Source organism: Megascapheus bottae, chromosome 17, assembly GCF_031878675.1.
Source record: "Megascapheus bottae isolate mThoBot1 chromosome 17, mThoBot2.hap1, whole genome shotgun sequence".
In the NCBI taxonomy this organism is placed as follows: Eukaryota; Metazoa; Chordata; class Mammalia; order Rodentia; family Geomyidae; genus Megascapheus; species Megascapheus bottae.
Window position 1 is genome coordinate 20,000,807 of NC_143525.1, and position 68,771 is coordinate 20,069,577.

General features: G+C 50.1%; 3 protein-coding genes across 4 annotated transcripts in view; 2 read left to right on the plus strand and 1 right to left on the minus strand.

The window, feature by feature from the left end:
- Nucleotides 1-3,015: 3,015 nt before the first annotated feature.
- On the plus strand, nucleotides 3,016-25,804 carry Mpp2 (MAGUK p55 scaffold protein 2). 2 transcript variants are annotated; one of them, XM_090350169.1, is made up of 13 exons: nucleotides 3,016-3,102; nucleotides 5,349-5,411; nucleotides 10,235-10,353; nucleotides 17,699-17,851; nucleotides 18,065-18,214; nucleotides 18,776-19,003; nucleotides 19,504-19,635; nucleotides 19,750-19,855; nucleotides 19,938-20,006; nucleotides 20,192-20,353; nucleotides 20,873-21,075; nucleotides 21,377-21,505; nucleotides 23,435-25,804. In XM_090350169.1, exons 2-13 carry the CDS (start codon nucleotides 5,381-5,383, stop codon nucleotides 23,609-23,611), a joined length of 1,659 nt encoding a protein of 552 aa, XP_090206295.1. In that variant the 5' UTR covers nucleotides 3,016-3,102; nucleotides 5,349-5,380; the 3' UTR covers nucleotides 23,612-25,804. The 2 variants fall into 2 exon arrangements, with proteins under 2 accessions (XP_090206295.1, XP_090206296.1); XM_090350170.1 differs by lacking the exon at nucleotides 5,349-5,411.
- Nucleotides 25,805-27,346: 1,542 nt separating this feature from the next.
- Cd300lg (CD300 molecule like family member g) lies at nucleotides 27,347-40,473 on the minus strand. Its single transcript, XM_090350171.1, has 7 exons — nucleotides 40,140-40,473; nucleotides 38,930-39,067; nucleotides 38,069-38,297; nucleotides 37,266-37,378; nucleotides 35,041-35,096; nucleotides 30,668-30,787; nucleotides 27,347-29,343 (listed from the first exon to the last, which is right to left on the minus strand). Exons 1-7 carry the CDS (start codon nucleotides 40,441-40,443, stop codon nucleotides 29,134-29,136), a joined length of 1,170 nt encoding a protein of 389 aa, XP_090206297.1. The 5' UTR covers nucleotides 40,444-40,473; the 3' UTR covers nucleotides 27,347-29,133.
- A 9,174-nt stretch (nucleotides 40,474-49,647) lies between these two features.
- Nucleotides 49,648-68,771, plus strand: part of Mpp3 (MAGUK p55 scaffold protein 3) — a 25,641-nt gene continuing 6,517 nt past the window's right edge. The window contains exons 1-13 of the mRNA XM_090350172.1: nucleotides 49,648-49,719; nucleotides 50,840-50,889; nucleotides 51,595-51,713; nucleotides 51,894-51,971; nucleotides 53,803-53,883; nucleotides 54,104-54,241; nucleotides 54,988-55,069; nucleotides 58,025-58,110; nucleotides 59,653-59,727; nucleotides 63,746-63,942; nucleotides 66,154-66,218; nucleotides 67,533-67,553; nucleotides 67,969-68,010. Coding sequence (XP_090206298.1) covers nucleotides 50,865-50,889; nucleotides 51,595-51,713; nucleotides 51,894-51,971; nucleotides 53,803-53,883; nucleotides 54,104-54,241; nucleotides 54,988-55,069; nucleotides 58,025-58,110; nucleotides 59,653-59,727; nucleotides 63,746-63,942; nucleotides 66,154-66,218; nucleotides 67,533-67,553; nucleotides 67,969-68,010 — 1,009 coding nt within the window. The 5' untranslated portion in view covers nucleotides 49,648-49,719; nucleotides 50,840-50,864. The remainder of the gene's footprint in view (nucleotides 49,720-50,839; nucleotides 50,890-51,594; nucleotides 51,714-51,893; nucleotides 51,972-53,802; nucleotides 53,884-54,103; nucleotides 54,242-54,987; nucleotides 55,070-58,024; nucleotides 58,111-59,652; nucleotides 59,728-63,745; nucleotides 63,943-66,153; nucleotides 66,219-67,532; nucleotides 67,554-67,968; nucleotides 68,011-68,771) is intronic.

The following is a 68,771-nucleotide window of genomic DNA, read 5'->3' on the forward strand; positions in this document are numbered from 1 at the left end:
CTTTCCTTCATACCAGGAGTATCCATTGCTTTGGACTCAGATTAGAATCTTTCACTTTATGGCACCTCTGTTAAAACATTCAAATATACCATTCGATTGTGCTTTGGGCTGCAGGCAGCACACCACGCCTAGCTCCATTCCAGGAGGGCATATCGCTGATTTCGTTCAGTGGCACAGGAACTGCTACTTTGTCTAGAAGAAACAGGAATGCCTTCCTTTTCACTAAGAAATGTTTCTACGCCAAGCACTGGTGCCTCACCCCTGTAATCCTAGCTCCTCAGAAGGCTGAAATTTGAGGCCTGCCATTCAATTTGTCTGCCCAGGCAGACAAACTCATTAGACTCTTATCTCCCAGTAAAAAGCAGGAAGTAGAGGCTGGTTCAATTGTAAAGCATCAGCCATGAGCAAAAATGCTGAGTGAAAGTGAGAGGCTCTAAGTTCAACTTCCCATACTGCGTGCATGTGTGCACGTGCACGGGTGTACACACACACATGCATACACACATACATTACATACACATATACATACATACATACGTGCTTACAAAGACAGAGAAAGAGGGAAGGAAAGAGTATTAACCTCAAAGGGCTCTTGAGATGAAAACATGATCAATTATCAGGTCCCAAGCAGATGGGTGAGGCCCTCATTTGAGAGGTATTTGTGGACAAACTAATGGGGGAGGAAGCCTATAAGAATAATGATGGACAAGATGAGGGGTGGGGGTTGGGGGGAGGGAAATGGGGACCAAGACATGAGAAAGGGTATCAATATATGTGAATTAATGTACCTTCTATCTGGTGAATATAATGTAACCCTTCTATTAATTACAATAAAAATATATGAAAAAAGAATAATGATGGGGCTCCCTCCACCTCATTTTGGAATCTTTGTCTGGAGATCCTGCGTGCAATGGGACGTTTCTGAGAATTGCTATGGAGTACGAGTTGCCTGTTGAGAAGTAATGAATAGATTGGATCCACTCAAGATCTTTCCCCTTTCCTACCAATGGAAAAGTAACTAATGGTGGCCTTTTAGAGTGGGAAAAGGGTCTCTTCCCACTGAGTTTAGTTAGGAAGACATAACTTGAAAGTAGGGAAGAAGGTTGGAAGCACGTAAGGATCTTAGGAAACCTTTTTCATCAGGTGGAAGCTCGCAATTCCAGTCTCTGCCATTTGGGGTCACTAACTAACTTCCTTATCATTAAATGTTCAGGGCAGCTAACCCACCTGGTTTCAGCAGTTTGACCCACCTCTGTGACTTTCCCCTATGCCTTCACCCTAAACCTACACCCCAGTCTTTATCCTGAATCTTCTGGGGCTCTAAGATCAGTCCCTGCTTCCAAGATGGGGATTTCCAAATCAATGTATTTCTGAACTTTCCTAGAATGGTCCAAGATAACATCCATTTGTTTGCTTCTTTTATTTTTTCCCCACATTTTTATTAGCATCCATCAGCTGAATAAGAGGGAGGGCTCATCACCTACACCCCTTCTCCAACCGATCTTGACAGATATCAGTGTCCCATTTCCCATTTTTTGTGTTTTCCTCAGTCGTGGGGCACTGGGCACTGTCCTTGGGCTTTTTTCAAGGCTAGAGCTCTACCACTTGAGCCACAGCACCACTTCCATTTTTTTCTATGTATGTGGTACTGTGGAATCGAACCCAGGGCTTTGTGCATGCTAGGCAAGCACTTTACCACTAGGCAAAAGTTCTGCCCCCCCCCCATTTTTCACACATAATATATATATATATTTTTTCGCCAGTCCTGGGGCTTGAACTCAGCGCCTGACCACTGTCCTAGGGCTTTCCTCAAGGCTAGAGCTCTACCATTTGAGCCACAGCACCACTTCTGGCTTTTTCTGTGCATGTGGCACCAAGGAATCAAACCCAGGGCTTTGTACATGCCCGGCAAACATGTCACCACTAGGCCATGCTGCCCGCCACATATAATATACATGAAGGACCCACTCCTTATGCCAGAAATATCTACATCCTGACAGGATCTGTTTACATTCCTGCCTGCAGTCCTAAGATCAGAAAGGTCTTAGGTGTCCAGTGGGCAAGCAGAAAGATTCTCCCCGGCCCCTTTGCAGGGGACAATTGGAGAGAAGTGGAGGTGGGGGGAAGGATACACGGAGGGCAAAGAAGTACCTGGGCTGGCCCCAGTGGGCTGGCACGTCACATGAAAACTAGTCTCTTCTCCTGCCCCACACCCCTCCTCCCAGCCTGCAGCATTCAGAGGCCGGCTGGTATCTTTTGCAAGCAGGTCTGGGTGGAGCTCAGGAGCTGAGCTCTTGCAGACTTGTAGGTTTAACCTTTTATTTCCTTCTCCTTTGTGGTGCTAGGGATTGAACGCTGAGCCTCTTTCATGCTAAATGCTGCTGGGTTACAGAGCCACCCCTGGACCCCCCGAGTTACTTATTGACAGGATGTAGGAAGGATAGCAAGTTAGTTCTTACTTTATTTCATGGACGGGGAGACCTGGGTTATCTCCCCGATATAGGCCGAAAATAGGCGTTTAACCCCCCTACGTGAAGACATTCTGTTTCCTCTCTCCGTCTCTGTCTCTCTCTTTCTTCCTCCCTCCCTCCCTCCAGATTTTCTTCTTGGAATTCTAGGACTGAGGGATTTCACCATCCTAAGTTTTGAACGGCTGTCATGGGCAGGAGGCCCGAAGACCACGTAGATCCCACAGACTTCAACCAGGCCCAGGGGTGCAGCGCCCAGGGTTCCCTCAAGGGGCGGGTCTCGTTAGGGCACAGCCGCCCTCTTGAGGGACCCCGGTGGGTAGGCGTCTGGGCTTCCCCGGCGGGGTGGGGTGGGGTGGGGGGAGGTCGTGGTCTGTGGGGTGCCTCCTCGCCGTCACCTCCCTGCCCACCCGCCAGCTACGGGGCGGCACTCTCCAGCGCCCGGTCCCCGGTCTCCGCCCCCACCCCCGCCCGCCCCGTTCTGTCCCCGCCCCCTCGCCCGCGCAGTCCGGGCCCTGCCGCTTTAAGAGCCGGGCTGGCGATTGACAGGCACTGAACGCGGAGCCGGGCGGCGCTCGAGTCGCGGGGTGCCGGGGTGCCGGGGTGCCGGGCGGCCTCCACCACGCGCCGGCAGGTAGGTGTCCGGGCCTCGGCTCAGCGCCCGGCCCCGGGTCCCGGCGGGACCCTCGGGGTCCCGGGCCCCGCTCCCCGAGCCTCCGCCCGCCCAGTCCCAGGCCCTCTTTCGGGGGGCCCGGGTCGGGGGAGCCGCGCCCCGCCCTCCCCGGACGCGCCCCCCCGTGGTGGGCCCCCGCGGCCCCGGGGGGGCGGCGGCGCGGTGAGCGGGGGACCCCGATCCCCGCGTTACGTAAGGACCTGGGCCTTGGCGCTTCCGGCGGCGGGGCGGGGGGGGTTAGGCCGGGATTCTGCGGGGTCGGCGGGTCCCCGGCCCCGCCGCCTTCCCCGGGAGGGGGCTCCGGGGAGGGGGTGCGCGGCGCCCCTGCCTCTGGAGCAGGAGAAGGCGGGGCGGGGGCAGAGCTCGAAGGACGCGTGCCCGAAGCCGGGAGCCCCGGGGACGAGGTTGGACCCGGTGAGGGGGCGGCGGGGAGGGCGGCCGCGGGGCTGGGGGGGATCCTCGGGTGACCTCATCCCGCCCCCCCCCCCCCGCGGCTCCCGGCCCGCGCCTCCTCCCCGGGCGCGCGGCACGCCCCCCTCCCCCGGGTCCTAGCGCCGGCCCCGGGCTCGTGGGGGGGGGGGGCGGGGGCGATCTGCTTGTGAGTACCGGCACGTCCGCCTGGTCTCGAGACCGTGTCCTCCCGCCCTCACGGTGGCCAGCCCTCTCCGTGACCCCTGGGTCCCCAAAGTGCCTTTGTCAAACCTCCCTCCATCCTCACCTCTCGGTGATGGAGAGATGGGTGGGCAGGCTGCAGGAAATCTCCCCCTGCCTCACCGTCGGGTGTGGAGCCTCCCCACCTCGAGGCTGAAGCGGGAAAGGCCCAGGCTTTTGGAAATAAAGGGTGAGGGTTCCCTGATGCCTGAGTTAAAGACTTTGGCACAAAGCCAGGCTGGCTTGCCTGGCACTGCCCTTCTCCTGTGGACACAGCTGGCCTTGCCCTCTCTGAAGCTCGGCTGGGGGTGGGGCAGAGCGAGGGACAGCGTGGGAACCAGTTCTCCAGGGACAAACTTCAGGCAGCCTGGGCACATCTCCAGGGCAGGTCATGGGGGTTCCATTCAGGGTCCCCCCTGGCTCTTCCCACCTCCAGCTCTAGGCCAAGGACTCCTGTCCTCCCCTCTGACCTGCACCAGCGACAGGGGAGAGCAGCTCCAGCTAGGAGAAGGCACCTCCTACTCTCCAGGGCACTGGCTGGCATAGTGGATCCTGGGCATTTCTTGGAGCCTGGGTGCCAGTGTGAGGGGAATATCCTTCTTCATCCTCAGGAGCAGGTCCAAGAGGAAGAGATTCCCCCATTTTGTCATTTCTGCCACCAGAACTCAGGTGACCTGCTCAGGCCTGGGAGAAGAATGGAGCTGGAGAGTTTTCTATTGGGATAGTGGTTCCTCTGAGAAGAATCCTCCTGGGAGAAGGAGGTGACATAGGTAGCCAAGGCTCTCCCACTCTGTGAGGCCAGCAGGCATTCAATCCTAAAGTGGGCACTGCCAGCTGCTTCCCCCCACTACTCCCCCACCCCTGCTGTGAGCCACTTCCTCCCGTTGTCATGGCAACCAGGGAATTAGTCCCCCCCCCCCCACAGCAGCACATGCCCAGGAAGGCAAGGGGAGAAAGAATGAAGGGTAACCTGGTCCCCTAGCCTAGAAGAATGAGAAGCGATTCCAGGCTTGCTTACCTACCTCCACTTAGGAACAAAAATGACAGGCAAAGACCTGTTTCATTGATCTGTTTGTTTTTGAGATGAATCTTGATTACTGTGCCCAGGCTGGTCTTGAACTCCTAGGCTCAAGCAACCTTCCTACTGCTGTCTCTCAAGTAGCTAGGACTCTAGGGGTTCACTGACCTGCACACATGCTATTTGTTTAGAGTCATAAAGTGTGGTTGTTCTTTGTAGCTTTTCCAACGAGTTTTGTGACCCTGAGAAATTTGATTCCCCTCCTCCTCCTCCTCCTTCTCCTCCTCCTCTTCCTCCTCCTCCTCCTCCTTTCCCTCCTCCTCCTCCTCTTCCTCCTCTTCCTCCTCTTCCTCCTCCTCCAAGAAGGGGTATGTGCTGTTCCTACCCAGGACACTTGGGATCACGGTGACTACCCAGCTCCCAGTTTCTCGGCAGTGCTGTCTCCCTCCTGTGTGTATGCTCCTCCAGGGGACCCCTTCCTCTTCCTATGCCCTGCTTTGCTCTGCTCCTTTCTTATCCTCCTCTCTCCCCTCTCCAGGGGAGACACTTCAGAGCCTTTGAGACCTCACCATGCCTGTTGCTGCCACCAACTCCGAGTCTGGTAAGAAGGGGGTGAGCCTCTCAGCTTCTTTCAGCAGTTCAGAGGATGCTCACTGGAGGGTGAGATCAACACCCCCACAGTTCACTGCTGCTCAGTCCTTCACCCACGCCATCTCCTCTCTGGACTCTGTGCTGGGGATAGAAGAGGTGGGGTGGCTTTGTAGCTTGTCCCCAGGAGGGACTTGAGGGCCAGGCCTTGGAGGAGAGACCAGTCCAGAGCTGCAAAGTATCTTAGACCAGCTGGAAGTAAGTGCAGGGGCCACGATATCAGGTTTTCCAGCAAGGGGGTAGATTGCTCAGACAAGCTGGAAAGCCCTGAAACCAGCCAGCTAAGCCTCATAGAAAGTGCCTTTCATTTCTGCTGCTGTAAAGAGACCAAGGAGGGTGAGAAGGAGAGTACAGCACTGTTCACAGTTATTCTGTGGCTATTGCTATGTCCTTGATCTCACGGCCTGATGTCCGTCACCACTCATGGATAACCTGTCCACTGTCCGTCAAGGTGATCAGACAAGGTCACTGTTCCTCACTTTAAGTGATCTTAGAGGAGACTAATGACAGTGATGGGCCCTCATCATGAATCTCCTTCCAGTGGTTCATGTACCTGTAAGAGCTTTCTGGGGACCAACCAGATTAAATTCCTTGCTTCGAGGCTCTCCAAGAGCCTGGTAGAGCTGCTTTGGCTTTGCTTTGAGTGGTGAGAAATTCCCAGTGGAGATGCAGCTCTTTCCTGGTCCTGGGCCTTGCCCTCCTCCTGCCACTGAATGTTCTAGGTGCCTGAGCCCTATCTGTGGCAGCCTTGTCTTATTTCCCAAGAGAGGCAGCATCTCCATGCATGTGTATTCTTCTTGCTCCTGCAATCTTGGAGGGCTCTGGGTCTCCATCTGCTACTGCCCCCCACCCCCCACCTCACTTCTTCTCTCTCTTCCCCTGCTCTATTTTGCCTGAGCCCCACTGTAAGCTGCTTAGGGGTTAATTAAACTCATCCCTGAGCCTGTGATTAAAGGTACCTCATCTTGGGCTGCCCAGTAAACCCATTAAAAGCACCCAGCAGGGATGTAGAGGGAGGAGCAGGCCCAGCAATTTGGCTTCCCAGCTGCAAACCACTGGCTGGGAGCACAGCAGGCTTGGCGGGGGATAGGGAGTAGAGCTCAGGGGGATGGAACTCACTTTCTCAAATGATTCCTGGGGCCAGCCCCTGGATGCTCTGCCAGGGGCTACTTCTGGCAATGGCTTCTTCTTCCTCCTCCTCCTCTTCCTCCTCCTTCTCCTGCTCCTTCTCTTTCTCCTCTTTCTTGTCCTCTTTCTCCTCCTCCTCCTCCTCCTCCTCCTCCTCCTCCTCTTCCTCCTCCTCCTCCTCCTCCTCCTCCTCCTCCTCCTCTTCTTCTTCTTCTTCTTCTTCTTCTTCTTCTTCTTCTTCTTCTTCTTCTTCTTCTTCTTCTTCTTCTTCTTCTTCTTGTCTGTCATGGGCCTGGGTGCTGTCCCTGAGCTCTTCAGCTCAAGGCTACCACCCTCCTCCTTGAGCCACAGCACCACTTCCAAGTTTTCTAGGGGTTAATTGGAGATAAGAATCTCACAGACTTTAGTGCCTGGGCTGGATTCTCAGACCTCAGCCTCCTGAGTAGCTGGGATTACAGGCATGAGCCACTGTGACCAGCTTGGCTTCTCATATTCAAAGGAAAAAGTACAAACTGTTCCTCTACCCACAGCCAGCTGTCCAAAGGTATCTTAGTTCCCAGCCTCACAAATGCATGCATTATTTTCCTTATCATCTGATCCTCATTTCACTTCTCGTGGGACTGACAAACAGCTGTGCTCAAAATGAGCTGTGCTTGGCTGAGATCAGATTCTCTTCCCCTTCCGCCTATGTCTTCCTTTTCTTTCCTTTCCCTATCATTCCTCCCTCTTTCCCAGACATCTTTTCCTTGGGCTCTACAGAGATGGAGCTATGGAGGCTCTACTCTTTCCCACGGGTCAGTCCAGTTGTCAGTTTGGAGGGAAGAATGCATCTCTACGAGAGATGCAACCTGAATGTTGCGATGGAAAAGGGGGAGGGAGGATTGGAAGATATGTGAGTAATGGCATGCGCTAAGAGTTGGGAGAGCTTACTCCTGGCTCATCTCTTCCCCCATCACCAGACTTATTCCTCTTTTGTTTGTTTGTTTGCTTACTTGCTTTTGAGTGTGCCTGTACTGGTGTTTGAAGTCAGGGCCTGGGCACTGTCCCTTGGGCTTTTTTCCACTCAAGGCTAGTGCTCTACCACTTCTGGCTCCTTGATGATTAACTGGAAATAAGAAAAGTAAGCTTTCCTGGGCTGGCTTTCAAGTTGTGATCCTCAGATCTCAGCCTTCTGAGTAGCGAGGATTACAGGCATGCACCCATCTGCTCCTGGTTCTACTCCTTAAAAAAAAAAAAACAAGGTAGGGATGTGGGGTTACTTTCAGATAGAGCTGTCTCTTTAAATTTTTCTTGCATCCCTAGTTACTGTCTTGGTGTATAATCTGCCTGCTGCCCTGGCAACCAGGGTGCCTGGTGACCTAATGCCACTCCTCAGGGAATGGTTTACTGGTGATTGCAGCAAGTCTCCAAGTTAAGGCCTCATGAGTACAGAGGCTCAGGGACTCAGAGGAACAGGGCACAGGGCCAGGGTAGCTGTCAAGTGCTCCCCCACCTTCATAAACGTACCCTTGCATTTTTCTCTCCCTGGATTCCAAGGTATCTGACTTGTCTCTTGGGTATCACCCTCACCCTAGGGCAGAGCTGATGAGAGACGGGGAGAAGATGCCAGATGTGGGCTCCAAGGGCTTGGGCCTTCCCTGCCTCAGGGATGTCCCCCTCTTTCTTCCACCCGCTCCCCTTCACCAGGGTGGGTGGTAGCTGAGCCACAAGTAAGGGGAAGCATTTGAGCTTGAAGTACTTGCTTTAGGCCACCAAAGTACCATTATGTCTTGGACCTACCCAGAGTGGGTTTGGGTGGCTTCCTTTGATTGAGGAATCGCTGTAATTGAAGCTGGAGGAGGCAGAGCGCAAACCAGAGGTCGTAGCGCTGGGGGAGAAGATGGCATGGGATGCTGGAGAGGAGGGACTTCCAGTGAGGAGGGGTGCCAAGCCCCTTGAGGAAAGGCTGAGAGGCAGGGTTCCTGGACGCCGCACCCGGCCAAACGTGCTTCCTCCGCCGTCCACACCTTCTTTGAGCCGCTGCTTCCCTAGCTGGTACTAAATGGTGGGGGTCAGGGCATCTTTCCCCGCCACCGCCCTCCTCCCGCCACCTCCTCCCATCCCGCAGCCTGGTGGGGGTTTTGGCCAATCAGCAAGGCTGTTGTCAGGCGGGGCCTTGCCATTGGCTGGTTCTGCAGCACTCCCCGAGTCCCGCCTTCTCCAGCGCTGCCCGGGTTTGGCCTGGGAGGCGGGCGGGCAGCGCGCAGGCTTCCCGGGGCCAGGGTCGCTATGGCTGGCAGTCCAGGCAGCGAGGCCTCGTTGGAGGGCATTTCCTTGGGCTCCTCTGAGGAAGCGGAGCTCCGGAGGGAAGGTAGGAAGTTGGGGGCGGGGGCTGAGAGGGCTTCTCCTTAACTTACCCTCTACCCTAAGGTTTGGAGGCTGGAAAAGGGCTCACTAGAAGAAGGCTGGGTCCCTGCCGTCCCAAAAACCTGGGATCCAGGCTTGGGGGCCTGGCCTACCGGGGGAGCTGACCTGGGCTAAGGGCGTCATCTCCCCTGGATGATTTCCTCTCCTTGCCCCAATGACTTGCTGCTGGGGAGTTTATGATCAGAGAGCATCCCTGGCATAGTAGGACAGGCACCTGCCCTGGCGCCTTTTGGAGCCCATGGAGGACCTTACAGTCTGACCCTTGTGAGACTCAGGCTTGCACAGGAGGGACCTGGAATGTTGTTTCTGGGAAAGGTAAACAGGAGCCCCAGAACCTCCTTTACCAGCTCCAGTTTCAGTCCTTAGGGGAGGGGAAAGCCTTGACAAGAGCGTTGAGAGGTACTGGGAGTGTATGTACCCCTCCTCCAGGGCCCGGGTGCTATTACACAGATGTAGACGTGGGTGGCAGGGTGGCAGAGTAATGATACCCCCTGCCCATCTCTGCCCCCAGCTGGGCACACGCTGCTTCTCTCTTTTCTTCCCCTGCAATCTACCACAGCCTAGAGCATCCATCTCTGCCAGGCAGCCCACATCCTCAGGTGTCCTCACAGCCTTGGTTATATCTCTTCTGCCCTGGGTGTCTACAGCAGCCTAGGCCCAGAGTGCATTGTGTCTCCAGTTCCTGCCAGTGTTCCAGGCCTCAGCTATGACTTCCTGTCAGTTAAGTTAAATTTTCTGGCAGATAGATTACTATCTGTCAGAGCTGAAGGCAAAGACTGGGACTGGGACTTGTGTCATGCTACACTGAGTTAGTGGTATAGCTTACAATCTGTCTGCTGGATTCTGGACCTGCCCTCGGGGGACAAATGCTAAGCATTGTCTGTCATCCCTGAGCCTGCCAGATGCAGGTGGCTGAGTTTCTAGGTTTCAGCCCGTCTAGAGGTTGAGGGGTAAGCCTGTGTTTTTCTGGGGTTGAGCAGATCTAGAACCTGACCTCTGGCCCCAAACTCTCAGAGTTTCCTTCCTATTGCCTGGATCCCCGACCTGCCCAGGCTGGTTTTACCTAGCATGGAGGATCAAGCCAAGAAAACTTCCCCTACTCCTAAGGGCCAAGTGCGGTGCCTATGTGAGGAGAGAGGGACATGCTGCTGGGAAGTGGGGAGAGGGATGCATGGTGGTGGGATTTTGTCTTCTGTGCCCAGCTGGTATCCAAGTGTCTCACTGCCTACTTTCCCCCTCCAGCCATGCAGCAAGTCCTGGACAACCTGGGATCCCTCCCCAATGCCACAGGCGCTGCAGAGCTGGACCTGATCTTCCTTCGAGGCATCATGGAAAGCCCCATAGTCAGATCCCTGGCCAAGGTATAGTGCTCCAGGGAGGGGGGCACACAAGGATGGAGTGACTGGGGAGCCACAGGGGTCCCTGGGAATGGAGCATATAGCATAAGAAGCTTCTTGAAGGGGTATGAGGAAGATTATCATGCCCACGTGATGAACCTAAGGCTCAGAGGTGTGGGGGAGGGCCTTCCCCTGTACCTGGCTAGTGAACGTTGGATGGATGTTCGATGGCATCAAGGCTGTGGAGGGTCTGACAGGTAGGAAGCCTGCCTATGCACGGGACTTCCCATTTGCCCTGCCCATTCTTCTGCCTTTTGGCATTTCAGGAGGTGGATCAGGTGGGACAACAGACTCAGCAAAAGAGGAAATGGCCATGATTGGGTACTGGTGGCTCACACCTATAGTCCTAGCTACTCAGGAGGCTGAGATCTGAGGATTGTGGTTTTAGGGCCAGCCCTGTCAGACTCTTCAGTTAACCAGCCAAAGCCAGAAGTGGCGGTGTAGCACAAGTGGTAGACTGCCAGCCTTGAGTGAAAAAGTTGAGAGGACCAGGAGTTTGGCGTAGTGGTAGAGTGCTTGCTTAGCGTGTTCAAAGACCCAGGTTCGATTCCTTGGTACAACATACTTAGAAAAAGCTGGAAATGATTCTGTGCTCAAGATCTCTAACTTTGAGAAAGCCCAAGGATAGTGCTCAGGCCCTGAGTTCAAGCCAGCATTGGCAAAAAAAAAAAAAAAAAAAAAAAGTCAAGAGAGAAGGCAAGGTCCAGTTTAAGCCCCAGGACTGAACACACACACACACACACACACACACACACTGAAGAAGAAATGGCAACCAGGCACCAGTAGCTTATGCCTGTAATCCTAGCTACTTGAGAGGCCCATGGAGGCTCTTATCTCAATAAACTATTCAGAAAATCCCAGAAGTGGCTCTGTGACTCAATAGTAGAGTGCTAGCCTTGAGCACAAAGAGGCTCAGGGACTGCTCCCAGGCCCTGAGACCAAGACCTAGGACAGGTGTGTGGGGGGAGTGGGAGAGAGGGAGAAAATGGAACAATTTGGTAATGGCCATCCCAAAAGCAATATCACTAGGTGTTTAGCGGGGAGGTGGAACATGGTGCTCCTCTGGGGAGGATGGCTGGAGAGGCTTCATGGAGGGAGGAAGAGTCATCTGGCTGAGTGTGGAGGATGCAGGGGATAGGGTGTCCTGGGTCACAAAAAACGAACAGCAAGGTGAGAAGAAACTGGAAATGTGCAAAGACAATGTGCTTTTGTGAAGCTGGAGCCTCAGGTGTGAGACAAAGGAAGTGTCAGGTTGTGGAGGGTCGCTTCAGGGGTGGCAGAGACTAACTGGGGGTTGTGTGGTGATTCCAGTTAGAACCGCTAAGAGTCATCTGGTACAGGTAGAACTTGGTGTTTGGTGTGGGGTTTAGCACACAGGGTGGGGGCGGGGGGCAGACCTTGGACGTGGCAGCTGCAGATTCAGGCTTGGAATTAGCAATGGAGGCAGGGCAGTCTTTCAGGACTTAGGGCTCTGCGGTTGTGTAGGGAGATTTAGAGATGATTGTGACTAGTCACTGAAGGGGACATGAAATCAAATGAACAGGAGCCTGGCCCATCAGGGCAGATGCTGATTTCCCAGGGTGGGAGGCAAAGATTTCCCAGAGCAGTCTAGAGACAAAGAGAAAGAAGAGGGAGGCTTTGGTGTGTGTTAGACCACAAGACGCAGAAGGAGCCATGAGAGGGCCTGGAGAATGGCTCTCGGCATCACCTCTGAGGCTCAGGACCAAAGGAGGCAGAGAGACAGGGAAAGAATGGAGGCGAAAGCCTCGGCTGTGCTGAGATCAGAGTGTTTAGAGTTTATAGATGGAAGAGAAGACCAAGGTCAAAGGAAAGAAGTTAGGGGGTAAAAAAAATTCCCAGGAAGACAGCTCTGGGGATGATAGGACTTCATGGAGGGTGGCTGCTGTGAGTGGCAGGTCGTGAATGGTAAAGATGCCTAGGAATGAACATGGAGGTGTGGTGTGGGTGGGCATGGCTTGTGGACCTCAGAATCCAGGCAATAGCAGGTGTTGGTGTGGGAAGAGGATGGAGGCAGTCTCAGGGTTTTCAGTGAATGGTGGGGAGAGTGACGGGAAGTGAGCGGTGAGTGGTGGCTGGCTGGGAGAGAGAAGGCAGCAGAGCCAGGTGGTGGTTTTTCTGTAGGGGTGGGGACTCATCCCAGGTTGTGGCTGGCCCTACGGTAGCAGAAGCAGGTCCTGCTGCAGGGGACACTGTGACTTAGGATATGTCCTAGACATGTCACCATCTGTGGAATTGGGGAAGTTAAGAGCAGACATGGAAATTCTCAGAGGGTTAATGGCATGAGCCACTGATATCTGTCCCTAGGGTTCAAGTGAGAGTTCGTTGTTTTCTGCCAAGATCAGAGGGGTTAGAATGGGGAGAGTAGGGTCAAAGGTTTCAAGAAAATGGCTGTGTGGAGTTTCTGCACTTGGCTCTGCACAGAGCCAGGAGGCTCTGCACAGGGCTTTGCACAGAGGCTCTGGATTACCTGTCAGAGCAGGTGTGACTCTGGCTCTGCCAGTAATTAGCTCAAGCTTCTACCTAGCCTAAGCTTCTGGTCTATACAGAGCCTGAGCCTGAGCTTGGCTTAGCCTGGCTTTGCTGAGGATTAGTTTGAGAGCAGAATGATACAAATGGTTACCATAGAAATCCTGATTATTCTCCTAGCTTTGGGGCTTGCTGCCTCTCCATTGCAGTGTATGCATGGTGCATGGATCATTTATATGAAAAGTAAGAATGCCTTAGCAACGTCATTGTCAGTAAAAATGATTTTTCTTTCTTAGTAATATTAAACAAAAAAATCATGTCTTCAGGAACATGTGTATATATATATATATACATATGTGTGTGTATATAATTTATTTTTACTTTTTTTGAGGTTCTGAGGTAGGTCAGTACTTTCTCTGAGCCATGCCTCCAGCGACATGATTTCCTTTTTTATTATTAATTTATTGTTATTCTAGAGGTGATGTACAGAGGGATTATAATTACATGAGTCAACTAATGAGTACATTTCCTTTCATCCAGTGTCTTCTGTTCCCTCACTCTCTTCCAGTCCCTCCCTCCCATCTCCACCTACAAGTTCTATAGTTCGCTTTCATCAGTGTCCGCTGCACTCCACTCCTGCACTTTTTCATTCTTTTTTCCTCAAGTTCTGAATCCTCCCTCCAATTCTTCCAAAGATATACAGAAGGTAAAGAAGACAGAACTGTCTAAAAACTAAAAGAAAAAAAAAACAAAGGGAAAAAGGTATCATTTCAGTATGTATATTATTTTAGATAAATTGAAGAGCCAGTGAGGCCTGGCACCTGTGTGTTTCTCTCCAAAGGGTATCTTCTTTTGGTATCACTGTATAAGTATCTAGAATCCCATATAAACTATATGATCCCCCCCTTTTATTGTGGGTCACGGGGCTTGCTTGAACTCTGAGCCTGGGTGCTGTCCCTGAGCTCTTCAGTTTAAGGCTACTAATGCCCTACCCCTGGCCCTGGACATTGTCCCTGAGCTCTCTAGCTCTAGGCTACTGCTCTATCCCTTGAGCCTCAGCCCCACTCCCGTTTTCTAGTGGCTAATTGGAGGTAAGAGTCTCAGAGTCTTTAGTGCCCAGGCTGGCAATCCTCAGCTCTCAGCTTCCTGAGTAGCTAGGATTGCAGGCGTGAGCCACTGCCCCCAGCTGTACGTGATTACCATTTAAAAGTAAAAAATAACTAGAACCAGCCCAGCCACTGGTGGTTCATGTCTGTAATAGTAGCTACTTGGGATTCTGAGAGCTGAAGATTTGTGATTTGAAGTCAGCCCCGGGGCAGAAAAGTCTTCCAGACTCCAAAAAGTAAGCCTTCTTGGGCTGGTTGGGCCGAGATCTGAGGACTGAAGTTCAAAGCCAGCCGGGGGAATAAAAGTCTGTGAGATTCCCATCTCCAGTTAAATCCAGCATAATGTCAGACTAGAGGTGCTGGAGCATGGTGGTAGGATGCCAGTTGTGAATAAGGAGGCCAAGCCACAGTGTGAGGCCCTGAGTTCAAGTTCCAGTCCCAGCACAATAAAAGCAAGAGTAGAGGCATGGTTGATGTGAGCAAGCATAAGGCCCTGAGTTCAAACTCTGGTGGCAGATTCATAACATTGTTCTGGGTACAGTAATGAGCCTCGGGAAACCTCCATCTCCCACTCACGGGTCCCATGGGCTGTGCTGAGCTCAGTGACTAGATCACACAGGGCTCTGGGGAAGCAACTCTTTGAGGCCTGTTCTTGTGCCCAAGTGAGACTCCTTTGTCCCTTCCCTATGTTTCCCCCAGCCCGGATCTAGCCTTTATTGAATACCTGCTATATGCTCAGCACTGTATCTCATGGAATCCTCACACTATTACCATGTGTTAGTGAAATCTCTCTGACTTGAGCTGGGTGTGATGGCTTTTCCTAGTAACTCCAACACTCAGGAAGCAGAGACAAGGAGGATCTCTGAGTTCAGGAGTTCAAGGCCAACCTGGATATCATAGTAAGATCTCATAAACAGTCCCTTCCATCACCCCACTCAACATTAACAACACATGCATCTATCTGGCTACCTGCTGCCCTCTCTCCTGAATTATCTTAAAATATATTTCAGACATGTTATATTTTTATCTATAAGTAGTTCTGTATGCATATGTCCAAATATAAGCCCCCCCCTTCTCTCTCTCAGACCTGGGGTCTCATGCTTGCTAGGCCAGTGTTCTACTGCTGAATCATGCCTCCAGTTCATGTTTGCCCTTGTTTTTTTTGACATATAGTTTTGCTTTCTGTGTCTGTACTATGATACTTCTATTTTAAAATGCTTCTTACTGGGGCCGGGAGTTTGGCCTAGTGGTAGAGTGCTTGCCTAGCATGCATGAAGACCCAGGTTCGATTTCTCTGTACCACATACATAGAAAAAGCCAGAAATGGTGCCATGGCTCAAGTGGCGGAGTGCTAGCCTTGAGGAAAAAAGCCCAAGGACAGTGCTCAGGCCCTGAGTTCAAGCCCCAGGACTGGCAAAAAAAGAAAAAAAAATACTTCTTACCATAGATGATATGACAGGTGTGTAGCACTGTGTCCAACCACTGGTTAAAATGGAGTCTTGTGAACTTTTTGCCCAGTTTGGCCTGGAATCACAATCCTCTCAATTTCAGCCTCCTATGTAGCTAGGATTACAGGTGTGAGCCACCATGCCTGGCCTTTATTTTTATTTATTTATTTATTATTTTTTAAAATAACCATGCTTTCATTCTCACCTTTATTTTCTTATTGAGTTTTAATAAACAGCATTAGGTTATCTGGTCATTGTTTTGAAAGATATCAAACTGGAGTCTCAGGCTACATACCAGAGTTAACTCCAAACAAATCTTAGAAGAAAACTGAGTAGGGAAAGCCCCCCACTTCATGCTTTAAAAGTCAGATACATGAGAGATTAATTGAATTCAAGCACATTAAAAAACTTTTTATTCAAGGCTAAAACACCATAAGCAGAATCAAAAGACATATGACAAACTCAAGGGAAATGATTTGCAAGAAGTATCATAAATAAAGGGCTAATCTCAATATAGAGAGAACATTTAAAAATGAAAAAAAGAAATAAATAGAGAAATTGGCAAAAACCATGAACAGACAGTACACAGAAATAGATTTATGCAGATGGTCCTTAAAATTATGAAGAAATGCTTGTCTTCATTTGTGATAAGCAAAATGCAAATTAAGCCTCACTGAAAAGTCATTTCTCATCCATGGAATTGGCAGACATTTAAAGGTTTGATCATCTGGGAAATCTCTCATCATGCCACAGGGAAGGCAGATTGGCCCAGCCTAAGGAGGGGAATTTGTCAATAGTAAGAAAACCACAAATGTATTTATTGCTTGGTTCTGCAAAACTTAACATGGAAGATCTCCACAGATACAGAATTCTCTGTGTGTGTATGTGTGTGTGTGTGTGTGTGGTTAACACAGTTATCTGCCACAGTCTTATTTGCAATAGCAAAATACTAGAGCCAACCTAAATACTCAAAATGAATGAATAAAATACAGGACTCTAGTCATGCAATAAAGTCAAATGCAGTAATTAAAAAACATAGACATGCCAGGCACCGTGGCTCCTGTTTGTAATCCTAGCTACTCAGGGGGCTGTGATCTGAGAATCGAGGTTCAAAGCTAGCCCAGGCACTACAGTCATGAGACACTTATCTCCAATTAATCACTAGAAAGTGGGACTGTGGCTCAAGGGTAGGTTGGTAGCTTTGAGCTGAAGAGCTCAGGGACAGCACCCAGGCCCAGAGTTCAAGCCCCATGACCGACAAAACACACACACACACACACACACACACACACACACACACACACACACATAATGGGAAGCCATACCTAATGGCACAATGTGTGTATGATCTTTACTCAGGAGCTCAGATCTGAGGATTGAAGTTAAGTTAGGACCAAGAGACTCTTATCTCTAATAAACTAGTAAAAAAGCTACACTAGAGAAATGGTTCACGTGATAGAACACTGCCTTTGAGTTCAAGCCCTGGTACTTGCACACAGACAGGAAGAATAGGGAAGATCTCCATGTGGCAGCAAAAGAGTGATTTCTAGAGCACATATTTAGGTTAGAAGAATAGACAACAAACTAGTTACACTAAAACCCCCAAGTATTAAAGATTTCCATGGGTACTAGTGGTTTATGAGTATAATTCTAGCTACTCAGGATGCTATTGATTGAATGAAGGAAGGGAAGAAGGAAGGAAAGAAGGAAGACAAATAATAAGTCAGGCATGGTAGTACATGCCTGCAGCCCCAAAACTTGGAAGTCTAAGACAAGAGAATGGAGAATCTGATTTAAAAATCAATCAAACAAACAAAACCCAGATCAACCAACCAAAGAGCTCCCAGAACGAACTAGAAGAAAGCCTAAACTGGTGAAAATGATTCCTTTTTAAGACTTGAGTCTAAATAAGGTTAGAAGGGATGGAGTTCTTTCGGGGTGTGTGTGTGTGTGTGTGTGTGTGTGTGTGTGTGTGTGTGTGTGTGTGTGTGTGTGTGTGTGTGTGTGTACTGGGGCTTGAACTTAGAGCCCGGGCACTAATCATTTTAGGGGAAGAAAAGCAAGCGAGTCTGTGGGTGTGTTTGTGCCTGTGGGAACTGTGGAAGCTGATAACCTAAGGCTCTGCTGTGGGTGGGGATCCACAGTCAGGACTCCGGGGTGGGCAGGGGCTGGTTGGTGAGGGGATGCCCGGAGCTGTGGGCAGGACACTTTCACATCCCAGGGCTCCCAGGACGCAGCCAGCCTGACCTGTCCTGTCCCCATACCCAGGCCCATGAGAGGCTGGAGGAGACGAAGCTGGAAGCTGTGCGGGACAACAACCTGGAGCTGGTGCAGGAGATCCTGCGGGACCTGGCACAGCTGGCAGAGCAGAGCAGCACCGCCGCCGAGCTGGCGCGCATCCTCCAGGAGCCGCACTTCCAGGTGGCTGGCGGCTGGGGCTGTTTGTGGGGTGGAGTGGGCGGGGCATGGCGCTGGGCGGGGCTCTTCAGGGAGGGGCAAGATTCTGGGGGCGGGGCACGCAGGCCGGCCCTGGGCAGGGCTGTTCCAGATGGAGGAACTGGGAGGGGCCTGCAGGCAGTGGGAAGGGATCCCCAGGGCACTGCCTTAGCGTCCCTTTTCTCATCATTTCTCCAGTCCCTTCTGGAGACGCACGACTCAGTGGCCTCCAAGACTTATGAGACACCACCCCCCAGCCCTGGCCTGGACCCCACATTCAGCAACCAGCCGGTACCTCCAGATGCGGTGCGCATGGTGGGCATCCGCAAGACTGCAGGAGAGCATCTGGTGAGGGGCCCAGGCAGGGCCAGAGGTGGTATCTGCAGAATAACCATTGGGGGGCAGGAAACATTAGGAGGTGCTGAGGATGAAGATCGGCTCAGTTTTGCCCAGGGAAGGTCTTATGCAGACCCAGGAGAGCACAGATGCCCGAGCTCCGAACACGTAGGTCAGGACTTCTTAGGGCTCCTTAACACCTCTTGTGGTAGTAAAGTGCAGCAGGTGAGATGCTAGTGGCTCACCACTGTAATGCTAGCCACTCAGGAGGCTGAGAGCTGAGGATCACAGTTTGAAACTCTGAGACATTGATCTCCAGGGATCTAGCAAAAAGCCCAGAGTGGAGGTGTGGCTCAAGTGATAGAATGTGGCAGAGTGTCGGCTTTTGGCAAAAAGACCAAAGAGCGAGTTTGAAGCCTGAGCTTAAGCCCTAGTACCTGTATACAAAGTGGGAGGGGGGGGAGAAAGAGGATGGAAGAGCGGGGTGTGTGGGGGCAAGGGTGGAGATGCATTAGGAGACCCAGCTGAAGATTCTGGCTGGAAGCCTTATTCCATACACCTTCTGTTCCTTAGGGTGTGACATTTCGGGTGGAGGGTGGCGAGTTGGTGATCGCACGCATTCTGCACGGGGGCATGGTGGCCCAGCAAGGCCTGCTACATGTGGGGGACATCATCAAGGAAGTGAATGGGCAGCCAGTGGGTAGCGACCCCCGGGCGCTGCAGGAGCTCCTGCGCAGTGCCAGTGGCAGCGTCATCCTCAAGATCCTACCTAGCTACCAGGAGCCCCATCTGCCTCGTCAGGTGGGTCTGGGTCTTAAAACCTAACCTTCCAACCCTCACAAGGCCCAAAGGATGGCCCAGTCTCCCACCTGTGAGGGCTCCTTCTGTGCAGGGGGAGGTGGTTATGTGCCCTGGACAGCTATCTCCTGATTGGTGGGTTGCAGAAGTTGGGCTACTTGGCCATCCTTCCCCCGCCCTCCCACCCACTCTATCTCTCATCATCCCTGCAGCTCTATCTTTTTTAGAGCCCTCTGTTCCAGGAGGGGGGTGGTAGCCAGAGCAATAAGGGTGTTAGGTCCCAGGGTCCTCTACCTGGTGACCCTATCCCCTTGATCCTGAGGCCAGTTCCACCCCAGGCAGTTTCTTCATCCCTCAACCTGAGTCTTCTATGTTTCAAGAAATACTGGGACTTAGGGTGGACAGGTTTGGAGACATCAGTCTTCTGGGGAGGGGATCAACTGCCCTTCCATCAGAGACTCCTTCTATTCCTTCCCTTAACCCACACCAATTCTCGGACCCAGGTATTTGTTAAATGCCACTTCGACTATGAGCCAGTGCGAGACAGCCTCATCCCCTGCAAGGAAGCAGGCCTGCGCTTCAGTGCTGGCGATTTGCTCCAGATCGTAAACCAGGACGATGCCAACTGGTGGCAGGTAAGCTCTGGGTGTTACTGGCAGCTTTTCCAGGTATGGTGGGAAGGGGGAGAGGCGAGGGACCATGGAGGGATTTTCTCACTCAGGCAGATCTTGGACACATGATCATTGCAGGCCTGCCATGTGGAAGGGGGCAGTGCTGGGCTCATTCCCAGCCAGCTGTTGGAGGAGAAGCGGAAGGCGTTCGTCAAACGGGACCTGGAGCTGACACCCACCACAGGTAGGAGCTCACTTCCCCAGCCCTAATCTGGGATTGTGGTATGGAAACTGGCAGCCTCAACTCACCCACCTCCATACGGCAGGGACCCTATGCGGCAGCCTTTCAGGAAAGAAGAAGAAGCGAATGATGTATTTGACCACCAAGAATGCTGGTGTGTATGAGCACCTCCGGGCCTGTGATTATTCCCTCCTGCCCCAGACTGCCAGCCTTGGCCCTACCGAGGAGGTTCTCCCCTCTTCTCCCATACTCCCAAACCCTTTAGCCTCGACCTCCCTGAGTGCTCTGCCCCTCCCCCACCGTGCAGCCTGATGAGCGGTGCCATCTCCCCGTGTCCAGAGTTTGACCGTCACGAGCTGCTCATTTACGAGGAGGTGGCTCGCATGCCCCCCTTCCGCCGGAAAACCCTGGTGCTGATTGGGGCGCAGGGTGTGGGCCGGCGCAGCCTGAAGAACAAACTCATCATGTGGGATCCAGATCGCTATGGCACCACAGTACCCTGTGAGTGGGAGCTGGGTGGAGGGGGGGGTCTGGAGGAGGGAACTGGGTGGATTCCCTGAAAGGGAGTAAGGGGATGTGTGAGCTGTGGTGTGTTCGCCCTCTGTGGGTGGTAGAGGGAACTGCAGGTTCAGGAACAGGTGGATGGGGGCAGCCTGTGGCTCTTCCCTTTCTCACCTTTCATTTGCTTACAAGCCATGACAAAAGGGAGTGTGGCCTGAAGTAATGGGACCAACAGAGGCTGAGCGAGGTGCTGGTGATGGCAGCCTGAGGGTGAACGCTTCTACCACCTGGAGGCAGGCCCCAGTGCTTTCCACAGAGTTGCTTTGTCCTTGTGGTTTTGGGCCTCACATTGCCTTTCTGGGCAGGGGTGTGTAAGAAGGCAGCTGTGTTGGAAAGATGGAGCACAGGCTTCACTCCCAGGCCTGAACATGGAGGACTCATCAAGAACATATGCATGTGTGTTTGCAATGGTGAGTCTTGCCTGTGACCTTTGGGTCTTTTCTCCCTCCTCATCCCCAGACACATCCCGACGGCCCAAGGACTCAGAGAGGGAAGGCCAGGCCTACAGCTTTGTGTCTCGTGGGGAAATGGAGGCTGATATCCGTGCTGGGCGCTACCTGGAACATGGCGAGTATGAGGGCAATCTGTATGGCACACGAATCGATTCCATCCGGGGTGTGGTGGCTGCTGGCAAGGTGTGCGTGTTGGATGTCAACCCTCAGGTACGGCCTGGCCTGCCAGTGTGCTCTCTGGTACTCTCTTCCCCTCCTGTCTCCCAAGCAGCCCCATGTACCCCTCAACTACTGCTAGGGACCCAGCCCACCAGAAGCCCTGCTCTCTCTCAGCTTCTTAGACCCTCACTCCCTGCTTGTCCAGTTTGTTTATCATTCAAATGCAGGACTCATGGCCCAGAATCTCAGATGCCCCTTTCTCACCCACTCTCAGGTGTCCACCCTGCCACCCAGCCTTCTATTTCCAGGAAGTATGTGGAGATATACTCTCCACTCTGTTCTCTTCCTGCAGGCAGTGAAGGTGCTGAGGACAGCTGAGTTTGTCCCTTATGTGGTGTTCATTGAGGCCCCTGACTTTGAGACTCTGCGGGCTATGAACCGGGCTGCACTGGAGAGTGGAGTATCCACCAAGCAGCTCACGGTGAGTGGCCCTGAGCTGTGACGGGAGAGGTCTGATGATGGTGACCGGGACAGGCTCCAGGTGATGGGGAAAAAGGATGGTGTAGGAGCCAGGCGAAGGTGGCTCACTGCTGTAATCCTAGCTACTCAGGAGGCTGAAATCTGAGGATCAGATCACCTTTCAAATCCATCCCAGGCAGGGGAAGTCTGTGAGACTTTTATCTCCAATTAACCACTAGAAATCTGGAAGTAGCACTCTGGTGTTGAACAAAAAAGCTAACAGAAGCCTGGCTCATACCTGTATCCCTAGCTACTCAGGAGGCTGAGATCTGAGGATCACGGTTCAAAGCCAGCTTGGGCAGGAAAATCCATGACACTCTTATCTCCACTTAGCCACCAGAAAACTGGAAATAGCACTGCGGTAGAGTGGTAGAATGCTAGCTGTGACCAAAAGAGCTCCAGGGCAATGCCCAGGCCCCGAATTCAAGCTCTATAACAAAGGGGGGCGGGGAGGATGATGAATGGATGGTGTAGGGAAGGAGAGAGATCCCCATTCATGTCAGTGAGGTAGGACTTTTGTTTTTTAGAGTTTTAGTAAAATCCTAAAAAGCTAGCTTGGAACTTACTATATAGCTCAGGCTAGCCTTCTGAATGCTGGGATTACAGGCATGTACCAGCATAGGATTGAGATTTTCATATGTGTGTGTGTCGTGTTAAAGAAGGAACCCAGGGCCTTGCACATGTTAGACAAGAGCTCTACCACTGAAGGAAGACTGTTGACTCCTGATTTATAGGTATGGAAAGGGAAGCCTGTGACTAGGGAAATGCCTAGTCACAGATACCCTGAGGCACAAGAGCTCCAGCCATTTTGCAGGGACAGACTACTGGCCAAGGGAAGCTTCAGAGGGCCAGTGAAATATAGGTGGGGCAAAGGTGGGCAGGGATGGTTTCATAAGCTTACTGCCAGGAGAAGGCCAAAGGGAGGGAGGACACCAAAATGGAAGGCTAGCTAGGTGCATGTGTGGGTATCTGAGACCAGAGAGATCCTGGTGGAAAGGTTGTCTACCTTGCTCCAGGGCACTGAGCTGCAGTACCCCAGGATGGGTCAGGTTTGCAGAGTTCTGAGCTTAGGGGTCCATCTGCTGGCCACACATGTTACTGCAACTCTCAGACTGCTGTCTGAGCCGCAGGAAGGGTGGGGAGAAGCTGTAGGGAGTCAACTTATACCCCCATCCCCACTGAGCCTTGCTTGCTTTGGGCAGCAGCTTCTCTTGACTTACTTAGTGGTTTTTTTTTTTTTTTGCCAGTCCTGAGCTTGAGCTCAGGGCCTGAGCACTGTCCTTGGATTTTCGCAAGGCTAGAGCTCTACCACTTGAGCCTCAGCACCACTTCTGGCTTTTTTCTATGTATGTGATACCCAGGAATCGAACCCTGGTCTTTGTGCTTGCTAGGCAGGCACTCTACCACTAGGCCAAACTCCTGGCCCTTGACTTACTTAGTTTTCAATTTTTCTTCCCCATCCCTGCCTAGCCAAGGATCACTGGTTAAGAGAAGATTCTTTGCATTGCAGAGTGTTTAGTGGCACACTGAGTACTTCTTATAGTTTATTTCTTTCCCTCCCTCCCTCCCTCCCTCCCTCTCTCCTTCCTTCCCTCCCTCCCTCCCTCCTTTCTTCCTTCCTTCCTTTCTTCCTTCCTTCCTTCCTTCCTTCCTTCCTTCCTTCCTTCCTTCCTTCCTTCCTTCCTTCCTTCCATCTGACCCCAATTGCAGAGTTCTGCCCTGGGGTACCCAGGGAGGGGCTGCTGTCTCCTTGGAGACTCCAGGGAATCTTCAGGCACTGTGCTGAGGACTTTGGGGAAGTGCAGGCTGTAGATCCCTGATTTTGGGGGTGAGTTATGGGCACTGTCTGATGGCAGCTCCCACTGCCCCCTAACCCCCCCATGCCTCACAGGAAGCAGACTTGAGACGGACAGTGGAGGAGAGCAGCCGCATCCAGAGGGGCTACGGGCACTACTTCGACCTCAGCCTGGTCAACAGCAACCTCGAGAGGACCTTCCGTGAGCTCCAGGCCGCCATGGAGAAGCTGCGGACGGAGCCCCAGTGGGTGCCGGTCAGCTGGGTGTACTGAGCCTCTTCCTCGGGAATTCGTTCCCTGTTGGGTTGTGACCTAGAACCTGAATCCATTCCTTTCCCCGCCCTTGACCCCCCACCCCCAGCCACGGTCTTCAGCCCCCACCTCTGGCTTTTCTGGGTAACAGCTCCCGGTGGGCACTAAGATTAGCTTCAGCACCGAGGCGTGCACTGCCAGGGGGCTGGGTGTTCATGGGGCAGCTTTGTGCCCAGGTGCTGTCCACTCCCAGGCCCATTGGCCACTAGCTGTCTCTCCCTAAGGGGCCAAGCTGTTCCCAGGACTATGCCAGAGTCACCCCCAGAGTGCTCAGTCAGAGAAGAGCAAAACTGCTTGGGGAAGCCGTGGTCAGTGGCCCCATGCCACCTCTCTCCAATCACCTTTACTCCTCCAGATTGACCACTCCGACCCCATTCCTGAGCTCTCCCATCTCTCACCCCTGGTCCTACAAGCAGGCCTTGGGTTGTTTCCTTTGGCCCATCGAGGAGAGCTGGGCAGTGGTACCGGTTTGGAGGCTAGAGGACACAAACCATCAGCTGTTGTCACAAGCGGGCAGCGTGGCCCTCCGCTGCCTTGGAAAGGGCGCACACTGCCCTGCCCTCCCTCACCCACAGCTTCTCACTGCCAGAGTCTCTCCACAGCCTTTCCCCTGTGCCCTTGACAGTTCATCCCTGCTCCCCAGAGGGTGAGACTGGCAGTGGCTGATGGGCTCAGCCCAGGAGTGTATGTGTGTGATGGAGGGCTGAGCCCTGTGCTCAGATGCCTGCTGTACTGACCAGAGGGCTCCAGGGCTATAGTGGGGAGACCCATTCTCTCTATCCAGGAGTTTTGTCTATTTGGCTCTTTTTGATGGGGTTCAGGAGGCCTGTTCACACCAGGGCTGCCAGGGTCGAGGTGAAGGGACTTGTGAACGCAAGCTTGGAGACCCAAAGTGTCCTCCAGCAGCTTCTGGCTATGCTGTTCCAGGGGCACCATTCATACTGCAGCCTGTGCAACCTGCGGCTCCGCTTGCTTCAGTGCTGGTGTGTGTTTCTAAGCCCTGTTGTTGTTGTATGTCAGGCTCAGTTTGGGGGAGGGGGGTGTCAGGGGAACTAAGTGTAGTTTTATTTTGGAGGTTTCTCTCTGGACTCCATTTTTGGGGAGTTCCCCCAAAATGCTCCATCCTTAGCAAGACCCTCATCCCACAGTCCAGAGGCTTGGCCTTCCCCAGCTGTGCTCCCCAACATTCCCATTGTCCCCTGTCCTGAATGCCACCTCCAGTCCTGGGGGAAAGGCCATTTGTAAAATAGGTGAATCCCTTTTAAGAAGAGAATACTGTCCTAGATGTCCTCGGGGTGTCTCACCTGTCATCCTTCCTGGTGTGAGTCTGTCCTGTCAGGGTGCCCTCAGAACCCCCATTCCTGTGCCTCCGGATTCTGTGTGTCCAGTCAGCCTTGGCTGCAGTGTCAGTCAGAGCTGGCCCCTGAGCCACTGTGTGTTTGTTTCCTAGGGAAGGGGAGAGAGAAGAAACAAAATATTTATTACAAAGCTTAGAAATATATTTATTATATCAGTAATTCATTTGTGTATGGTATGCAAATGAGGTGTAGCGGTCAAGTTGGCTCCCATCTCATTTGCATATCTCATCTTCAGTCTTTATATATATATATTTTTTTTGGTTGACCATGGGACTTGAACTCTGGCCCTGTGTCCTGTCCCTGAACTCTTCAGCTCATGACTACTACTTGAGCCACTTCTGGTTTTCTGGCAGTTCATTAGAGATAAGAGTCTCATGGACTTTTGTGCCCAGGCTGGCTTTGAACCACGACTCTCAGATCTCAGCCTCCTGAGTAGCTAGGATTACAGGTGTGAGCCACCCATGCCCGAAGTCTATATTCTTTTCCCCTGGAGTCCGAGTCTTTTATCCTTGGTTCAGTATTCCCTTGTTCCCCTCCCCTTCTTCCCAGGAGACCAGGAGGAAGGGAACGGGCTGTTTCTCTGCCCCTTTGTGGCCATGGAGTTATTTGCCAGTTCCCACTTTCCTGGGAGTCTTTCAGGGACGAATGGGTTGTGGCCTGCTGGAGAGGTGGCACCAGCCATTCCCTGTGGCTGTCCAATGTGGCAGGCCTGACACTTCCTTCTGTAGTGATGCTGAGGGGCCACGCCCCTCAAATGGCCTCCTGCCTCTCCTGCTGAGCCCCACGTGCTCCTGGCACCAGTGGAGGCTGAGCCATGGCATCCTCAGCTCACCTGGCAGAGGCAGGGCTGGATGGAATAGGAGTGTCCTCACAGAGGTAGCACTGTCATTGTCCTCCCTTGCTCCCTTTGTGGACTCTTGTATTTGGGGGAGCTAAAGAGAATGGGTTCACACTCAGCCCCAGCCCAGTTGCCCTTCCGTTCCTTCTCCCTTAGCCACTTACTTCCCTCTGGTTTTCTTTCATTTCCTTTTATTAAATGTGAAAGCAAAACTTTCTGGGCCCTGGTTGTTTACTGCAGGGGTTGTGTGGGTAACTTTGGGGAGAGCTGAGGGCTGGGGAGCCCAGTCCGGGATTCTAGAGTGGAAAGATGTGTTTGCTGCTCTGTCTGTCCCTGTATTCTGTCTCCAGAAGTTACTCCTGGATGCCTGTGCCCAGGAATTGGAACATTCAGGGGGCTGGGGACTTAGTTCCTGAGGCTCCACCTAGAAGAGCCACCGCTCCAGTTTTCAGGTTTGCATTCTATAAAGGTATCAAGATGCCACCGGCTCTTCCAATGATGAGCTAGGATTGTCAACAGGAGCTCCACACAGAGGCCGTGGATGATATTGAAATGTCTCCCTCTCAATCGCTAGCACCACCAAAGAAAGATGTCACCCAGATGCCATCACGGTGTGCGTGTGTGTGTGTGTGTGTGTGTGTGTGTGTGATCCACCTAGCTCTAGGGGTCAGCCATCTTCCCCTGGAGCTCTTCAGGGCACCTGGTGTGCCCATTCTCTAGTCTAATATCACTGGATCCTCATGAGCAGAGCTTACTTAGGTGGGCACTGTGTCTGTGATGGCCCAGGTATGGGTCCTGCTTCCTTCCTTGGCTTTCCCCAGAGCCTCAGTCACACAGGGATAAGTAACAAAGCGTAGGAGCAAATTAGCTGGTGATTTAGAGCTACTGTGAGGGCCTAGATCACCTAGGCTCAGAATTCAGCACCAATTATTAAGCACCCTGTGTCTGAAGTATCGACCCTTCCCAACACAAAGACTGCATTTCTCATCAACTCACTATAGGGACCCACCTACACCATGTTGCTGTCCCCCTTTTTTTGTATTACTGGGATTTGAACTCAGGAGTGTCCTGAGTAGATGTTGTACTACTTAAGCCATTCTGCCAGTCCCATTTTGTATTCATTAATTTTGAGATAGGGTCTTGCTTTATTCCCTAGGTCAGTCTTCCTTTTTGTGCTTCCCTGTTGCTAGAATGACAATTGGGTATTGTTATTCCCAGCCATTGGTTGAGATAGTCTTTTGACTCACAGAAGATGAGAATCTTGTTTGGAGTCTCTGCCTGGCAAATAGCTAGATCACAGCCTTGAGCCACTTTGACAGGCTCCCTTGCTTTTCTTATTCCTAGATGACATTCTGTAGGGCTAAAGGCATAAGCCACAAGCACCTGGCTTCCAAATCTTCCTTAATTCTCCAAATACAGATAAAGCATTTATCACTGCCCTGTGAAGATTCACTGTGCTATTTACCATTGTTACAGCGTCAGGAACCGGCAATGATCAAGACCAGAGGATAAAGGAGTTTATTGTCAGCAACCCAAACCAGACTAGTGCTAGAAAGAATTCAGATAGTGAGGGAGAGGAGACTCTGGATTTTGTACAAGCTGGTTACACATAAAAAAAAAATAGGCATTAGTCAGAAAGGCAAAGGTCAGATGGAATGATGTCAACAGCAGGCCAGATGTGCAGTTTTTTCCTGTAGGCTTTCTGTTGTCCATCCAAATAGCCCTACCTGGTCAGCCTGAAACCCACATTCCAGTGAACAGCCTAACCTAGCCACATCCAAGCAAAATGGACTTTGCTGGAAAGTTCTTTGCCAGAAACATAGTCACTAAGGATGGTAACTATGCTAGCTTCACTATGACAAGAAGGCAAGCTAGTTTAATGTCTGGTGATAATCAATCATTAAGTCATGTGAGGCACACATTATGATGAGGTACGATGAGATTCTGCAGCTGATAAATGCCATATAAAAGATTTGGAGAGCCTGGAGAATTGTTTATGATATAATTATTTAGGAGGAAAGAAGTCAAGTTGTAAATATCACAAATTATTTGGTAGACAGGACATCAAGGAATTAGGTGTAAGAAATAAAGATGAGGGGAAAGACAATCGAATGCAAGTTGGGCTGGGTGGTGGTGGTGAGAAAGCATGTGGGATTTTTGTGTGTGTGTGTGTGTGTGTGTGTGCAAATGTATGTGTGCTGGTGCTAGGACTTGAACTCGGGGCTTGGGTGCTGTCTCTGAGCTTTTTTACTCAAGGCTGACACTCTACCACTTGAGCCACACTCCTACTTCTGGCATGGTGGTTGTTAATTGGAGATAAGTGTCTCATGGATTTGCCATCCTCAGATCTCAATTTCCTGAGTAGCCAAACTTACAAGCCACAGGTCCCTGGCTTGTTTTTCTTCTTTTTCTCCCCCACTCTTCTATTTCTTAGTTTTATACATCAATTCCATTTCATTTTCCAAAAGAAAATAGAAAAAGAGAAACGAATTCTGCTACTTTTCACTTTCTCTTTCTCCAAGGGGCTGTATTCAGGGTCATCTTCAAGTTCCCTTCTACTATCCCTTTAGATATCCAGCTCTGGCTTCCAATCTCCTCCCAACCACCAGTGCACATGAAATATTAACCTTTCTGGACAAAGAAGGGGCCTAGCCCCCAACATGTGCCTGCCAGGAAGCACATGTTGGGTCATGGATATAACAGGAGGAACCGCCCCCTCCCCTGACTACAAATACAGACTCTAAGCTGTCAGTTGGGTATGAGAATCCCTGGGCACATCATAAACGCAGAATCCCGGCCCAGACCCACAGATAGTTTTGGTGGGTCTCAGTGAGGCTTGAAAATTTGAAGGCTGGGGGGACAGTCAGTATACAACTGTGTATTTCCTGCTTCTCAATAGAGGATGCAGGAGAATTCCAGGGAGAAGAAAAGGGGGTATTTGTAGGGGGAGTGAAGAGGTGGAGGAGGCAGGGTCTGCCACTGGCCACCAAGGGCAGGGTAGGGGCTTGGGGTGGGGGAGGCGGTCCTGGAGTGGAAACAGCCCAGGTGTGAGCCTTCACCGGCCCTGCTGAGGGTCCCACAACTGTGCATCTTGTCCAGGAGGTGAACACCGCTGGGGAGGTGCCGGCCTCCTGGAACTGGGAACTGGGATCAAACCACCCTGACCACAAGAAGGGGGCCGGGGAGGTGGGGCGTATGGACCCTGAGACTGTGGCAGAATGGCTATTAGAGTGAGCGCAAATTTAGCCAATCAGCTTCCTGGGCAGGCGAGGAGGGTGGGGTTTGCTTTATACAGAGATGAACTGGGAGACGTCTGGCTCCACCGCGGACATCTGGAGGGGAGGAGCCAGGATCCTGCCTTCCCTGGAGTCCTCGGAGATGTCCAGCTCAGGAGCCAGGATCCTGCCTTCCCTGGAGTCCTCGGAGATGTCCAGCTCAGGAGCCAGGATCCTGCCTTCCCTGGAGTCTTCGCAAGGAGCTTCTTCCTCTTCTGCCGTCTTGAGAAACAATAGTGGAGGTTAAAAAAAAAGTAGAACCCAGAGATCGCTTGGGTCTGCAAGCCTCTTCCCAGAGACCCCAGCTTTGCTTTGTGCCACCTCCCAACCCATCCTCCCCTCCCCACCCGTGCCCACGGGCTAGATTCTGATTATGACTGAAAAATCCTGCCAAGCTAAAGCTCTTTTTGGAGGCAAGTGTCTATGTAGCCCAGACTGACTTCAAATTGGTGATACTCCTGCCTCAGTCTCCTGAGTGCTGGGATTATAGATGTGTACTACTGTTCCAGTTCAGCTTGGTAGATGCATAGTTCTTTAAGCTGAATTCCAATTTAAAACCTATCTTCCTTCCTTCCTTCCTTCCTTCCTTCCTTCCTTCCTTCCTTCCTTCCTTCCTTCCTTCTTTCCTCCCTCCCTCCCTCTTTCTTTTTTTTCCCTCTGTCTCCCCCTTTCCCCCTTTCATTTGCAGATTTATCATTGGTTAATTGGAGGTAAGAATGTCACGGTCAAGGGGCTGGGAGTTTGGCCTAGTGGTAGAGCACTTGCCTAGCATGCACAAAGACCGGGGTTTGATTCCTGGATACCACATACATAGACAAAAGCTGGAAGTAGTGCAATGGCTCAGGTGTAGAGCCCTAGCCTTGAGAAAAGTCCAAGGACAGTGCTCAGGCCCTGAGTTCAAGCCCTACAACTGGCAACAAAAAGAATGTCATGGCCAAGTGCGGATGGCTCTCGCCTGCAATCCTAGTCTTATGAGGCTGAGGTCTGAGGGTTGCAGTTCAAATCAGCCTGGCTTTGAAGGAGTTTATGAGACTCTTAACTACTGAGAAAAAGCCACAAGTAGCACTGTGGCTCAAATAGCAGAGCACTAGCCTTGAGAAAAAGAATGTCGGGGACAGGGTCCAGGCTCTGACTTCAAGCCCCACAACTGTCAAATACAAAAAGCAATCTTACAAACTTTCCTGCTAGAGCTGGCTTTGAACTCTGATCCTCAGATCCTAGCTTCCTGAGCAGCTAAGATTTTCAGCAGGAGCAATGAACACACGGCTGAAAATGTTCTAGATAGGACCAAGAGCTCTGGCCGTCCAGGTGAAACAGGCCTGTACTACGTATGATGAGGTTGGTGCAGGAGTGTGGAGTTTGGAGAGAGGTTGCAGAGAAAGTGCTCTCCTAGCCACTGGCAATGTAGCTCAGCTGGGAGAGTGCCTGTTTAGCAAGTGCAAGGCCTTGAGTTCAAACCTCAGAACTACTGGGGAAAAAGGAAGAAAAGAGCTCTCCTCTCCACCCTCTCATTACCCATGTGGACTCTGGGCCCCCCTGTCCACACCTGTCTGAAATGCTGGATCTCCTTGTAGGCTTTGGCAGAGACCTCGGGGCTGTCACCAGGCCTGGTGGGCCCTGCAAGGCTAATTATGGCATGCTCAGGGGTCCGGCCATTTCCCAGCGCCTGTAAGAGACACTTGTCAGAACAGCATGTTCTTGGTTGTGACATGGTCTGAGAGACAAAAGACGAGTGGCCTGTCGGATGGGGTGGGGAAGGGAGGAGGGGGTGATCAGCGCAGGGCAGGGGTGAGAGGAAGGATAGAGCCCCAAAGCTGCTCTGCAACGTCCTAGACTTCTCCACCTCACTCGTGTGACCTTGGAGAAGCTAACTCTCAGAAGCTGTTTCCTCAGCTGTAATCTGGGGATGTGACGTTTTTCCCTCAGCACTATAATAAGTCTTTAGATGGCATCTTATACCAACCAATGAGAACTTCTGGAATGACTGCCCTGTTTGTTTGTTCACAACTCTTCAAAGCAGGAAGAAAAAATAGGAGGGCTGATGCTCCTCGAAATGCTTGGAGACAGCGAAGCCGACCATCCCACACTCGGGGACCAAGCCTACAACTTTCTGTTCTCCCTTCATATTTTCCTTCCTTCCTTCCTTCCTTCCTTCCTTCCTTCCTTCCTTCCTTCCTTCTCTCCTCCCTTCTCTCCTCCCTTTCTCTCTCTCTCTCTCTCTCTCTCTCTCTCTCTCTCTCTCTCTCTCTCTCTCTCTTTCTTTCTTTTTTTTTTTATTTTGTCAGTCATGGGGACTGAGCACTGTCCTTGGACTTTCTCAAGGCTAGAGCTCTACCACTTGAGCCTCAGCACCACTTCCAGCTTTTTTCTATGTATGTGGTACCAAGGAATCAAACCTGGATCTTCGTGCATGCTAGGCAAGCAGTCTTACCACTAGGCCAAACTCCCGGTTCGTTCGTTCGTTCTTTCTTTCTTTCTTTCTTTCTTCCTTTTCTTTCCTCTTTCTTTCTTTCTTTCTTTCTTTCTTTCCTTCTTTCTTTCCTTCTTTCTTGCTAGTTATTAGGGTTTGAACTCAGGGCCTGGGCACTGTCCCTGAGCTCTTTTGCTTAGGACTAGCACTCTACCACTTTGAGCCACACTTCTGGTTTTCTGGTGGTTAACTGGAGCTAAGAGTCTCACAGACTTTCCTGGCAAGGCTGGCTCTGAAACATAATCCTCAGATCTCAGCCTCTTGAGTAGCTAGGATTTCAGTTGTGAGCCACCAGTGCGTTCTCTCTCTCTCTCTCTCTCTCTCTCTCTCTCTCTCTCTCTCTCTCTCTCTCTCTCTCTCTCTCTCTCTCTCCCCCTCTCTTCCTCTTTCCTTCTTTCCTGCTGATGTCTGAACTCAGAGCTTCCTACTTGCTAGGCAGGTGATCTACTGCAGATTCACACTTCCAGTCTTGTTTGTTTATTTACTTATTTTTTTGGTCATGGGGCTCGAACTCTGTCCCTGAGCTCACCATCTCAAGGCTACCACCCTTCCCCTTGAGTCACAGCCCCACTTCCCTTTTTTTTCTAGTGGTTAATTGGAGAAAAGAGTCTCACATTCTTTAGTGCCCAGGCTGCCTTTGAATCTCGATCCTCAGATCTCAGCCTCCTGAGTAGTTAGGATTGCAGGCATGAGCCACCATGCCTGGCTTGATGGTTATTTTGCTTATAGGATCTCAGTTTCTTCCCTGGAATATGCCTGGACCATGATCCACCTAATTTGGCCCTCCATAATTGCTTCCCCGATCTAGGGTCCCTCTGCTGAGATGATGACTCAAGGATATTTTGGTCAGGGCTGACCGATTTCAACCTGCCTCATCATTTAGGATGACGGGTGTGCACTCATGTGCACAGCCATGGCTTGAGAAGGGGTCTTTCCATTGGTGCCCACGTTAAGGCTCTGTTCCTTTGTCTGTAAAATGGGGGGAAAATAATCTCTGCTTGAGGTGGGCACCAGTGGCTCACACCAGTAAGCCTCGCTTCTCAGGAAGCTGAGATCTGAAGATGGACATTCAAAGCCAGCTCAGGCAGACAGGTCAAAGAGGCTTTTACCTCCAATTAACCAGCAAAATGCTGGAAATAAAGGTATGACTCAAGTGGTAGGGCATCAGCCTTGAGCAAATAAGCTTAGTAAGAGTGTGAGGTTCTGAGTTCAAAGCTTCAATACATACACAGACATAGACATACACACACACACACACACACACACACACACACACACACACACACACATCACAATTCCCTCACCCCTCGGGTTAAGATTCAAGGACACACAGCTCCACAGATATGAAATGGAAAAATCTTACTAACAATAACAGCTTTGGGGAAGGAAGATGCTGATAGCCTCAGCAATATCCTCTGAGTTATCACACCACTTTGGGCTCTCTTGCAAACAAAGTAAAGCGTTTCTTTCCCTCACTGAACTGAACATAGGCTAAGAGAACCCCCAAGCCTTCCTTTCTATCTCCAGCCTTGGCTGAAAGCAATTGGAAAGCCAGCCAAGGGCATACACCAAGAAAATCAAACACTGTTAGCTGGTCATATCTCTAACCTATATGGGGTTCCCTGTCCCACCCCCCAAAAAGGGGACCTCTGCCCACTGGCCCAGGGCCTTTCTATGTCCTCTCCTACTGCCACAGGGGCCTCAGACACAAGTCCAGGGCAGCCTTGTTTTCTGGAGGCTGTGTGGGTGGGAAAGGAGAGGACTCATAACCAGCTGGGGCACAGCGCGGGGCCCTTTGCTCATGAGTCCAGGCCTTGAAGAGCAACAGCAGGGGGTGGGGCTTTGAGGGGGACCCAGGGAAGCTGGAAATCCTTCCGCCTCCATGACTTTTCCCTTACTCCCCTCAGCCACCTTTGGCCACTTTTGGCCTTATCCAGCTTCCTGCGACCACACCAGCTGCTTCCTAAGTTATAGAAGAACCCATCCCCACCCCAGCCCTCCCTAATGGGATCAAGTCTGAGCCTTTTGTCTTTACTGGCGCCAGGAAAGAAAGAGATGGTAGTTTTCTTGGCTCCGTATTTGGGGGAGTCAATCAGTAAACAGCTGGGGGGTTGGTTGTTGCTGGGAGGGAATGGTGGAATAGAACCATGTTTTGTAACCATAACCATCTCCACATCTTAAGTGAGTGGATGTGGGAGGGGCTTCTCCTGCAGAGGCCAATGGGGGTTCTGGAGCAGGTAGCCTGGGTAGGTTTCCCTCCCTTGGAAGATGGGCACAAGACCCCTCTACTCTTTCCCCTCCTCCTTAAAACACCACCCTGAGTAGGGGTTCCAGGGGAACCATGCCACTGTTGCCTCAGCTAAGGTAACTCAGAAACAACAAGTCTTCTAGAAAAAGGAAAGAAGGTGGCTAAGAAATCTAGATCTATGGTCAAATGCTGGTGGCTTACACCTGTAATCCCAGCAACTCAGGAGGCTGAGATCTGAGCATTGTGGTTCCAAGTCAGTCCAGGCAGCAAAGTTCAAGAGACTCATCGCCAATAAACCAGCAGACATACAGTAGAGGTATGGCTCGAATTGTAGACCTCAAGCCTTGAACAACAACAACAACAACAACAACAACAACAACAACAACAACAAAAAATACACGGGAGTTTGGCCTAGTGGTAGAGTGCTTGCCTAGCATGCACGAGTACCTGGGTTTGATTCCTTGGTACCACATACATGGAAAAAAGCCGGAAGTGGTGCTGAGGCTCAAGTGGTAGAGCTCTACCCTTGAGAAAGTCCAAGGACAGTGCTCAGGCCCTGAGCCCAAGCCCAGGACTGGCAAAAAAAAATACACAAAAGCTAAGGGGTAGCCTTTAGGCCTTGAGTTCAAGTCTAGTACTGGCATATGTGCGAGTGTGTGCACACGTGCACTCCCCCCCACACACACACAAAGTCTAGGCATGGCTGTCTATTTGGACTACCAACATCTTCAGGCCATCCTCCTGGCCTCAGTTTCTTCTTTTCCTAAGGCACATTCACGTTTGTTATTGTATGAAGCATCACACTCTACTATGAGGGTCTTTGGGTCCCAGTCAGGGTTCTGAGGGGTTGGTTGAGATCAGAATGGGGGTGAGTGTATTTCTAATAGATAACTCTCACCCCAGGTGCTAGCAGGTATGAGAGGGTTTGAAGTGAGATGAAAGAAAGGCTGGACCAGGTCATCTCCAAAGCTCTCCTCGGGACCCAGTGCTCATGTTGTGACTCTAATGGGAGAATGGGAACAAAGATGGGGAAGAATGCTCCTGTGGCAGCTCATGCTAGGGGCCATGAGGGGACTTTCAGTCTGACTTGTACCCTGTAGGCCACATGCTGGTCTGGGGCCTCCTAGAGCCTTTGGATCAAATAGTGGGCGAGAGCCAGAGGCGGTCAGGGCCCAGAGTCCTCCAGTCCCTTTGTGCTTACCGAGTCTGGTGGATAGACTTTCTCATCCTTCTTCTGTGTTTTCATAGCCAGCGGAGCTGAAAGAAACCCAGAAAGAGCATCCTGAGGCCAGGAACAGCCAGTGGTGGCCAGTGTGGTCCCTCCTGCTTTCCAGCAGAGGATTCCAGAGTGAGCTGCAGGCAGGTGGGGCAGGAAGCCCCTTGTAACTCAGCCCCTAAGGGATAATCTCTTTGGAGTTTATCTCTGGTGAGCCAGAAAGTAGTTGGAGAAACAGATTATATATGAATGCGGTTGCTTCTGAAATTGAAATGTGCTTGGATCATTTTTACACTGGTGTGTGTGTGTGTGTGTGTGTGTGTGTGTGTGTGTGTGTGTGTGTGTGTGTGTGTTGGTGCTAGGTAGAGCCTAGCATGTGCCCTACCTCTCAAGCCACACTCCCTGCCCTTTTTGGTGTTATTTTATTTTTTTGCAGTCCTGGGGCATGCACTCTGGGCCTTGGCTCTGTCTCTGAGATTCTGTTGCTCAAGGCTAATGCTCTACCCCTCGAGCCAGAGTGCCATTTACACTTTTTTGAGTAGTTTATTGGAGATCAGAGTCTTTCAGACTCTCTTGCCCAAGCTGGCTATGATTCTTAGGTCTCAGCCTCCTAAGTAGCTAGGATTACAAGTCCGAACCACTGGCACCTGGTTTTGGTGTTATTTTTCAAATAGAATCTTAAACATTTTTTTCCCTGTCCAGCCTCTGACTATAATTTTTCTGTCTATGGCCTACTTATGGCCTTCCTGCCTCTAGCTGTGATTATAGGTGTGAACCACAATGCCCAGAGCTTATGCCCAGCTTGGTGCTACTAGGAGGAGGTAGATACCTTTAAAAAGCAGGGCTAAGTGGGAAGTTGTCACTGAAGAAGACTGTGGGATCCTAGTTCTCTCTTACTGGCCACCAATTAAGTGGTTTTGCTTTGGTCATAGTGTACTCACAACAGACCCAAAGCAGCAGAGCTAACTGACCATGGACTGAAATCTCCAAATCTACAGCCATACCACCCTGAACACCCTGAATGCACCTGATCTCCTCTCCAAATCTATGGGACAACAGAAATCTTTTCTCTGCCTAAGCTGTCTGAGGCCATAGTATGTGTGCGGAGGGGCGGGGGGGGGGGGGGGGGGGGAGAAGGGCATTGTCTGTGTGTGTATGTGTGCCAGTAATGGGGTTTTGAACTCATGGTGTCACACTCTTACTTGGCCTTTTCACTCAAGGCTGGCACTCTCCCACTTGAACTAGACCCCTTCTTTTATGCTTTTGGTGGGTTATTGGAGATAAGAGTCACAGACTTGTCTGCTCAAGCTGGCTTCAAACTGCAATCCTCAGATCTCCGCTGCTTGAGTAGGATTGCATGTGTGAGTTACCAGCATCTGACATTTGTTGCTTTTTAAATTTTTATTTATTTTTGCCAGTCCTGGGCCTTGAACTCAGGGCCTGAGCACTATCTTTGGGCTTTCTTCAAGGCTAGCGTTCTACCACTTGACCCACAGCACCACTTTCGGCCTTTCTATTTATGTGGTACCAAGGAATCGAACTCAGGTCCTCGTGCATGCTAGGCAAGCACGCTACCATTAGGCCAAACTCCCAGACCCGATTTTTAAATTATTTTTTGAGAGATAGTTTTGCTACATTGCCTGGGATAGTAAACTACCAGGCTCAGTTGATCTTCTTGAGCCAGCATCCAAAATAACTAGAACCAGAGGCATTCACCACAGGCACCAGCTTCCCTTGATATTTTGATGATGATTTCATATGATCAGGGTTTGGATATAACTGAGTTAAATAAACTCTATTGTCAAAATGAATGTCACGAGTTTCCTCTTACTTTTTACTAGTGACTGCTAGACAAAAATTTCAATGACATGTGTGGCTTGCACTCTGTTTCCATTGACATGTATTTTCATTTGAGAAACTGAGGCTCAGAGCAGTTATGTGCCTTGCTTGAAGTCAAGCAGCTAAAACTTGGTAGAGCTAGGATTGGAATCTAAGCCTCTGAAAGGGACTGAGCACCTTTAGAGACCCAATGTCCATCCTGTTCCTGCTTGGTCTTCAATGCCCTCTTGCCAGTCCCCACACAGAAACGGGCCTGTAGAGACTGGACTGGGACTTGGTGATTTGCTAGGACAGGAAGAAAAATAACCAGGGAGTGGTGCCCCTTAGGTGTCTGTACGCCTCTTGCCACCCTGCCTGCCCCACTTTCTCACCTTTCTTTCTCCGCCGGAACATATGGCTGCCAAAGGCAATCAGGCACGTGGCCAGCAGAAGCGACACAATCACCAGGCCTGGGGCCAACATACGCACCATTGGAATGTCCACCCTGGGAGGCAAGATGGAAAAAGCCTGGTGTTCAAAGCCAGCCTGGGCAGAAAAGTCTGTAAGACTCATCTCTAAGCACCAAAAAGCTGGAAATGGGGCTGTGGCTCAAGTGGTAATGTGCTAACCTTGAGCCAAAGAAACTCAGAGACAGTGCCTAGGCCTTTGCTTCAAGCTTTAGCTCCAGGACTGGTGTGCGCGCGTGCGCGCACACACACGCACACATACACATGTACACACAGTATAGGGTACAGCTGAGAGAGGTGGGTTCTGGAGGCCAGGGTTGGCCCTAGGGTTCAGGAAAGCTGGTTTCTGTAGTAGGGAATGCATACTACTTAGGGTCTCTATAGAGGAGTGGGGCTGAAATCTGCAGATGGTGGCTATGCATGATAAGAGCCTTGTCTGCTTGGAGGAATGAGTGTTAGGGTCTTTGTGTATGAGTGTATGTTTGCTAGTTAGGGCTTGTATTCCTGCTTGGCTTTCTTGTTCTACCACTCAAGACATGCCTCCAGTCCAGCTTTTGGCTGGCGAATTTGAGATGGAATCTCACAGACTTTTCCCTTAGGCTGGTTTCAAACCTCCGTCCTCCAGATCTCAGCCACCCAAGTAGGTAGGTATCTGGCGGGTTTGGGGTGTTATTGGCCCAAAGGCACTTTATAGTTCAGTTGATGGCTGATCACCTGTGCTCGCTCACCTGGGCTGGGAGCTGCTGTGGTTGGGGTCAAGACTGCTGTCCTGGGTCGTGGTGGAGTCCATTAGGATGGCTGGACGGGAGCTCCCTGCATGGGGAGAGGTCGTTGTGTGAGGAGAGGTCTCTGCCTGTGGAGAGCTTCCTGGATAGGAGGAAGGTCCTGCAGGCCATTTCGGGGCTCTTGGGGATGGTGTGGCCTCCATCCCTGCTTTCCCCTGCTTGACTGTTGCGACTGTTGGGCGGAGATCAGAAGAAGCAACAAGTCCAAAAGCAATGCCTCAGGACCTTCCCTGGCCCTCCAGACCCAGCCCCGCCCCCGTGACCCTTGAACTTTAGCCTCCTCAGGACCAATTTCTCAGATCTTTGTGAGCTAAAGGACCCACCTCAAGCAAAGGGGCAGAAGCCCAGAGCCAGCAGGCCATCCACCAGGTACCTCTGTGCATAGTTTTAGCCTCTTTTTGTGCAACTTCTGTCACCATCAGCCCCTTCCCCCCATGCCCCCTCCCGGCCCCCCGCCACCTACAAAATGTCCACCTACCAACCACTTTCAACATCCAGAACCTGGGATGCATATAAAGGTCAGAGCCCAGTCAGACTTTCTGGCTCAGCCCAGATCTGGAAGGAGCAGAGTGAGGATGAGCTTTGTGGTCAGCTGCTGGCCCCTTCCTGCTCTTCCCACATGACCTGGAGCATGCATGCTAACTCCCTGAGACTCTACTTTCTCAGCTGGACAGGCTGGCTTCCAGGTTTGTTGGGGAGAACACCTGACTAGTGATAAAACCCCATGGCAGGTGCCAGCTACATAATTCACTGGGGGTTTCCTGAAGTAGTGGGGGAGAAGGGACAGAAAAGCCATTCACTCACTCAGTTTTGGGGTCTGAGTGCGCCAAGTTTTTGTCTTGGGCTGTGGGTGCTGCAGGTTCGGTATAGTGGGAAGAGGCTGGAAGGAGGGAGTAGGAGGAGGATAGGAGAGGCCAGGGGTACTGGTGGTGTCCTGATTTCCTAGAGAAAAGGGAGAGGCTGCTCACAGGGGAGGCAGGAGACAGGGGGGCAACCACTGGTCCTTCCCTAGAGCAGAAGGCAGCTCCTTTCCCCCCAGAGCTCATGGCTGATTCTAGGTCCTCCCCACTGTCCTCTCTTGGCTTGCTAGTACTTCAGATTTTCCTGTCTCTGTGACCCTTAACTGCCCATCAACCAGCCCCCTTCCAGGCCACCTCATCCACAAACCTTCCTTCCTTCCTTCCTTTCTTCCTTTCTTCCTTCCTTCCTTCCTTCCTTTCTTCCTTCCTTCCTTCCTTTCTTCCTTCCTTCCTTCCTTCCTTCCTTCCTTCCTTCCTTCCTTCCTTCCTTCCTTCCTTCCTTCCCCCCCCCGCCCACTTTTTTTTTTTCTTTTTCTTTTTTGTGGGTCATGGGGCTGGAACTCCCTGAGCTCTTCAGCTCAAGGCTACCACACTACCCTTGAGCCAAGCCCCACTTCCCGTTTTCTAGAGGTTAATTGGAGATGAGTCTCAGGTCCTTTTGAGCCTGGGCTGGCTTTGAACCTTGATCCTCAGATCTCAGCCTCCTGAATAGCTAGGATTACAGGTGTGAGCCACCGCGCCCAGCTTTTTTCTTTCTTTCTTTCTTTCTTTTTTTTTTTTTTTTTTTTTGGTGCTGGTCCTGGGGCTTGAACTCAGAGCCTGGGCACCGTCCATTAGCTTTTTCATTTAAGGCTAGTGCTTTACCACATGAGCTATACCTCCACTTCCAGAGAGAGAGAGAGAGAGAGAAATTGTCCTTATCCCCCTCGTGATGTTTATTTTGTCCCCAGAGCCTCCTTGGCATCTGATCACGGAGGAAAGGAACTGATAGGTTGGCATTCATCCTGCCCTGCCACATGCCAGCGATGTGACAGCAAGTAGCATTGTCTGTGGTCCCTATTTCACTCAGCATCTGACCCCCAGTGACCTGGCTGTGATCTCAAGATAACTTGTGAGGCTGGAAGGGGAAACTGAGCTCATGGCTGCTGCCCTAACTTCCCTCCATCTTCCCCTGTGCCTCTCCTGTCCCCCAGGAAGGGTGAGGAGTTCGTTACCTGGGAAGACCGTCAGCGACACCTCAAAAAACTGATCGCGGCCCAGGATGTTGACCCCACACCAGTATTTCCCAGCATCCTTCAGGGTGAGGTGCTTCACTGTCACAGTGAGCACAAGCTCCTGGGGGCTGTCACGGAGGGATACCCTGTCCTGTGTCACCTCCTGGTCCCCTCTGGTGTAGATGGTGTTGGTGCAACGGGAGATCAGGAGTCCGCCCTGTTTGCACCAGTATTTCCCGTACTTCCTCAAGTCTTGGCTGTAGGTGCATCTCACCGTCAGGGGGTCGCCTTCAAAGCCGCTCATCTCCTTTGGGCCCGTAATGGCTTCATAACCTGAAACCACAGCAGGATTGGAGGTGAGACTTCCCTGATCCAAGCCTCAAGGTTAAGCCTAGAGGTTTCCATTTTACTAGGAGGAAGGAAAGCTTTCCTGTCAGCCCTTCTGGGGGTGTCCCTAAGATCCAGTATTCTCCCCGACCGAGTAGGGCTATTGCTCTTTCTCTATGTTTGGGTGGGGGACAGCTGGGGTTTTTAATCCAAGAATGACCATTTAGTATCTATGTGGCCTTGGAGAAGTTGCTTAACTTGTCTGGGCCTCTGAATTTTCTTATGTATACTTGATGATAACATTGTTTCATTGTCTTTAAAAGGCTACTATAGGTAAACCGTATCATAATTTTATGTTCCACTAAGGAAAAAAATCCACTGTCAAGTGAATATTAGTTAGAAGGTATATCCTGATTTTAGGTGTTAGAGGCAAAGAAAGAAATGAGTGGAGAGCTGGGGTGTTCTCTGTATGTTTAATGGCGGACACCTATAATGCTAGCTATTCAAAAGGCTGAGATCTGAAGATCATGGTTTGAAATCAGCCTAGGCAGAAAAATGGAAAAGAATCACCTCTAAACAACCAGCACGCAGTCCAGAAGTAAAGACATGTGGCTCGAGTGGTAGAACACCAGCCATGAGCAGAACAAAACAAAAAAGCTATGGGAGAATGCAAGGCCCTGAGTACACACACACACACACACACACACACACACACACACACACACACACAGAGCTGGCCTGTGAATTGATAAAACATGGTGGTTCTTTATCTCTCAGGATTGTGAGGAGTGGCAGAGTAGAGATTCAATAATGGTTTGCTTCTCTCTACTGGACCCCACATCCCTCCCTCCACATCCCTCCCTCCACATCTCTCCCCCCACTTGCTGCCACCTCACCTGGGAGCACCAGACATGCCCACAGCCCGACCAGTCCCCACATGGTGTGTGCAGAACAGATACTGCCCGTAGCTGGAAATTCCTCTCGGCTTTTGGGCCTCTGGGCCTCTGGGCCTTTAGCTTCCTGAAAAAGCTCTATATCAGGATGAGGAAAGGAGGGGAGGAGACACCAGTCACCCCCTGCAAGCCCAGCCAGGGAGGCGCCTCTGCCCTTCCCATTACTCAATAACCCTGCCGCTTATTGCCTCAGCCTGAGATCTGTGATTCCCCACAGGGTTTGTGCATAGAATTTAGAGAGTCTATGAACGTGGATTGAGGGTGGGGAATGACATATTGTTCTTCCAAAACAAATGACATAGTGACCTTCAGAAAACTCGGATATTTATATTTTCCTTCTAGTAGAGTGTGGGGAGCAGAACTGTAACTGTTTGCCAACAAAAATGGCAGATCCTGGAGCATGCAGCTGTTGTTAATACCCAGAAATAACCATGTATAGGTCTAGCTACTTGGAAGTTTAGTTCTTAGACTGCTACAGGAGCTGGATATTAAAGGATTTCATCAGGAAGCTTGTTTACTTATTACTATATTGTAAAATTATAAGTTTTTTTCTTTTTTGGTGGGTCATGGGGCTTGAACTCTGGGCCTGGGCTCTGTCCCTGAGCTCTTCAGCTCAAGGTTATACCACCCTACCCCTGGAGCTACAGCACCATTTCTGGTTTTCTAGTGGTTGATTGGAGATAAGAATCTCACGGACTTTAGTGCCCAGGCTGGCTTTGAACTATGATCCTCAGATTTCAGCCTCCTGAGTAGCTAGGATTATAGGCATGAGCTACCATGCCTGGCTAAATGATAAGTTTTTGGATAACCATCTCATAATGTTTTATGTCTGTGTTATATATAATATGAATAGTGGTTCATATATATATATATGAAGGAATAATGGCACATATATAAATGCATATAAATGTGATATATATATACACATATACAGGTGATATATGTGTATATATACACTACATATATAAAATGGCACGTTCATCTAGGTGGGCAGTGGTACTGAGTTTAAGGCCCCACCCTCAGGGTGTAGGACAGTGCCTATTCCATCACCCTGGGGTTGCAGTACTGGTTTTGGCCACTGGATGGTGGTATAAGCAGGGCTGAGATGAGTCTGCCTTCCGGTGACATGAGGTTGGTTCCCAGAGCCAGCTCTGGGATGCTTGATGGTTGATTTCCCCTTAAAGAACAAAATCAACACACACACTAGGTGGAGCTCTGACACAATTGTTTTCCAAAATAGAACTTGTGCCCCCCCCACCCTCACTGCAAAGTTCATACAGATTGTAAGCAATTAGTTTATGCCTTAGAAAACCACCACTACTATTTTGACACAATTCCTTCTAGTTGGAATTTTACCAAGCAAGGGAGAGGATTAACACTGAAATGTCAACTGAAGGACTGTGGATGGGAAGACGATAGGTGTGGCTCCAGAGAGGTGGAGGGACTGTGTTTTGATTTCTCAATGATTGACAGTGATTGGTAGTGCTGAGTAAGGAGTGGGATTGTTGTATCCTTAAAAAAAAAAAAAGGACAAACAAAACCTGTTAAGCTGGGCATCTGTTAAGCTACTGAGGAAGCTGGGATCTGAGGATCCAGGTTCAAAACCAGTCAAGGCACTAAAGAACATGAGACTCTTATCTCCAATTAACCACTAGAAAATGGGAAGTGGGGCTGTGGTTCAAGGGATAGGGCTGTGGCCTTGAGCTGAAGAGCTCAGGGACAGTGCTCAGGCCCAGAGTTCAAGCCCCCTGATCCACAAAAACAAACAAACCCTGTTACCTGATCTCAGCTCAGGATTTGACTTCGATTTATGCGTACACATTACACAGAAGGCAACTTTTTTGTTTTGTTGGTCGTGGTGCTTGAACTCAGGGCCTGGGGGCTGTTGCTGTGCTCTATTCCTTTAAGACTGATGCTCTATCGCTTCCAGCCACAGCATCACTTCCGGTTTTCTAGTGGTCAATTGGATGTAAGAATCTCATGGACTTGCCTGCTCGGGCTGCCTTTAAACTGCACTCCTCAGATCTTAGCTTCCTGAACACCTAGGATTATGGGCATGAGCCACCAGCTCCATGTGTACATTTTTATTTTATTTTATTTTTGGTTCCAGTACTGGTGCTTGAACTAGGGTTTCACACTTTCTTTCACCAAAGGCTGGGGCTTTACTGTTTCAGTCACATCTCTTGCTCCAGCCTTTTCCTGATTAATTTTTTTTTTTTGCCAGTCCTAGGGTTTGACCTCAGGGCCTGAACACTGTCCTTGGGCTTTCTCAAGGCTAGAGCTCTACCACTACAGCCACAGCACCACTTTCAGCTTTTTCTGTTTAAGTGGTACCAAGGAATTGAACCCAGGTCTTCCTGTATGCTAGGCAAGCACTCTACCACTATGCCAAACTCCTGGCCCCTTCCTGGTTAATTGGAAATACTAGCCGCAGGGATTTGCTCAATCTGGTTTTGAATTGTGATCTTCAGATCACAGTCTCTTGAGTAGCTAGGATTATATGCTTGAGCCACCACCACCTGGTGGCAATTGCTTTTTGCAGTTTAAAGAAAACCATAGACTGCTTCATAGTCTGCTTCTACTCCTGCTTCTACTCCTTTATTTATTACTCCTTTCACAGAATACTTTTATTTAATTTTAATTGTTATTATAAAGGTGAAGTACCAAGGGGTTACAGCTATCTAAGTCAGATAAAGAGTACATTTCTTTTTGGACAATGTCCAAAAATGTCCCTCGTTCTCATTTCTCCCTCCCATCCCCACCTCCAAATTGTATAGATCATTTTCAACATAGTGTCTAATGAGTACCACTGTTACAAAAATAATTTTTAACCTACCTTCCTGAAAGCCCAATGTATTCATTTTAAGCCCAGGCGGGACCGACATTTTGTTATGCTTTTGAGTGTTGTGAAGTCTGAGCATTGACTTCATGAAATATGTGCCCTTTGGCCAATAAATTGTTTTCCTTTTTAGTTGTTGTTTCTATTTCAGTTTGGGCATTGTGTTGTGATTTAAAGAAATTAAGTGTGAGGTTCATATTATTAGGACTGTCATTTCTGGAGAGTACAGGTGTGAGCAAATGCTTGTTTATGGGAAGAAAATGGCACCCTTGTCCCTTTCTGAAGGGACAAGATTTCTGAAGCTCCTTGCCCTCTGCTTTACCAGCCCCATATCTAGCCAGCAGCTCGATTACAGATCCTCAGCCGAGTACTGGTGGCTCATGCCTATAATCTTAGCTATTGAGGAGGCTGAGATCTGAGCATCCAAGTTCGAAGCCTGCTCAGTCAGGAAAGTGTGAGGCTCTTTTCTCCAATTAATCACCAGGAAACCAGAAGTGGGGCTGTGGCTTAAAATGGTAGAGCATCAGCCTTGAGCAAAAGAGCACAGGGGCGGTACCTAGGCCCTGATTTCAAGCTCCATGACTGACAAAGGAAAAAAAAAAAAAGAAGAAAAACCAAATCCTCCTGGCCAGGAGTGGATAAATCACTAGAATGAAGGATGGTGGGGTGCTGGTATGGCTCCTGAACCTGCTTTTATCCTTGAATCATATCTTAAGCTGAATCGAGATTCATGGATAGACCCTGTGCTGGATTTGGGAACCTGAGAGGACATTTGTGACCTGCATCCTATGCAGAATACAAGGACATGTCCTATCATCACTCACGAGATGTGCAGGAAGCAAGGGGAAGCCAGAAGGGCCTCATTGTCTCCTCATAAAAGGCTCACTGAGGCACGTTAGTGTTTGACTCTACCACATATGTGGTAGATGGTATGATTTGGATATGAAGTATCTTCTCAAAGGCTGGCGCGCTGAAGGCTTGGTTCTCCAGATGGTGGCGCTGTTGAGAGCTGCTAGATCAGGACGGTGCTAACCTCATCACTGGATGAGCTCATACTGAATGGACTAGTTGGGGTGGGGCCTGGCTGAAATTAGCAGCTCACTGGAGGGTGGGGGGTGTGTGGCTCTTTCCTGTCCCTCTCTTTGCTTCCTGTCCTCCATGATCAGTTCTCACCTACACACTCTCTCTGCCATGATGCTCAGCTTTCACCACAGGCCCAGGCATTAGGGACCTTGCACTGAAGCCTCTGCAACTATGGGTCAAATCAAGCTTTCCTTCTTTTCAGTTGTTAGGTGTCCTATCCCAGACTAAGTCACCTTAGCTGATCTTGCAGGCTGCTGCTTTTAGGCCAGGCCTTCTGGATCCCCAGGACTGTGGAGAGTGGACGGATAACTCGTGGCTGTCTTAAACTGAAAAGGTTTTCCTAGCTACCATACTGTGGAAACCCTCCCGGCCCAGCCACTGGGCTCGCAGCAGATGTGATGTGAGCAAGTGATAGACTCTCACCCGCTCAGCTGCTGAGATGTCGCTCTGCCTGGCACTCGACACCACGGTGTTTGTTTTCTCATCACCTCATCCTCCCTCACTTACGGCTTCCCCATCCCAAGCAGGTGTAAACTCAACTCCTCAACCTCCTCTACGGAGCCCAATCTGAAAACTCCTTTCCCAGTTTGCATGGCTTCTATTTGAAGGGTTTCTTTTTTAACTTCTAGGAATGACAATGAAAGTGATGAACAAGGCAGTTAGGCAGTGCAAGTAATTAATTCCGCTTCACCCTCACAAGCGGGATAGACAGGCAGCTGGTTGTCCATATCTGTGGGTTCTGCATCTGTGATTCAACCAAACTCAGATGGAAAATTATGTGGAAAAAATTCCAGAAAGTAGCCAGGCACCTGGTGACACACCCCTATAATCTTAGCTACTCAGGATGCTGAGATCTGAGGATCATGGTTCAAAGCTAGCCAGGACAGCAAAGTTTGTGAGACTCTTATCTTCAAGGAAACACCAACAAGTTGGAAGTAGAGGCATGGCTCAGGTAGTAGAGTGCTAGTCTTGAATAAAAAAACTAAGAGGGGAGGGAAAGTGGGAGAAAAATGTAGGAGGGGGTAACAATATTCAACAAGAATTGTACTCACTACCTTATGTATGTAACTGTAACCCTCTGTACCTCACCCTGAGTTTGGCCTAGTGGTAGAATGCTTGTCTAGCATGAACGAAGACCCAGGTTTGATTCCTCGGTATCACATACATAGAAAAAAAGCCAGAAGTGGTGCTAAGACTCAAGTGGTAGAGCGCTAGCCTTCAGAGAGCCCAAGGACAGTGTCCAGGCCCTGAGTTCAAGGCTCAGGAATGGCCAAAACAAAACAAAACAAAAGAATTCAATGGATGATTTTCAAGTAAGTTAGACACAGCTGAATAAATACTAGTAAACTCAAAAATGGCTCAGAAGAAACCAGTAAGGAGACAGAATAAGGTTCAGAGAAACAAAGGTTTTACTGGCGACCAGAATGAAAGAAGATATGGGACATAGTAGCAAGAATGAGATACATTATAATGAAGAACAAAATCTGAAGAAATATACTGTTTTCTTAATACGTGTGTGTGTGTGTGTGTATGCATCTGTGTATGTGTTTTATGCCAGGTGCTAAAGTCTATGACCCGGGGCATAGGTGCAATACAAAAACTTGATCTGTATGTCAGAAATGACAGAATAATGGAGCAATATGGCCTAGAAATAGTGTTGAGGCCATGGGCTTATGGCTCACTCCTCCTCCTCAGGAGGATTTTGGTTCAAAGTCACCCAAGGCAGAAAAGTCTGCTAGACTTCATTTCCAATTAACCAGCAAAAAGCTGGCTGGAGACATGTCCCAAGTGGTAGAGTGACAGTAGTAAGCAAGAAAGCTTAGCAAGAGTTTGAGGCCCTGAGTTTAAGGGCCTAATGCTGGCACATGCACACACACATACACACACACACACACACACACACACACACACACACAAATGGTTATAATGAGATGTTTAGATATCCAGAGGAAAAAATATGACATGGATCCCTATTTCTTATTACACACAAAAAGTTCTAGGTGAATTCTGTGTGTGTGTGTGTGTGTGTGTGTGTGTGTGTGTGTGTGTGTGTGTGTGTGAGAGAGAGAGAGAGAGAGAGAGAGAGAGAGAGAGAGAGAGAGAGAGAAAGAGAGAAAGAGAGAGAGAGCTGTTGCTGAACTCTTTTGCTCAATACTGACACTTTACCACTTGAACCGTAACTCAGGATTTTTGCTGGTTAATTGGAGATAAGAGTCCCATGGAGGGGCCAGGAGTTTGGCCTAGTGGTAGAGTGGTACCTAGCCTACATGAAGACCAGGGTTCAGTTCCTTGGTATGGCATACATAGCAAAAAGCTGGAAGTGGTGCTGTGGCTCAAATGGTAGAGATCTAGCCTTGAGAAAGCCCAAAGACAGTAGTTAGGCCCTGAGTTCAAGCCCTAGGACTGGCAAAAAAAAAGTCACATGAACTTTCCTGACCAGACTAGCTTTGAACTATGATCCTTAGAATTCAGGCACCTAAGTAGGTAGGATCACAGATGTGAGCCAACAGAGCCTAGATCATGATGTTTTGTTTTTCTAATTGTAGGTGTTGAACTCAGGCGTTGAGCCTTTTCTGCTCAAGGATAATTCTCTATCACTTTGAGCCACAGTTCCACTCCCCTTTTCTTGAGAGTCTCAGGGTCTTACCTGCCTGGACTGACTTTGAACTGTGATTCTCAGATCTCAGCCTCCTGGATAGTAAGGATTACAGGTATGAGCAATTGGCACTTGATTTGTAGTGATTTTTAAATGGCAGTGGGAACTAAGTTAAGTTTTAATTTGCATTTCTCTGATGGCAAATGATATTTGATGAGTGTTTTCTCATATACTTGTATGTAATTTGTATCTTTTCTTTGTGAGATGTATGTTCATATCTTATTTATTAGTTGAGTTGTTCTTATTGTTCAGTTGCAAAGTGGATCTTTATTTTTTTAGGTACTTTATTGGATATATATGTGATAGCTATTTCCAAGTCTATAGGTCACCTGCTTGTGTGTGTGTGTGTGTGTGTGTGTGTGTGTGTGTGTGTGTGTGATTGGAGGTTGAATTCATAGCCTGGGTATTATCTCTTGACCTTTATGCTCAAGCTGACACTCTACCACTTAGATCACAAATTACTTTGCTTTTTAGTGGTTAATTGGAAATACAGATTGTCAGGAACTTATCCTGCCTTGGCAGGCTTAGAACTTTCATCCTCAGATCTCAGCCTCTTGTATAGCTAGAATCACAGGGGTGAGCCACCAGTGCCCAGCTTAGGCTCATTACTTTTTGAGGAGCACTGTCGTAGTATTTGAGCAATGAGGGTCTTCATGAACTTAGCTGTCCCACAGCCTCTCCATACTTTGCAAGGTGTGGGTCTGTGGACTCATTTCTTGAACCTCTGAGGGCTGTAATGTTGTTTGTTGCTGGGGTTGAGAGTAGGAAAGGTAGCCACGAGCCCTTCCACTTTCTCAATCACTCAGCAGCCTGCTCTGGTGGATGCTCTGTATCCACATCCTTCTCCGGGCCCAGCCTCAGTTTCCTGAAGAACTGTCGTTCCTGCAGAACTGCTGAAGTGATATCCATGTCAATCTATTTCAGGAAGGGAAGTGTTGGGGAGGCCTGTGAGGAGCACGGAGGCCATGGAAACAGCACAAGAAAACCCCAGAACCATCATGGCCATTCCAGAGCTCGGCCCGGTCCCCACCCCAAACGTCCCCGGACACTAGTGCCTTTTCCAAGCAGCTCCACCCGCCTTCATAATCCAATCTGCTTTCTTCTAGGGGGGATTTCCCTCCTGCTCTGCCCCCCTGGGGCAGCATGCACCCACAAACCCATACATCTTCCCCAGCATGTTCCTTTGTTGTAGGAAATTGCCCCGGGGGTTGTCTGACCAGTCCCCCACAGCTTTCAAATCCATGGCTGTCTGGTCTTGATCATTTAGCCCTTGGCATAGTGCCTGGCCCTTGGGGGATGCTCAATGTTTGCGAAATGAGATTCTCTGTGGGTCCAGCAGGTGTCTTCCCCTCCACTATCAGGGAACAGGGCCCGCTCGGGAGGTGGGGGCAGAAGGGAGGCCGGCTGTGCTGTGCCAGGGACAGGGGTTCGTCCCATTAGGGGGGGAGGCGTCAGTCTGGAGCAGCACTCCTGCCCGCCCCATCCCATCCCACCCCTTCTCTTTCCCTCCCTTCCCACTCTGTCCCTCCCCGCCCCCGCCCCCAGCACAGACCACGCCCCCAGGAAGCCCCGCCCCCGCCACTCCGGCCCCGCCCCCGCCACTCCGGCCCCGCCCCCGCCCGCACGTTGCGCCAGGGAGGGGCCCAGGAAGGCGGAGCCAGCATCAGCCCAGGCTCCGGAGCGCTCCAGGTCGCCGAGCCCGGATCCCCGCGGTGCGACGAGGTAAGGAGCGGCTGCAGACAAGGGAGCGGGTGCCGCTGCCAGAGGGTGGGCCCAGACCCGCCCCTCGCAAGCAGGACCGTCCGGCGGCCCACCCAGCCCCAGCCGGGGGCGGGGGGGCCCAGTCCCCTGCCCGCGCTCCCCGACCCCCCCATCCCGCGCGCTCCGCTCCTTCCCCGCCACTCGGCACCCCCTCCTCCCGAGCGTCCCCGGGCTCTGCTCCCCCTCGGCCGGCCGCGCGCCCCGCCGGTCCCACGGGTTCCTGCCCAGGGCGGCTGGAGTCCGGCTCGGCCTCGGGGTGGGGAGCGGCGGGGAGGGGGGCGCCGCCGGAAGCCGCCCGGGGTGAGCCGCGCGGGGGGGCGCGGCGCGCGGGGGCCCGGGTACCATTCTCTGCCTCGGAGCGAGTGTCAGCGCGCCCTGCGCGGCTCAGGCGGGCTCCATGTTTGTGGAATGAATGAATCACGACTCTTGTCCTCTTCTTTTTTTTTCTTCCTTTTTTGGGGGTCCACGTGCTGCAGAGTACCCCCGGGGCGCCCCGTTGAGCTGGGGTACCCCTCTTCCCGCGCTCACTTCTCTCTTCGCTTCTCCATCTCTTCTCTTCACTCCATTCTGGAGGCCTCCTTTGGGTTGAGGGGAGGGGTGGGGGCAGAGTGGGCCCATTGTAGGCCCAGTCAGGTACTTGTGGAAGGGGTGTTGTGGCCAGGGACTGCAGCAGGGCATCCTAGAAGGTAGCTAAGGTGGGCCAGGCCAGGCCATTTGCACCACCAAGGCTCCCTGGAAGAGCCGGTCCTGAAGTTGGATTCTGATTCATGGGTTACTTATTGAACCCTTTGTGGCCTCAGTTTATCAGAAAAATGGGAATATTACTATTCAGTATTCATTTCTCAGAGCTGTGCACACTTTTCTACATACATTATATGAAAATACCCAGCTTGGCTTATGAAGGGCTCTCCGTAAATCATGGTTTGTGTTTTACCTCCATCTCTGAAAAAAAAAAGAGCAGAGAGATTTGGCTCCCTTTTCTCCTGTTCCCAAAATTGGTCATATCATAGACAGACTCAGGTGATGTGTGGTCATCTATTGAGTGAATATGTCACACACATCGTCCCCCTTCCATCTGCAGAGAGCACTCAGGACCAGGCACAGGCATGCCAGTGCTGTCGGAGGACTCTGGTGAGTGCCCCTACTTGGACAAATGGAAAAGAACCAGGCTGTGTGCCTGGTGCCGCCTCCAGGCTTCCCTATCTGACAACCCTGGGGACTGGAGCCTGGAGGACAATGGCCCTTGGATCAGGGCTGAAGTCAGAGAGTCTGCGCAGGTTCCAGGGCAGAAAGTCCTGTTGAATTTGTTGTGTGTGTGTGTGTGTCTGTGTGTGTGTGTATTTGTGTGTGCATGTGTGCACACACTGGGACTGGGACTTGAACTCAAGGCCTGTGTGCTGCCTTTTAGGTTTTTTTTTTTCAATTAAGGCTGGTGCTCTACCCTTGAACTTCCAGCTTTTTACTGATTAATTGGAGGTAAGAGTCTCACCTGGGCCACAAGTTTAGCCTAGTAGTAGAGTGCTCGCCTAGCGTGTACAGAGACCCAGGTTTGATTCCTTGATACCATGTACATAGAAAAAGCTGGAAGTGATTCTGTGGCTCAAGTGCTAGAGCTCTAGCCTTGAGAAAGTCCAAGGACAGTGCTCAGGCCCTGAGTTCAAGCCCCAGAACTGCCATCCCCCCCCTCCCCCCTAAAAAAGAAGTCTCTCGGACTTTCCTACCCTACAGGCTGGGCTTTGAACTGCCATCCTCCTATCTCAGCCTCACCAGTAGCTTGGATTTCAGATGTGTGCCACTAGCACCTGGCCCTACCTCGTTTTCTTGTTCTCTCTGTAGGTTTGCATGAAACCCTGGCGCTGCTGACCTCGCAGCTCAGGCCTGACTCCAACCACAGGGAAGAGATGGGCTTCCTGAGGGATGTTTTCAGTGAGAAAAGCCTGGGCTATTTGATGAAGGTGAACACCTGCTTCGGCCCATTTCTGTCTTTAGGGGCGGCTGTCTTAGCTCCCTGTCATGTGAGCCATCTCCCTGTCCCAGGGGGCAGGCCTTCTCTAAGGCTGCCCTGGACGTGACCACAATCAGGACCGGGAGATCTTTGAGGTCCAAGGTAAACTGAAAATCAGGTGTTTTCACAGATTCACGAGAAGCTGCGCTATTACGAGAGGCAGAGTCCAACCCCGGTTCTGCACAGTGCCGTGGCTCTGGCTGAGGATGTGAGTCCCAGGCTTTTCTTACGGTGACCACCTCATTTCCTACCTGTAGTCTCCTTCCTCTTGCTTTGTCACCATTTTTTTTTTTTTTGGCTGAGAACCCAAAGTTGAAGAGGTGTTTTCTCCTCGTTCCTTTCTCCTTTCTTCTCTTCCTTGGGTCTCCTAATAGGCACAGAGGACGAAGGATCTGGTAAGCCTTGGACTGGGCTGAGAATTATGCTGTTCTTCTCCCCCACCCCTGCCCCCTGCTGTGTATTCTGGAGCAAGCCTGTGTCCTTAGCTAGAAAATGAGAGGGATAAATGGAATCAGCAATTCTCCAGCTGCTCTGAGAACTGGCACCATGATTAGATCGAACTGTCACCTCAGGTCCTGTTGGCTTTGAGAAGCCAACATGAAGAGCATCCCTAGTACTGGCTTAAGCTTCTTTTTCTTCTTTCTTTCTTTGTGTGTATGCTACAATTGGGGCTTGAACTCAGGGCCAGGGCACTGCCCCTGAGCTTTTTTCATCAAGACTAGCATTCTGCCACTTGAGCGCAGCTCCACTTCAGTCTCTTTTGGTGAAAACAATAATTGCATGGCCTTTCCTATCCTGGCTGGTTTTGAACCACAACCCTCAAATCTCAGCCTTCTAAGTCTTAAGGATTCCAGGTATGAGCCTGGCTCAGTTTCTTGATTCCTGCCCTGGACCTAGTCCTTGTCAGGAGGTGGCCTGACAAAAGTGAGTGTTCTCTGCTTGGGTGCACACCCCTGCGCCTGTCACCTCTCTGCAGTGCCATCTCAGAGGGTGGGAGATCACCCACTTCCCAGGCAAAGTGCCACCTTGTCACTAGTTCCTGACCTCAAAAAGGTCATTGACAGACAAGGCCAAGTTCAAGTCCCCACTGTGCCACTGCTAAGCTGTGTTCTTTTTTTTTTTTTTTTTTTTGCCAGTCCTGGGCTTGAGCTCAGGGCCTGAGCACTGTCCTTGGACTTTCTCAAGGCTAGAGCTCTACCACTTGAGCCTCAGCACCACTTCCAGCTTTTTTCTATATGTGGTACTGAGGAATCGAACCCGGGTCTTCATGCATGCTAGGCAAGCACTTTAACCACTAGGCCAAACTCCCGGCCCCTAAGCTGTGTTCTTTTGGACAAGGTAAAGCTCTCTGAGCCTCAGATGTTTCCTCTGTTTAGTGGCAAAGCAATAGAATCCAGTGCGACTAATTTGTTACAGAAGTTGAGTGAAAAGGCCCCTTATAGAGCAGCAGTACTCAGTAGGGGCTTAATAATTAGGTGCTTCTAAGCTGGTGGTTCACTTCTATAATTTGGGTTACTCAGGAGGCTGAGATCTGAGAATTCAAATTGACAGTTACCCCAGGCAAACAAATCTGAGAGATGCATCTCCAGGGAACCAGCAAAAAAGGCTGGCAGTGGAGGTGTGACTCAAGTAGCAGAGGGACAGCTAACCCTTATCACCTTGATCAAAACAAAGCTGAGCAAGATTGCAAGGCTCTTGAGTTCACGTCCCTCTACTCGCATGGACATTACACACACACACACACACACACACACACACACACACACACACACACACACACACACACACACACACACACACACACACACACATTGGCTCCTAGTAGGATTGCCCTGTAGACCTGCCCTGGCATGGTTTCCCCAAAGCCTCCATCAGTCTGGAGTGGCTGAGGGTCTGATGTGCTCCTGAGTACTGTGGCTGTTCTTCGGGGAACTTGTGTAGAAGTCCAGGGAGGAGGAAATTTCCTGAAGGACTTGGGGGGGGGGGTCTTGGGCAGGGCCCCCCAGCCTACTGAGACATTCTGTCTTTTTCCTTTGCAGGTGATGGAGGAGCTGCAGGCCGCCTCCCTGCACAGCGAGGAGAGGGAGCTGTTGCAGCTGCTGTCCACCCCCCACCTCAGGGTAGTCACGCCGCAGGCCCTGCCCACCCACACAGCCTGGGCTCTCCTGAGATGGGGGCGGAGGGGAGGGCTGGGTCCTGAGGCTGAGGAGAGACAGCTTCCATAGGAAGGATTCAACACTAGTGTCTGGGGGAGAGAGGGTGGTCTCTTCTCTAAGCGCTGAGCCATGCTCCCCTGACCTCGTAAAGTGTCGGGCTCACCCTTTTCTGGCATTCTGCCAGGCTGTTCTGGTGGTACACGATACGGTGGCCCAGAAGAATTTTGACCCTGTTCTACCCCCCCTGCCTGACAATCTCGATGAGGATTTTGATGAGGAATCAGTGAAGATTGTTCGCTTGGTGAAGAATAAGGAACCATTGGTATGTGGTGCCCACCTCTCTCTCCCTGCCCTTCCCTTTCTTACCCCAGCACCCCCTTACCTCTGCACCTCCTGAAGTTTTCAGGGTGTCACACTTTGTAGAGCACCTCTCTCCATCCCGGCTGTGGCTGAGGCCTTTAACATAGTGAAATTGAAGGCTCATGAAGTAGTGCCTTGCTCCATTTCCAATGTTGTCTCCTCCTTGCTTGGTGGGCCAGCTCCTGGTCCTGAAGCTCTGGCAGGGGCATAATTGGTTCCTCTTAGCAACAGCAGAAGCAGAAGGCTCAGGCACACTGTGATGGGCTTGAGGCAGGTTGTAAATTTGCTAGCACATACTGTCCTCATTATGAAATGACTACAAGAGGCAGAGGCCCGAGAGAGAGAGAGAGAGAGAGAGAGAGAGAGAGAGAGAGAGAGAGAGAGAGAGAGTGAGAGAGAGAGAGAGAACGCGAAAGCACTGGATTCAGCATCACAAAAAGCTTCCCACCTTTCTGCCCGGGTGACCTTGAAGATGTTTCTCCCTGACCTTGAGGATGCTTCTCATCTCTGCTTTAGTTTCTGATCTTGGGGATTTTGTGCTGTGTAAACAGTGAGGTGTGAAGCTTTATTGGGGGGTGGGGGACAGATGCTGGTTTGCTAGCTCCATAGCCTTGGGAAAGCCCTCACTCAGTCATCCTCTGGAGTGCTGAGATAATTGTTGGAGTCCAGGGTTTAGGAGTCCATCCCCCTATTCTGTCTTCCATGCAGGGTGCCACCATCCGAAGGGACGAGCACTCTGGGGCTGTCGTGGTGGCTAGGATCATGCGAGGGGGTGCAGCAGACCGGAGTGGTGAGTGGTAACAATGTGATGGGAGGAGGGCTATTCCAGAGAGTTCCCTCTTTCCACCCAGTGCTTTCTTTCTCCCTCTTTCCCGAATCACTTGCTTGGGAATGGAGCTGGAAAATTTATTGTCCTATGCTCAGTAGAATTATTTATTCATTTTTGTGCAGGCAATGGGGGTTGAACTCAGGGCATGGTGCTGTCCCTTAGCTTTTTTATTCAAGGTTGATGCTCTACCACTTAAGCCATATCTGTTTCCAGCTTTTTGGTGCTTCATTGGAGAGAAGAGTCTTATGGATTTTTCCTACTTGGGCTGGCTTTGAACTGTGATCTCAGAGCTCAGCCTCCTGTGTAGCTAGGATTACAGGCAGGAGTCACTGGTGCTCAGCTTTCAGTAGAAATTGAACCGAGAGCCTAATAGGCCTGAAGTCCTTTGGGGACTATCAAGAAGAAGCTCATGCACAGGCTTTATGCCAAGGCCTTTTGGGGTAATGCTCTGCCCCCACCATTATCTTGTTGAATTGCTCTGGTATGGGTCGGGTGTACATATCTCAGATGAGCTGAGGTGGAAAACAGGTTGAGAATCACTGGTGTGTGGGGGAGCTGAGCCAGAAGGCAAGCCTGCTGGTGTAGAGGATGGTACCCTCCAAATCTCGAGTGTCAATGTGGGAGGCCTGGACCAGTGCTCCCCAAATATCACTGAGCACACAACATGCCTGAGCTCCATGCGGACTCTGACTCAGAAGCCAACACTTTGTTACTGCTGCTGCTGGCCCAGTGCCCACTGCGACAGCAAATAAGACTCCAATATGCAAGGACACTTGTTATTAAAGCAGAGGCCAATACCCAGAATGCTGGGCATCTTGATGCATTTCTATAGTCCCAGCCACTTTGGAAGCTGAGGCAGGATTACTTGAGTTCAGGAGTTTGAGACTGAGCTAGTCAACAAAGATAGACCTGGGGGGCCAGGAGTTTGGCCTAGTGGTAGAGTGCTTGCCTAGCATGCACAAATAGCCGGATTCAATTCCTCGGTACCACATACATAGAAAAAAGCCAGAAGTGGTACTGAGGCTCACGTGGTAGAGCTCTAGCCTTGCGAAAGTCCAAGGACAGTGCTCAGGCCCTGAGCTCAAGCCCAAGACTGGCAAAAGCAAACAAACAAACAAAAAAACCAAAGATAGACCTGGACAGGTAGACCTAACACTCTTGATGACATTTATTTATTTATTTATTCTGCTGGCCCTGGTGCTGGAACTCAGGACCTGGGTTGCTGTCCCTGAGTCTCTTTGTGCTCAAGACTAGTGCTCTACCACTTTGAGCCATAACACCACTTCTGGCTTTTTCTGAGTAGTTTATTGGAGGTAAGGGTTTTCTGGATTTTGTTGCCTAGTGGCTTTGAACTGTAATCCTCAGATCTCTGCCTCCTGAGTAGCTAGGATTACAGGTGTGAGCCACCAGCACCCAGCTTGATGACTTTTTTTTCATATATTTTTTATTGTAATTAATAGAAGGGTTACATTATATTCACCAGATAGAAGGTACATTACTTCACCCATATTGATACCCTTTCTCATGTCATGGTCCCCATTTCCCTCCTCCCCTCCCCCCACACAACTTGATTTCCCCCCTTCCCTCTCCTATTTCAAATAACCAGTTAAGCATATATAAATATATCAGATAACAAGGTGAAATATTGTAGCAATATGAGATAACCAAGGGACAGTAAAAGAGATGAGAGATAACATAGTACATTAAGGCTAACAATCACCACTAGATGACATTTTTTTTTCTTTGCCAGTCTTGGGCTTCAGCTCAGGGCCTGAGCACTGTCCTTGGACTTTCTCAAGGCTAGAGCTCTACCACTTGAGCCTCAGCACCACTTCCAGCTTTTTTGTATGTATGTGGTACCAAGGAATCGAACCCCGGTCTTTGAGCATGCTAGGCAAGCACTTTAACCACTAGGCCAATTTTTAATGAAGACTTCAAGTTTCTTTTTTTTTTTTTTTTTTTTGCCAGTCCTGGGCTTGAGCTCAGGGCCTGAGCACTGTCCTTGGACTTTCTCAAGGCTAGAGCTCTACCACTTGAGCCTCAGCACCACTTCCGGCTTTTTTCTATGTATGTGGTACCGAGGAATCAAACCCGGGTCTTCATGCATGCTAGGCAAGCACTTTAACCACTAGGCCAAACTCCCGGCCCAACTTCAAGTTTCTTTATTAAGATTTAAGAAGGCAATTCCCAAGTGTGCTTGCAAACTAGGAAAGTGCAGAATTAATGATATGTCTTTGATATGTGTGCCAGTATTGGGGCTTGAACTAAGGCTCTTAAGCTTTTGCTGTGCTTTTTTTTTTGCTCAAGAATGGCATTTTGACACATAAGTCTCCTTCCAGCTTTTTTCTTGTTTGTTGGAGATTAGAGTCTCTCAGATTTGTCTGCTCAGGCTGGAACTTCAATCTTCACATCTCAGCCTCCTGATGAGCTAGAATTACAGGCGTGAGCCACTGGGGCCCAGATGACGATACTTCTAAAGAAAGAGATATGGGCTCAGTTCATGGCTTAAGTGGTAGAGCACCTACTATTAAGAATAAAGCTCCAAGTTCTACTCTCAGTACCCACCCCCACCCCCCCAAAAAAAAAGAAAAGAAAAAGGAAAGCAGAAGGCAGTTTTCTATGCCAAAAAATGAGTAGCTGCTTAGTGACTCTGTTATTTCTTAGTAGCATGGCCTTGGGCAAGCTGCCACATCTTCCTGGCTGGCAGATGCCAGCTTGTACATGAAGACCTGAGGGGGGGGTGAAGGTGGAGCTGTGATACTGAGAGCCTGCCAAGTATGCAGAATGGCACAGGCTGTTCCAGCCTCATTGCCCTTCCCTCAGGCTTCAGATCTTGAGTGTGTCCTGCACTGGGTTCCCTGAGCTCAGGGCTGAGGCTCATTCCCACACTGATGGCGTGGTCCTTGTGTCTCCCAGGACTGGTGCACGTTGGCGATGAGCTCCGAGAGGTGAACGGAATCGCAGTGCTGCACAAGCGGCCAGACGAAATCAGTCAGATTCTGGTGTGTGTTGCATGTGTGTTGGGAAATGGGGACTTTTTGGAGATTCTCAGAGCAGGGAATGTTCCAGAGCCAGGGCAGATTTTGGCTCAGCCAATGTCTCATGAGGCAGCAGCAGGCAAAACAGCCTTACAGTGTTCCTCGGGGGGTGTGGAATCAGGAGTGAGAAGACTAGAACTTGGGGTCACCCTGCTTCTCTCAGGCCCTTTCTTCAGCACAGCCATTTTCACTATCCATCCCTTTTTCTGAGCACCCTTCTGGGTTCTGAGTTTGAATCCTGGTTCTGTCACTTCCTGGCTTGGTGGTCTTGCATATGAGCCAGGTAGATCTCCAATTCCTTTGTTATAAAGTAGACCTCAAGACAATCTCTCAACCAGTGACTTAGCTGGGAACATCAGGAGAGAATAAAATGCCCTGGTTTCTTTGGGTCCAAGTTAGAGTCCACACTAGAATTAGGAAAAGGCAGATGTCAGTGCTGTCCTCTTTAATCCCAGGATACCAACATGATGCTCTTTGCTAACTTCTGAGGGGATTGACAACTGAAGAGAAGAAAGGAGGTACACCATCAGGCCTCCTGCGGGGAACATACATGCAGCCTGGCCCTTCAGTCTTTTGTTGTTGTTGTTGATGTTGGTCATGTGGCTTGAACTCAGGGCCTGGGCACTCTCTCTGAGCTCTTTTGCTCAAGGCTAGTGCTCTACCACTTTTGAGTTACAGTGCCATTTCTGGTTGTTAAGTAGTTAATTAGAGATAAGAGTCACAGATTTTTCCACCCAGGCTGGCTTCGAACCATGATCCTCAGATCTCAGTCTCCTGATTAGCTAGGATTCCAGGCATGAGCCACTGGTGCTCAGCTCAGATCCTTCAGCCTTTTAGCTCAAGTGTGTCCATTCTCTGGGCTGTGGGCATTGACTCATACTGTAATCTGGGCCTTCAGAGTAGTGATGAGCCATGGGGAGAAAATCTTGACTGGTGTGTCCTCAGGATTTGACGGTGCTCTCTCCCTAGACCCTGGTACCACTTGGGTGCAGGGTCTCAATAGAGCATAGGGAATCTTCTAGAAAGGGAAGGGTGACCTGAGATTGGAGAACTATGGAGAACATGGAAAAGCAAAGAGGAAAGGACTTCCTAGAAGATTATTAGAATGGCCTGAGATGGCCTGGAGGTGTGGCTCTGTTAGGAGAGTGCCATCCAGAACAGAAAAAGCCAAGCAAGAGTGCAAAGCCCTGGGAACCCCACTTCCATCCCTCCTCCAACATCCATGCACCTGGCTGGAGAAAAGCAAGAAGGGAGCTTTGAAAAGGCCCCAGAGGCCAGGAGAGATGGAGAGCTGGGATTGAAATGCATGTCGTGTTCATAACATTCTCATGTAAAGTCTCTGTCTCTTTGTCCCATGGAAAGGCAGACATTTGATGTCAGAATTTTACTAGTTCAGCCAGGCCTGAGGAGGCTGCATGTGTAACTTTCATTCTAACCAGTTTTTCAGACACGATCAGGAAAGATGAAACCAAAAAGGCAGTGGGCAATTATTTACTCTTATTTTAGGCCCAGTCCCAGGGTTCCATCACCCTCAAGATCATCCCCGCCACCCAGGAGGAAGACCGCTTCAAGGAGAGCAAGGTATGAGGAGGCGGGCCAGGGGCCAGGGGGTCAGAGGGCTGGGCTATGCATGCTAGATCCATCCAGCGGCAGATCATGTTGTTGAGAACAGATCATGTGTATGGCCCCCATAATCTGCCCAGCAAGAAGACTTCAGTTCAGTCATAAGGTGATGCACGTGTTTGTGCTCTGGCTCTTTCTGAACAGTATTTGGCATAGTTTATTAATAAGAGACAAGGTTACTTCCATTAAAATAAGGGATTGAGATATCAGAGGAGGAGAAAGGGCTGGGGACTGGTGGCTCACCCCTGTAATTCTAGTTACACCGGAGGCTGAGATCTGAAGATTGTAGTTTGAAGCCAGTCTTGGCAAAAAAAGTCCAACTGACCAGCAAAAATCTGGTTAACGATGCCAGCCTTGAGCAAAAAAACGCCTGGAGTGCAAGCTCTAGAATTGGCACATAGGCACACACACAAAAACGATTTGTGTAGGTAGAAGGTGACCCCAAGAGATGCTGACGTAGGGTCTGGTAAGGGAGGGCAGGAATGGAAACCCTGCTCCAACATGTTATCCAGCAAGTCACTGCTGTGGCACCTGCAGCTTCATCCTGCTGGGAAATTCAGAGGACCCCTGTAGGACACATGCCTCTGTCACCCCAGCCAGGAGCTTCAGGGAGCTAGGGAGATTTATACAGAAACTCCCACCAGGCTGTGTTGGGGATTAATTTTTTAGCTCTTTCTTCCTGCTGGATTAGAGCAGAGAATCCCCGTCCTGTACTCCCCACCCCAGTGGCAGGAAGAAGTGAGTCCTTGGGCAGCAAAGAGACGTAGAGATATAGGGATTGGCAGCTGAACAGAAGCCAGGGGCTTCTGAAGTGGTCCAGTTCTGGGGAAGGACCCCTTACCACCTAAGAGATAACCCCTACAAGTGGTGAGAAATTGTGTTGTTTTTTTTTTTTTTTTTTTTTTTGGTCGGTCATGAGGCTTGAACTCTGGGCCTGGGCTCTGTTCCTGAGCTCTTCAGCTCAAGGCTACCACCCTACCCCTTGAGCCACCGCGTCACTTCCAGTTTTCTGGTGGTTAATTGGAGATGAGAGTCTCACTGACATTAGTGCCTAGGTTGGCTTTGAATTCCAATCCTCAGCTCTCAGCCTCTTGAGTAGCTAGAATTACAGGCATGAGCCACTGTGCCTGGCTGTTGTGTTTTTTTAAAAAGAAGGTTGTGGCTGGGAGTTTAGCCTAGTGGTAGAGTGCTTGCCTAGCATGCACGAAGACCTGGGTTTGATTCCTCAGTACTATGTACATAGAAAAAAGTCAGAAGTGGTGCTGTGGCTCAAATGGTAGAGCTCTAACCATGAGAAAGCCCAAGGACAGTGCCCAGGCTCTGAGTTCAAGCCCCAGGACTGGCATAAATAAATAAATAAATAAAATAAAGAAGAATCTGTTTCCTTGAACAAAAGGAGAATAAGCTGGATACTGGTGTCTCACACCTATGATCCTAGCTTTTCGGGAGGCTGAGACAGGGGTTGCAGTTCAAAGCCAGCTGGGTAGGAACGTCTGTGGGACTCTTATCTCCATTCACTCACAAAAAAAGCTGGAAGTAGAGCTGTCATTCAAGTGGCAGAATGCCAGCCTTGAACAAAATCGCTAAGGGACAGCACCCAGGCTCTGAATTCAGGCCCTGGTACTGGCTCAAAAGAAGAAGGAAAGGAGGGAGGGAGATTGGATAGAGATAGTTTGGGGGTTGAAAGGAAGGGATTCAAAGGGTGACATTGACCAAGGTACATTGTATTTATAAACTGCTTTATTGAATAGCAACTCCTTTATACAACTTAAAGGTACTTAAAGAGAATTTTTAGTTGCACAATAGTGGCTACTCAGAAGGTTGAAATCTGAGGATTGCAGCCCATGCAGGACAATTCTTGAAATTCTTTTTTTTTTTTTTTTTTTTTTTTTTGGCCAGTCCTGGGCTTGAGCTCAGGGCCTGAGCACTGTCCTTGGACTTTCTCAAGGCTAGAGCTCTACCACTTGAGCCTCAACACCACTTCCAGCTTTTTTCTATGTATGTGGTACCAAGGAATCGAACCTGGGTCTTTGTGGGTGCTAGGCAAGCACTTTAACCACTAGGCCAAACTCCCAGCCCAATTCTTGAAATTCTTAATCTCCAATAAATCACCAACACCACCTCCCCCCACCCCCCCCCCCCGAAAGTGGTGCTGTGGTTCAAGTGGTAGAGTGCTAGCTTTGAGTAAGATGAAGCTTAGGAACAGCATCAGGCCCTGAGTTCAAGCCCCAGGACCGGCCAAAAAAAAAAAAAAAAAAAAGATGAAGTTTGCCATAGGGCTTGTTTATTCATTTTCTTTCTTTCTTTTTTTTTTTTTTTTGCCAGTCCTGGGCTTGAGCTCAGGGCCTGAGCACTGTCCTTGGGATTTACTCGAGGCTTGAGCCACAGCAGCACTTCTGGCTTTTTTCTATGTATATAGTACCAAGGAATTGAACCCAGGTCTTCGTGCATGCTAGGCAAGCACTCTACCACTAGGCCAAACTCCCAGTCCTTTTTTTTTTCTTTGGCCACTTCTGGGGCATGAATTCAGGGCGTGGGCACTGTCCTTGGGCTTTTTCAAGGCCAGTGCTCTACCAGTTGAACCACAACACCACTTCTGGCTTCTTCTGTGTATGTGGTACCAAGGACTTGAACCCAGATCTTCGTGCATGCTAGGCAAGCACTCTACCACTAGGCCGTACTCCTGGCTTCAATTTTTTTTTTTTTCTGCCAGTCCTGGGGCTGTCCCTGAGCTCTTCAGCTCAAGGCTACTGCCCTACCCTTGAGCCAAGCCCCACTTTTCATTTTCTAGAGGTTAATTGGATATAAGAGTTTCAGGTTCTTTTATGCCCGGGTTGGCTTTGAACCTTGATCCTCAGATCTCAACCTCCTGAGTAGCTAGGATTACAGGCGTGAGCCACCGTACCCGGCTCCTGCTTTTTCTATGTATTGTGGTACCAAGGAATTGAACCTGGGTCTTTGTGCATGCCAGGTAAGCACACTACCACTAAGCCAAACTCTCAGCCCATTTTTTGAAGTTTTAAGAAGGATTTATTTTAATATATCAGGATAAAATAGGGAGAAGTGGGGGCAAGAAGAAAAACCTTCTTGTTCACTATGTGAGAAATGGGAATGAGCTGGGTGCTGGTGGATCTCGCCTGTAATCCTAGCTATTTAGGAAGCTGAGATCTGAAAGTCTCTGTTCAAAGCCACCCTGGGCAGGAAAGACTGTGAGACTTTTATTTCCAATTAACCAACAGAAACCTGGAAGTGGCACTGTAAGCTCAGAGTGGTAGGGCACCAGCCTTGAGCAACAAGAGCTCAAGGACAGCACCTAGACCCTAAGTTCAAGCCCCACAATCCACCACCACCACCAATAACAAAAAAGAAATGGAGCCATGCTTGGTGGCTCATGCCTGTAATCCTAGCTACTCAGGAGACTGAGATCTGAGGATCGAGGTTCAAAGACAGCTTGGGCACTAAAGTCTGTGAGACTCTTATCTGCAATTAATCACCAGAAAACTGGAAATGACACCGTGGCTCAAGGGGTAGGATATTATCCTTGAGCTAAAGAGCTCAGGGACAGCGCCCAGGCTCAGAGTTCAAGCCCCACAACCGACAAGAAAAACAAAAAACAAACAGACAAACAAAAGAAATGGGAATAAAGTTTCCTCTTTTTTTTTTCTTCACACAGGGGCTTAACTATGTAGTTCAGGCTGGTTTCTAACTCATGCTTCTCCTGCCTCAGCCTCCTTAGTGTCAGGACTAAAGGTATGCACCACCACACCTGACTCATTTCTCCACCACGGAAGCATTTCCTACCTAGAAAATCCCAATGCGTTAGAAGGATAGGAAAAGGTGGCAGTGTATTTCTGATTATCTCTCTGTGCTCAAGACTGCTTGTTTGTCCTCACTGTGAATCGTCCTCCTCACTTGGCCTGGGATGTGGTGTGGACATGTCTGCATCTTAGGATGGGGGTGTTTGTCTCCCATGCAGGTGTTCATGCGTGCCCTTTTCCACTATGACCCCCGGGAGGACCGAGCCATCCCCTGTCAGGAGGCGGGCCTTCCTTTCCAGCGGAGGCAGGTCCTGGAAGTGGTGAGCCAGGATGACCCTACGTGGTGGCAGGCCAAGCGAGTGGGGGACACCAACCTTCGAGCCGGCCTCATCCCTTCCAAGCAGTTCCAGGAGAGGTGGGTCCGCGGTGCTGTCATGTCCAGAGCCCCAGTGGTCTAGGTACATGACAAATCCCTTTGTGGCTGCAGCAGCCAGAAAGACCCCATTCAGTAAGGTTCCCTAGAGTGAGAACCAAGTGGGCTGTGTGCATCTTGTCTAGTAGCTAGTGATGATGGCTGTTTGGTATTTAAACGGATGTTCGGACGTTAATGAGCACACTTGTCTCACTAGCCACTGGGATTGGCTTTGGGACCTTTTTCTGTACATAACAAAATCAACAGATGATCAAGTCCCTTACATAAAATGATGGTGTGTGTGTGTGTGTGTGTGTGTGTGTGTGTGTGTGTGTGTGTGTGTGTGTGTGTGTCCATGTGTGCCAGCCCTGAGGCAGGGCCTGTGCTTGAGGATAGTGTTCTACTACTTGAGAGCCACAGCTCCATTTGGCTTTTTTTTTGCGGGGGGGGGGTGCTTAATTGGAGAAAAGGGTCTCATAAACTTTCCTGCCTGGGGTGTCTTTGAATTTCAGTCTTCAGATCTCAGCCTCCTGAGTAGCTAGGATTACAGGTGTGAGCCATTGGTGGTCCAGCATGCACATTTTTTTTTATTTATTTATTGCCAGTTCTGGGCTTGAGCTTAGGGCCTGAGCACTGTCCTTGGACTTTCTCAAGGCTAGAGCCCTACCACTTGAGCCACAGCACCACTTCCAGCTTTTTCTACGTATGTACCGAGGAATCAAACCCAGGCCTTCATACATGCTAGGCAAACACTACCACACTAGGCCAAACTCCCGGCCCCAACATTTTATTTTTAATTAATTTATGTCTGGGTGATACTGGGCTTGAACTTGGTCCCTCACATTCTTGCTTGGATTCCGTGCTTACAGCTGGAGCTCTTATCACTTGAGCAGTGACTCCAGTACTTTCTTTTTCTAGTTTATTGGAGATAGAATCTCAAAGACTTTTGTGCCTAGCTAGGCTGGCTTTGAACCAGATACTCTCAGTGTCAGGCTCCTGAGGAGCTGGGATTATAGGCATGAGCTCAATCAGAGGCAGCAGGAAGTTACTATGACTTGGTTGGCTTTGTGCCAGGCTACTTGCAGCGACTGTGAACTCCTCATTTCTGCCACATAGGAGTTTACAGTGTAGTGGGAAAGTCAAGCATTGTTCAAATGCACATTGTATAAAGGGGCCAGCTGTGAGAGAGAGAGGATATGTCTGTGCAAGCTCACGCCAGGAGGAAGTGACCTTGTGAGACACGCAGAGACTTTTTCTTCTGAAGTTGCAGTAATTACTTTGCACACAGGGTTCTTCCTGTTTCATCCCCCCCCCACACACACACACTTTTTTTTTTTGTAGGATAGATTTTTCCAAAGAGTAGATGCCTGGGTCAGAGGCTGGAGCACACAGGCGGTGACCCTTGTCACATCTTTTGCTGTGTGGAATGTTATGAGCCTTCTTGATGTGGTCCTCAAGTCTCTGTGTCATTTAGGAACTTGTTAGAAATGTCAATCATCTGGTCCCACCCCAGGTCTGCTGCAGCGGAATCCCTAAGGCCAACCTTGCATTCTCATCTAATACATGTTGTAAGGATTGAGGGTGGGAAATCTGAGAACCAGGGCTATGTTTCCGTTCTGGCTTCACAGGCCCTGGCTACAAGGTACCAGAAGATTGTGTGACAAGCTCCTCCCAGAGCCCTGGGACAGTTCCTAAACTCAGAGAGGAGTTCTTGCCCTGGCCGCTCTGCTGAGGGTCCTGTTGGATGGGGGGGAGGATTGAGGTCTCCAGCTGATGAGTGAGATGTGACATTAGGGTGACTTCTTTGCCCTTGTCTTTCTTGGGTGTCTGGTAGCTAGCCAGCCAGCTGTTTTCTAGCCTCCTCAGAGATTAGGAGGCTAGGTGAGGAAAGAGCCTCCCTCCCTCCCTCAGGAATCAGCCATGGTTAACTAACAGCCAAAGATGACCGAAGGAATCAGCCTGCATCCCTGGGTGGCCATTTTGAATTCTACAGGCAAGAGTCAGCTTTCTCTTTGTGTACCAGTGAGCCATGGTATAAAACATGTAATCCTGTCCCCTTTCCCAGGAGGGAAGTGTGACACAGGAGACACTTGGAGGACCCAGCTTGTGCCCACCTGTGCAGCATAGGCCTTGATTTCCTCGAGTTTTCAAAGGCTTCTGTCAGATGGTTCTTGGGCCTGGCGCATAAACCTCTGTCCCTTTCTGTCCCCACAGACGACTATGCTACCGAAGAGCCACGGGTACCCTGCCAAGCCCCCAGAGCCTCAAGAAACCCCCTTGTAAGTAGATTGACAGAGATGACCTTCACTTAACTGGAGCTAAGTGTCTCATGGACTGTCCTATGTGGGCTGGCCCCAACTCTTTTTGCTTTCATTATTTTTCAGCTAGGGCTCCAATTTTTGTTCTGGACCATGAACTTTCTGCTTATGGTTTCCTATATAGCTGGAATCAAAGCATATGCAGTGCCCTGGCCAGCTTCCTGATCTTACTGATTGAGATAGGCTCTCAATAATTCTTTGCTGGGGCTTGTCTCAAACCACAATCCCACTGATTTCTGCTTCCTCAGTAGCTTGGACTACAGGTGTAAGCCATTGTGTTTGGCCCCTTTTACTTTTTTTTTGGCCAATCCTGGGCCTTGAACTCAGGGACTGCGTACTGTCCTTGGACAGTTTTTGCTCAAGGCTAGTCCTCTGCCACTTGAGCCATAGCACCACTTCTGGCTTTTTCTGTGTATGTGGTACCAAAGAATTGAACCTAGGGCTTTGTGCATGCTAGGTGAACACTCTACCACGAGGCAGAACTCCCCCCTCCCTTTTTTTTTGCAGTGCTAGAGATGGAGCCAAAAGCCTCACGCGTGTTAAGCCAGTATACTTCCTCTGAACTGCATCCCCAGCCATTGCCTTTAATTGCTATAGTAGCCCTGTGAAGCAGGTAGTCTACAAAATAAGAAACCAGGGCCAGAAGCATAGCCTAGTGGTACAGTGCTTGCCTAGCATGCATGAAACACTGGGTTCAATTCCTTGATACCACAAACACAGAAAAATCCAGAAGTGATGCTGTGGCTCAAGTGATAGATTGCTAGTCTTGAGCAAAAAATATCAAAGAACAGTGCCCAGACACTGAGTTCAAGCCCCAGGACTGGCAAAAACAAACAACAACAACAAAAAAAACCCTTAAAAAAACAAAATAAGAAACCAGAAGAGGTTCATAAGAATGTATGGAGTTGGGTTTTTGGAGGTCAGTGGTCAGAGGCCCCAGGTTAAGAGCCCTGCACAGAGAAGAGGCCGGTCTGGCACTCCATTGGCCCCTGCCACGCCATGGCCACTTTTCCTGACTTGCAGGCAGGTGGTGAAGCTGCTGAATAAATTGGCCCAAAGCCCTGGGCCCAGGCCGGGCGCTGGCTTCCTTGTGACTGCTAATGAGACATATGCAAGATGCCCTTGGATTTACAGCTCAGAGCACAGATGTATTGAGGATAGAAGTGAGACAGATGGAGGGCTTCTTGGGCTCGGGTGGTCATGGCTGCCTCATCGGCAGGACTTCCACGTCCCTTCCACTAACACTTTCCCACCTGTCTTTTGTGCACACCGCAGACGATCAGCCTTGTGAGAAAGGTAGGAGCAGTGTTTGCCCCTGTGTGCACCTGAGGCCCCTGCTCATCTGGGTCTGGAGGGGTTGCTTTTTCTGCCCCCATCTGGGTGGCCATACCCAGTTATGTGGGGTAGAGACTGAGTTTATGGCCTTGGGGGCCCAGCCTGTGTGCCTGACATGAAGTGGGTCAGCCTTCTGTCTGTCATTGAAAGATAAGGCGGCCAACTTGGAAAGGCTGTTGGGGGTTGAAATGTGGAGAAAGGAGTGAAACAGGATTTATCCTGGGGCAGCCAAAATGTGGGGGTTTTTTTCCCCCTCAGTTCCCCCAAGCCACTTTTCCAGAATTTACTGGCTGGCCACCCAGGGACTGGGCCCCTCTGGGTCTAAGGATGCATTCGGTGTAACCCTCTCATCTCCTGCTATCTGCTTGGTTCCCAGAGACCTGTGACTGTGAGGGGTACTTCAAAGGGCACTACGTGGGTGAGTAGCTGGGCTCTCCCCCAGCACCCTCTCCCAGTCCATGCCTGGCCTCAGGTGCCAGAGTCAGGGAAAGAGGAAGGCAGAGTGACCCGGACCCCAGGAACTCGGCTGAACCCCACCTGTATGCTGGTTGCTCGTAATCATAGCTACTTAGGAGGCAGATATAGGAAGATCGTAGTTCAAAGCCAGCCTGGGTAGGAAAAGTCCATGACTCTTATCTCCAGTAAACCACCAAAAAGCTGGAAGTGGACCTGTGGCTCAAGTAGTAGAACACGAGTGAAACAAAGCTCAGGGATAGCATACAGACTGGTACTAAAAAACAAAAGCAAAAGAATCCAAAACAAAACGGGCCTAGAAGGTGCTCTTCTTCCTGAACACACACACCAGTCTTTGGGTGAGTAGAAAGAAATTCAGAGCCTCAGCACTGTTCCTTATTTTTTGTTCTCATTCAAGACTGGTGTTCTACCCCTTGAACCACCGCTCTACTTCTGGGTTTTTGCTGCTTAACTGGAGATGTTTCTTACAGATTTTCCTGCCTAGGCTGGCTTTGAACTCCGATCCTCAGATTTTAGCCTCTTGCATAGCTAGACTCACAAAGATGAGCTACTGGTGCTCAATGAACAGGCAGTTAAGAACAAAACACAACAACAACAAAAACCAGCTTTAATTTTGAAGTAACCCCCAACTTACTGAAGGAATTGCAGGAATTGTACAGAGAACTAATTCCCATATACTGAACCCCTACTCACTGGTTCCTAATA

Excerpts from the sequence above, each read along its gene's own strand:
- Cd300lg (XM_090350171.1), bottom strand. The coding sequence starts at position 40,443 with ATGAGCGGCTTTGAAGGCGACCCCCTGACGGTGAGATGCACCTACAGC. Across the intron at positions 37,379-38,068 it reads CACAGCAGCTCCCAGCCCAG|GGTGGACATTCCAATGGTGC; the intron begins GTGAGCGAGCAC and ends CTTGCCTCCCAG. Across the intron at positions 30,788-35,040 it reads AAGTCTATCCACCAGACTCG|GCGCTGGGAAATGGCCGGAC; the intron begins GTAAGCACAAAG and ends TGTCTCTTACAG.
- Mpp2 (XM_090350169.1), top strand. The coding sequence starts at position 5,381 with ATGCCTGTTGCTGCCACCAACTCCGAGTCTG. Across the intron at positions 5,412-10,234 it reads TGCCACCAACTCCGAGTCTG|CCATGCAGCAAGTCCTGGAC; the intron begins GTAAGAAGGGGG and ends TTCCCCCTCCAG. Across the intron at positions 10,354-17,698 it reads TAGTCAGATCCCTGGCCAAG|GCCCATGAGAGGCTGGAGGA; the intron begins GTATAGTGCTCC and ends CCCCATACCCAG.